General features: G+C 34.7%; 4 protein-coding genes across 5 annotated transcripts in view; 2 read left to right on the forward strand and 2 right to left on the reverse strand.

The window, feature by feature from the left end:
• Positions 1–19,653: 19,653 nt before the first annotated feature.
• On the forward strand, positions 19,654–24,219 carry LOC142607734 (F-box protein At2g32560). The gene is made up of 5 exons (XM_075779339.1): positions 19,654–21,194; positions 21,298–21,377; positions 21,528–21,706; positions 22,374–22,448; positions 23,713–24,219. Exons 1-5 carry the CDS (start codon positions 20,517–20,519, stop codon positions 23,898–23,900), a joined length of 1,200 nt encoding a protein of 399 aa, XP_075635454.1. The 5' UTR covers positions 19,654–20,516; the 3' UTR covers positions 23,901–24,219.
• An 18,461-nt stretch (positions 24,220–42,680) lies between these two features.
• On the forward strand, positions 42,681–49,963 carry LOC142607935 (Holliday junction resolvase MOC1, chloroplastic). 2 transcript variants are annotated; one of them, XM_075779620.1, is made up of 6 exons: positions 42,682–43,198; positions 45,755–45,860; positions 46,285–46,337; positions 48,383–48,514; positions 48,991–49,063; positions 49,603–49,963. In XM_075779620.1, the coding sequence occupies exons 1-6, from the start codon at positions 42,758–42,760 to the stop codon at positions 49,689–49,691; spliced, it is 894 nt and encodes a 297-aa protein (XP_075635735.1). In that variant the 5' UTR covers positions 42,682–42,757; the 3' UTR covers positions 49,692–49,963. The 2 variants fall into 2 exon arrangements, with proteins under 2 accessions (XP_075635736.1, XP_075635735.1); XM_075779621.1 differs by lacking the exon at positions 48,991–49,063 and having other exon boundaries at positions 42,681–43,198.
• A 645-nt stretch (positions 49,964–50,608) lies between these two features.
• On the reverse strand, positions 50,609–55,311 carry LOC142607936 (uncharacterized). The gene is made up of 8 exons (XM_075779622.1): positions 55,128–55,311; positions 54,967–55,034; positions 53,632–53,751; positions 52,812–52,885; positions 52,670–52,727; positions 52,458–52,559; positions 51,858–51,969; positions 50,609–51,049 (listed from the first exon to the last, which is right to left on the reverse strand). Exons 1-8 carry the CDS (start codon positions 55,205–55,207, stop codon positions 50,929–50,931), a joined length of 735 nt encoding a protein of 244 aa, XP_075635737.1. The 5' UTR covers positions 55,208–55,311; the 3' UTR covers positions 50,609–50,928.
• A 16,451-nt stretch (positions 55,312–71,762) lies between these two features.
• Positions 71,763–72,089, reverse strand: part of LOC142606335 (uncharacterized) — a 4,447-nt gene continuing 4,120 nt past the window's right edge. The window contains exon 4 of the mRNA XM_075777702.1: positions 71,763–71,915. Coding sequence (XP_075633817.1) covers positions 71,763–71,915 — 153 coding nt within the window. The remainder of the gene's footprint in view (positions 71,916–72,089) is intronic.

The following is a 72,089-nucleotide window of genomic DNA, read 5'->3' on the forward strand; positions in this document are numbered from 1 at the left end:
AAGCCTAAAGCCTAAAACCTAACCAACTAGTTAACAACTACCTAATTAAAAAAGGCACGTGTGCTAAATGTGAAAAATATGTAGAGAGAAAATTTAATCTAAGTACAATTTCTAAAGACTTTTTGAAACTAATCCAAATTAGAATTATAACATGTTTTGAAACTACTACACTATCTATTTAGTAGATAAATTAATAGACTTTTTACATGTGAGAAATTATAAAACATTATATTATATAAGTGTTACTAATTTATTATTTATTTATTTATTTTCATACTTAAATCCAAATAACTCAACTAAGGGTTGATGCTTTTCTATAAAAAAAAACAAATTACTATTATTATTATTTTTTTGAAGAGATTATTATTATTATTATTTGATTATGAGGATTGAATTTTTAATTTTTGGAAAAGAATATGGACATCTCTGACATTTCACTGTCTTTATGAAAGTACGAAATAAATCTTAAAAGAGCTAGCCTTCCAAAATTGACCTTAAAACTCCTTAGCAACTTTCTTAAGTTACTTGATAATTTTATCAAAGGGGTCTATAAAATTCACTGTAAACCTTTTTAGCTTCTATAAAATTAATTTTTAGATTTTTAGATTTTAGTTAATTCAATTAATAAAAAATTTTTATCTTTAAATAAGAGATTTAGGCTCAAACTCTTCCTATACCAATAATCAATTGATGTCTTAGTTTGATATTAAGTAACAAACGTTATAAATTGAAAAACTATCAAATCTAAAATTTTATATATATATATATAGACACACACAAAAAACTATTTTAGAGACTTGCTAGTTCAAATTGTTCAATGCCAAACTCGATATTACAATCTTTAGCTTCAACCAAAAAGATGAATTATAGGTAACTGACCTAATTGGCATCAAATTCTTTAAATCATAATGTTTTAGTGCCAATCTAGTAGCCCTCCATTAATTTGCTGCAGAAAGTTAAATAAAATGTTATCATTTGCCCAAAATATTTGCTTATAGTGTTGTCCAAGCAAATGACTACTCCACCAATCAGCAAGAGCATGCTATTGTTGGATAGGAACACAAAGCTTTAGAAGCCACTGGACTTTGTACCAAAAATGGACACACATACACACACACATACAAATTTAAAAAGAAAAAGCAATTCAAAAAGTTTTGATTTGGACTAAAAAGGAATGGTGGTCACTCATTGGTAACCTTTATGTGATTTTCAAGTTACCATAATATGATTGCATGACATTTGTACTTCATTTCTTTCTTTCTTTCTTTTATTCTTCTTTCTTTTTCGTACGAGATAAAAAGTGGTTCGACATATAAATTATTAGAATAATAGTTGTTCAAACTATTAATTTTGCATCCTTATGATTTATGAATGTGATACTTTCTCTTTAGATCAATCTAGAAGATGTATTATTTGCTAATCTAACAACTTTTTATCGATTCGACCATGTGTTGACCTCCGAGTACCCAGATCTTTTAAAGCTAAAAAATCAATTAAGCTAACTAATGAGTTAATTAAGACAGGTTCCTCTTTTGTGCCTAATGGCCTGTTTGGGAGTTTAGAGAGAGAGGAGAGTAGAGGGGAGTAGAGGGGAGGGGAGTAGTGGAGAGAAGAGTAGAGGAGAATGATTACCCTCCACCTTGTTTGGATGTTTTTATAATTAGTAAGGGGGAAGGAAGTAATTAGCCCTTCCCCTTGTTTTTAACATTGTAATTTTATAAATATAATAAGGGTAAATTAGGTAATTTACTTTATCAATAATTTTATGTGCTCTACTCTCCCTCCAAATCTCTCCAATTTGGGGGAATTAAAAATGAGGGGGTTGGAGGTAATTGAAACCCCTTCAAACCCCTCCAAACCCCTCCCCCTCCTTCCTTAAAAAACTCCCAAACAAGTTAATTGAATTACTCCCTTTCTCTCTACTCTACTCCCCCTCCTTTTTTAAACATCTAAACAGGCCATAATTGTGAGCTATATAAAATTCTCTCTTGTTGCATTCTAACCAATTGGAATATTATTATGTTTATTTTTATAGGGATCAAGTGGATGAAGTAGAACATTAAGGGGGCGTTTGAGTGAGTAGTTTAAGTTATATTGTTTGGGTGTTTTTGATATACGTGTAGGTAAAAAAGTGTGTGAAAATATGTGTAATGTGTGAAAATGTGTTATAACTAGTTAGTTTGTTTAGCATGCATGTTTATATAGACGATAGTATAAGTAGGGGAAGTAAATTTGGCAATATATATGATTACGCCTCATATAATTTTTTTGGTTAATTTTACACAATTTAATTACTTTTCATAATCATTAAAATTCTAAAAATCTCACTTTTAGATTCTTGACATGTACATCAAACTTTGTGCTGATTGGAAGTTATTTACAATCTGATCTATAAACCCATGTTTTATATATAATTTTAAAGTTTTCAAAATAAACCTTTAAACATTTTACCAATGAGATAAATATTCATATTTGATTATTTTCATGTTTTGTAAACATTGAGGAAATAAAGAGACAATGTACCTTTGAGAAATTAAGAAACAAAGCCATAACATAATGTATATATTATATTTCATTAAAACACAAAAGAAAACAACAACAACAACAACAACGCAAGTTTTATATTGGACAAAATACTCATACTAGATATTATGATCAAGGATTACTTGATCAACCACCATCTGCATTGACTTTAGAGATCCCTCTTGAAACTTTTTTCAAATACAACAAGAGTTTGATCTCAATGATTATACCAATTCATTAAATGTTGAGGGGTCGCAAGGGCAATTCTTGAATATCAATATTCGGGAAGAGATCAAGGATCATAGCAAGATCCTAGCTATATTATATTCTTCAATACATGACTCTAAGCCCTCTGCTCAAACAAAAGTGTAATCCTTTGGAATTGAAAATTCCTTTTAGATTTATTATAATCTAAATGTGGATTTGTAAAAATACACATCTAATATAAATAAAATAAAATAAAATCTCCGCCCACCTACTAGTTCAGATCTTGGATTGAGGAAGACCCAAGTTTTCTTATTTCTGTTCTAAATGAGGATGGATGTATTGTATCTTGACTGTTTGTTTGGATTAAATGAGATTTTCCTTAATTAAAATAAAAAATAAAAATAAAAAAACAAAAATCTCTCTTCCAAACCACCCCCCCACCCTTCCCTAAAAAAAAAATCAAATAAATGACTTTGATTAAGTAATATTATTGCATTAAAAAGTGTTAACCATTATCTTGAGGTTCTCAACGTTAGCAGTGGCATCCGTTGAGAAAAGGACTTTTCCATTTTTTTACCCAATTGAAAATAATATAAGTTTAAATGATAATAATAATAATAATAATAGTCTAATTGTGTGATGTGTTATAGCTACGCGAGTACATGGAAAAAACATGTTGCGGAAATCATCTTCTTCTATTTTTTGGTTTTTTTTTTAATTTGGTATCCAACGTAATGAATTCCAATTGCATATGTTATTGTTTGTGTGTGCTTTTTTTATTTATTGATTTTGTATAAATTAGGATTTTTTTCCCTTTTGACTTAGCAATGCTTATTGGGTTTTTTAACTATAAAAATAGTGTACATATAATAAGATAATGAACACGAGTTTCATTTAATTTTTATTATGGGAAAGTCAACTGCAAAAGTTGAATTTTTTGATTGTGTACATTAAAAAGGAAAATATCTTCAGATTTAGTATAAAATGAATCATATATGATGACTGAATTGAAATATAATAAGAAACAATTATTTTGTCATGTAGGGTTTTTCTTTTATTTATATTTTGTTAACATTGCATAGATATTACTTTTATTTTCATATATTAATTTAGTCTTAAATTTTAATATATCTCTTAATTGTAAATTTTGAAAAAAAAAATCATTCTTTTGTCTTATCAAAAAATGAAAAGAAAGTTCTAATTTTGTCCTTACATTTGTCTCTCTTTCTCAAAATATATATATATATATATATATATATATACACACACATGCGCACTTTGTAACAAGGTGATATTGTTTACTCTCATTTATAAAGCAAAATAAGGTTGAATCTCGATTTTCTCTACGGTAACTATTATATATTTTTACGCATAAATAAATATATATATATATATTTTTTTTTTTTACTAGCTTGGCTGATCGAGTTGACCTCCACACTAATATGATAAAACCATTTGACTAGAATTACTTGAAACTTGAACAACTCTTTTCTCATATTAAAATTATTTAATTATTCATTATTTATATATTAGTTTGTTTATTGGATGATTTGGTTACCTCTAATTAATATTTAATAGTATGATAAAAGTTGTGGGGAGTAAAATGGCCCAAATGGGAATATGAGCCTTTGGGCTGTAACATGGAGGGCCGACCTGCTCCAGGATTAAACTCTATGAGTCGGCCCATACGCCGAGGGTCCGAGGATACAGCCGAGGACGAGCTTTTCCTCGGAAAAGCCCTAGAGAATTCAAAGTTTCATTATGGAGGTCAAAGCACAACTCTGGAGAGACCAGTGGTTAAAAGGGGACATCCTGAATCTTCTAGATGCACCAGTATTAAAGAAAATATCAAGAATAAAGGCTGCCACCTCCGCATTAAAGGCTCTGCACCTACCTCCCTGGCCGCATTAATGGGGAGGTGACCCCTGAACAGTGAGGTGGAAACTTCTAGTCACTGTTCAAAAAGTATCAGGAAATGAAGTATAAATGGGGGGTAAAGGCCAAAGAAAATGGGGGATCGGAAAACTAAGAAAGAAATTAAGAACTTGTAATCTTGAAGGAAGAAAGAGAAATAATAAAGAAGTAGTCCTCGGCTCGAGTCCGAGGAGATCCATTTGTCATTATCGTTCGTTATTTACTTGTGTTTGCTTATAAAAGCCTTTTATCAAGTTCTCAGTACTTCTAACCTAGGTTTCAAGCCCACACTCTACAAATTTTTATTGTTTAAGGCTCATTGGGCCTGAGCCCGTGATTGTCTTTGGGTCCAGGTGCAATTGTGCACTTACAAAAGTCATAGATGATACTGATAGAACCGTTAGACTATAATTACTTGAATTTTAAAGATATCTTTTACATATAAAATTTTACAATTATTAATTATTGTGAACTTTTTTTGTTTATTTAGAAAACCTTGGGTCATCCTAGCTCCTAAGTCCTAAGCTTTCTTTCTTTTCTTTTCTTTTTAGAGATGGAACTCCTTAAGCTAAGGTGCTGTCTGATAAAACTGTCTCTCTCAAGATATTTTACTTTCATTGTAAGGTGCTCGTTAACACGACCCTTTCAAAAATATAGAAAGATGGTTTTTTTTTTTTAATTGTGGTCCCAAAAAAATCAACTACATCTTTTTAGACTTTTACATTCTAGATTTTCCCCGTAGAGGTGGCACTAGTTGTGGTGGTGACAATAATTTATATAAATAATATATTCCCCATGAAAATTGGATGCTCCCAAATAAACTTTCATGATAATTTTTTTTTTTAGAAAGTTTTAACTTATGATATCCATTCTTGATGATAGATTTTTATCATCAGATCAAAACCTCAATCAGTTTTTTGGTATAGGTGGGAATTAACTTTCACAATAATTTTGAATTACCTTTCTTTTAACCCAAATCAAGGAATTCAATATTTGAATGGATATGTCAAGAGGAAACCAACAACAAAGTAACTATCCCTTATTATTATTATTTTTAAAAAAAAAACTATAACTTATCTAACATCACTGCATTGGAAAAAAATTAGTTCAAAGTAAAATCATATTGAAACTAACTTTAAGATTATTTTGCAAATGCTGAATTATGGATTAAACTTCAAATTACTATCCAAATAATTGGAACAATTTTTAGAATTCACACCCACTGTGTGAAATTCTAACTCCAGGCTTAAACTTACCCATGCTAATTTTTGTAGATATGAAATAATTTAGGGTAAACTACATATTTAGTCCCTAACCTTTATACCATATTTCAATTTGGTCCTTAACCTTTCAATTGTGTCAATTTGGTCTCTAACCTTTTAATGTCGTGTCAATTTAGTCTTTGTCATTATATATTAGATGAAAATTGTTTACATAGCAAACAGTCAAAATAAATTTTAGTTTATTGTCACATCAATAGAAGCTAATTTTTTATTTTAGCCATTAGACATGTTATTAATTTTCATCCAAAAGATAACTGTAGAGATTAAATTGACACGGTACTGAAAGGTTAGGGACCAAATTGATACAATTAAAAGGTTAGGGATCAAATTGAAATATGGTATATAAGATAGAGACCAAATACGTAGTTTACCCAATAATTTATCATTTTCAGGTTACAGAATCAAATCAAGTTTATAATGAAATGGAACAATTTGGACAAGCAACATTTTCAAGGTCTTAATCCTGTTTGGTCTCAGTTATGCATCCAACTTATTGATGTTGAGATCTGAATCATCTGATCAATACCCTTGCTACTTGTTGAGGCAAAAAATTTATTAGTTTGTCTAGTAAATTCGGTGCACTTTTTTAATGATTATTTGAGCCAAACAGTGCAAATATTCTTGGTCCCTCCTGTTTCAATACTCATATTATGTTGTATAAAAAAAATACTCATATTATGTTCAATTACAAATTTGAACTTTTTTCTTTAAAAAAGAAAGAAAAAATAAAGAAAAAAATATAATTTATTTTGGAATTCTAGTTACTTGGAAGAATTTGTTAGTCCTAGATACTTAACTTCAATTAAGTCCCAACAAAATTATCATAACATGAGATGAATATATATATATATATATATATATATATATATATATATATTTATATAAGATAGAATTCTACTCTAGCCTAATCTAAGTGTATATGTGTGTGAAGCTCCTTTCTAGAAACTTGAACCCCGGCCCTTGCCCCTCACACCTCACAAACACTTATACTTGTAGAGTGACATTAACAAGATAGAGTATATACTTTTTTTTTTTTTTGAGAAAGAAATAGAGTATATACTTAGAATCATTGCGTGACAAAAATAAATGAAATTTCCAATAATACCCCTCTTTTTTCTTTTTATATTTATGTTGAAATGGATAATTTTGTTATTTACTCATCAGAATTCTATCTTTTTCTTTTCTTTTTTGTTAGTTATATTATGGAGTATATTAAATGATGTCTTTAAGATAATCGTTAGTGACATCCTTAACATATCTCTCTTATTCATCAAAAAAGAAATATATATCTCTATTGCGTTAAGAAAGCAAAAAAACAAAAAAAACAAAAAAAAACAAAACAAAAAACAAAAAAACAAAATTTAATAAAAAAAAGTTGAACTAGATTATATTGAAAATTTCACCTATATGATTGTTTTAGGACACTCAATAATTAGCTTGCTTCCAAGCCGGCCAACTGTAAAGAATCAAGAGGTCTTTTTCGATAGCAGCAGTTTCTTTAAACCAGCAGTAGCTAACGTCTCTTCGATAGCGGTATGGGTTCGGCTACACGTGCTTCCATTGGAGCTTTATGAAACGGAGGTGCTTAAGCAGATTGGTGAAGCCATTGGTAAAGTCTTAAGGATTGATGCCCAAACTGCCATGGAGGCGAGAGGAAAGTATGCGAGGTTATATATTCAAGTGGACTTGAATAAGCCACTCATCAACACAGTGCTAATCGGTAGATTTGAGCAACCGGTGGTCTACGAGGGGATTCATAAACTGTGTTTCGTATGCGGGAGGGTAAGACACAAGAAGGACGACTGTCCTCATATCATTCGGAGCTCTACATCGCCGGTGAGAGGTGGTAACGATGATCATGGTGATTCAGCAGGGTCACGCCTAATGCATGGCACAGATGGTACAGCAAGTAGGGGTGGCATGTCAGAAGGTAGTGGAATGAATACGGATAACGAACCGTACGGGCCTTGGATGTTAGTGACACGTAAGAAAGGTGGACAGCATGGCGCCAGAAAATCCATGACCTTGGAAGGACACACAGGTTTAGGGAAATCAGCGGTACATCAGGCAAGTGGGCTAAGGCCTTCAACGAAGTCCACTACAATGGGCTGGGCCAAGGAGGTTGTATCGTTGAAGTTAGCTGATCCGGAACCTAGTAATAAGGTCAATCAGCTGGGCCCGTTTCAAGTGGGGACTAAAGTGGGGGGACATGAGCCCAAGCCAAACCTTAGCTCGTCAGTTAGGGGCAAAAAAGGTATAGCGAGGACTAGGGCTTCATTTACTAATACGAAGGTGGACACACTAAATAGTCAGACTTGGAGTTGGCGCAGCACAGAGGGCAGTAAGGAAAAACCAGAGAACACCTTCAAATTCACAGCCCCGGTCCAAGCTAAAATGGAACTTAAAGATAAGGGGAAGAGGAGTGGAGGTTCTGAAGTAGTTCCGAACAGGTGGACGGTCACTGAAGGAGATGACAATCCTACTATGATCTTAGAGAGAGCCGGTGATAGAGTGGTTGGAGGCAGACTTGGGAACTCGGCATGCCACCAAGCTGAGCTAGATGTTCAAGTCGACCCGGAAGTTCATCACAACTGTATCAGCAGAGGTGCGGAACAGGGGGACCTTGAAATAATACCTGACGCTGTGGCCAGGGAGGGAGTGGACAAAGGAAAGGATGGTGAAGTTGGGATGGATTATGAGGATGGCGGTGGAGGTACTACGTCTGTTTGAGAGGCTCTCTATCCTTAATCAAAATATCGTTATGAATATCATCATTTGGAATAGTAGGGGTGTTCTGAAGCCCAATTTTCAGAAGCATGTAAGGGATTTGGTAAGGAATCACAATCCGGCAATTATGGTGATTATGGAAACTCGTCTTGGGGGTGAAAGAGCTAGGGAGGTCACTGACAGGCTCCCATTTGATGGTGCGATCCATACGGAAACAATTGGACTCACTAGAGGCTTGTGGCTTTTATGGAATACGGACATGGTGGAAATCGAGTTGCTGGCCACTACAGAACAAGAGATCCATGTTGAAGTTAAGGTACTTTCCTCTAATCTATCCTGGTTTTTTACTGCAATTTATGCTAGCCCTAGGAGTGAGGAGAGATGCATCCTGTGGAATAACTTGTCCAGAGTTGCGGAGATGCATAATAAACCTTGGGTGATAGCTGGAGACTTCAATGAACCCCTTATTGATGAGGATAAACTGGGGGGTAGACCAGTGAGTATTAACAGATCCCTTCTTTTTAAGGAGTGCTTAGACAGGTGCAATATGGTGGATTTAGGATTTAACCGGCCTAGGTTCACTTGGACTAATAGGAGAGATGCCAATTGCTTTATCCAGGAAAGGATTGATAGATATTTTGTGAATCCGAGTTGGTGTCTCCTATACCCTGAAGCCAGAGTTTCCCACCTCACGAGATGTTACTTGGATCACTGTCCAGTTCTCCTTGAAACCCTGCCTAGAAGGATGACCTATCTCAGCAGACCGTTTCGATTTCAAAGCTTCTGGCTCTCAGATCCTTCCTTTCCGAAAGTCGTCAATCAGGCGTGGAGGAGGTCCATGGAGCTCTCGGAAAATATAGAAAACTTTGCTAAGGAGGCTAAGTTGTGGAATAAGAATCACTTTGGGAATATCTTTGCTAAGAAAAAGAGAATCATGGATCGGTTAGATGGGGTGCAAAGAGCAATGGCCAATAACCCCTCCCCCCCCCTGATGCAATTGGAAAATCAGCTCCTTATGGAGTTGGACATGGTGAATGGTCAAGAAACGGAGCTCTGGGCCTTAAAAGCTAGGATGAATTGGCTGGTGTTGGGTGACCGGAACACTTCTTTCTACCACATCTCGGCTCTAGCCAGGAGGAAAAGGAACCATATTTTGTCAGTTCAAAATGGGGTAGGGGAATGGATTTATGAGGAAAGGGATGTTATGAATTTTTTTAGGGAAGGATTTCATAAGTTGTATACCACAAGTCAAGAGTCGGCCACAGGGGAGCTTAATTATCACTCCCAATGGCAGGCCAAACTATCGGAGGAAGAAAGAGAAGAGATCAGCCATATGGTGTCCGAGGAGGAAATTTCAGCTGCTTTGTGGTCTTTGAAGGCTTTTAAAGCCCCTGGACCGGATGGTCTTCATGTTGGCTTTTTCCAACGGTTCTGGATCATCGTTGGGGATTCGGTTAGAGAAGAAATCAAGAAAGTGTTTAGGGATAGAAAAATTCCTGACTATATGAATAGCACTAACATCGTTCTTATTCCGAAGGTGCAAGGTCCTGAGACAATTGGAAGCTACCGCCCCATAAGCCTCTGCAATTCTGTGTACAAGATCATTTCCAAAGTGCTGGTTGGGAGAATCCGGCCCTACTTGGATAAGATTATTTCCCCTTGTCAGGCAGCCTTTGTTCCAGGAAGGAGGGGGGTGGATAATACAATCATTGTCCAAGAGATCATTCATACGATAGGCAAAACAAGAGGGAAAGTGGGGTATATGGCGCTTAAAATTGATTTAGAAAAGGCTTATGACAAACTTGAATGGAGCTTTATAAAAAGTATGTTGAGTAGGTTCAATCTCCCTAATAACCTCATTGAGATTATCATGAGTTGCATCTCCACCGTCACAACTTCTATTCTCTTCAATGGAGGTAGTTTGGAGCCATTTTCCCCAACTAGAGGAATTAGGCAAGGGGACCCCTTATCTCCATACATTTTTATCATGTGCATGGAGTACCTTGGTCAGTTGATACAAGAGAAGTGCGAAGAGGGATTATGGAAACTAGTGAAAGCTTCTAGAAGTGGTCCTTCCTTTTCACATCTCTTTTTTGCTGACGACTTGGTTCTCTTTGCAAAGGCTAACACTGAGAATTGTATGGCCATTAAAGAAGTCCTTGACAAATTCTGTAAGGATTCAGGTCAAGTTATTAGCAGTGCAAAGTCAAGAGTTTTCTTTTCCCCCAATGTTGGCCAGGATGAAGAGGATGCCTTTGTCTCCACTCTCGGATTCCAATCAACAAGCTGCTTGGGGAAGTACCTTGGATTTCCCATTAGACACCGCGGAGGATCGAATCAGGACTTTAATTTTGTGTTAGATAAAGTGAAATCTAAGCTTACCGGGTGGAAGGCAAACCTCTTGTCTATGGCAGGGAGATCTGTCCTTATCCAAGCTGCCTCTTCAACTATTCTGGCTTATGTGATGCAGAGCTGCATGTTGCCTAGGAAGGTGATAGAGGGTATTGATAGAGTCAATAGGAACTTCCTATGGGGCTCCTCAGATAATAACAAAAAAATGCATTGGGTGGGGTGGAAAAAGGTGACTAGACCAAAGGAAGATGGGGGGTTGGGCCTCCAAACAGCCAGGGGAAGAAATACGGCTTTGCTCGCTAAATTAAATTGGCGGTTCCACACCGAGGAAAAAGCGCCATGGGCAAGGGTGCTTAGAATGAAGTATTGTAACCATCAACGAGTTAACTCGAGGAATGCCAATAAGCTATCAAGCTCTAGAGTTTGGAAGAGTCTTAAGGTGGGAGAGGACGTGTTCAAGAAAGGCATTAGATGGCTACCTGGGGCTGATAGCAATTTGGATTTTTGGCATGATAATTGGTCAGAGATTGGTCCGTTAAGGCATGTCATTCAAGGCCCTTTGACTCAACAATCTCGGTTTTAAAGTTAAGGAAATTGGCCATCCCTGGTGGGTGGGATTGGGATAGGTTGCGATGGAGTTGACGAATGATATCAAAAGGGTCATTCAAGCCACTCCTTACCCTTCAGCGCCTAGAACAAGATAAATTGGCCTGGAAGCTCTCGCCAAAGGGAGTTTTTGATCTAAAATCAGCGTACTCTCTGACCTTAGCGCCTGACCTGGAAGTTCCTTTTAGGGGGAAGTGGATTTGGAAGCTCAAAACATTGCCAAGAATTCAATTTTTTGTTTGGCAATGCATGCACAATAGCATTGGTGTCAGGGAATGTCTCTCGGCAAGGGGTATTGCAGTAGAAAACTCTTGCCCTATATGTCTCAATGATCCTGAAAATATAATCCATGCCTTGCGAGACTGCCCCTCGGCTAAAGCCATCTGGCACCAACTTGGCGTGCCTTCCTTAGACCAGATGTTTTTTGCAGAGGATTTAAAGGAGTGGCTTATTTCTAATTGTAATGCTAAGCTGATCCACAGATCAGATCAGCTTCCGTGGTTCCAGGTATTTCTGTTTGCAATTTGGATGATCTGGAAAAATAGAAACCATTACGTCTTCAAAGGTGGAGTGCAGAACCCAAATGTAGCTAAGGAGATATTGGCCCGAGCCATAGAGTACAATCACTGTGCAAACAGCCACACAGCAGCAAAAAGATTGGTTTTAAAAAGCATTAGATGGGAAAAACCCAATACCGGCTGGAAGAAACTCAATACCAGTTGATTCTCTCGGTTGGCTGGAGGTGGAGGTGTGGTTAGAGATGACACAGGTATGTGGGTGTTGGGATATGCTAGGAAGATTGGCCCAGTGAATAGCTTCCTTGCTGAATTGTGGTCCCTTAGAGATGGACTCTTCCTTTGTGTGCAAGCCCAGGTGCAAGCCTTGATTGTAGAAATGGATGCCAAAGCCTTGGTAGATGCCTTTTTGAATCCGACTAACTCAAATGTTATCATCTCCTCTCTTATGGAGGATTGCAAGCATTTTGCTAACCAGATTCCACAGGTTAGATTTAAACATGTCTATAGAGAAGCGAATAGATGTGCGGACCAATTGGCTAAACTTGGGTTATCCATGGAGACTGAGTTTGCTGTTTTTTCTAATCCTCCTATGGACATTGTTCCTGTTGTAGAAGCTGACTGCCGTGGGCTGTTTGTAAACAGGCTATGTCCTGATCCTGTTTTTTCTGTTTAGCTTAATGTTATTTCTTTTTCTACCAAAAAAAAAAGAGGTCTTTTTCGATACTAACATAGATATCAGGTGATGAAAAAAGTGCAACTGGAAGCAACAAGTCGTCATGGTCCAAGCTTAGTTGCAGCCGCGACTTATCATATATATTGGATCACATGGAATTTTACAACTAGGAATTTTAGCTAAAGGGTTCATTAAGAAATGTAAGTTAAAATAATTTTTTTTTTAGGGTCAATTAAAATAAAACTTGACTAGATCGAGTTACCAGAAGAAAAAAAAAAAAAACACACAAATGCATAAAATTTTACAATTCATTTCTAAGAGTTTTCATATTTTTAATCACAAACCCTTTGTATTTCCTAAAACTTAAAATATATAAAGTTATATCATGTTTATATTATGGATTTTATTAATGTGTGCCCTAAGGGCACACAATAATTATTCATTTTTGGAAAAAAATTTCTCAGAAATTGAAAAAGTGTTGACAGCTTTTTCAATTTTCGAGAAAATTTTATTATAAATCGATAGCTTAATGTATGTCCTAAGGGCATATATTAACCAGACCCTTATACTATATATACACACATTCGCACACATTACAATTTACACACAAAAAATTATTAAAAAAAATGTTTATAATCAATATTAAACATACCTACACATATAATATAAATTTATAATAAAATAGACACTCGCAACTCACAAATATTCACTCTTTATTCTTAGAATTGAAGATACCAAGATAGTCAGATAATTAACTGAGATGAGATGAGATTCATGAGAGAGAGATCTATATGATCTGTGCTATTGTTTGGTTTTAGGATAGGCTGATCTGTGTTGTTTTAATTTTGGACTGGTTTGGCCTGTGTTATTGTCTAGTTTTGAGTTGGACTTATCTGTTATAAGGACTGGCGTTGGAACTAACCTAAAAGGAAAAGGCTTGAGGCCCAAAGAGTCCAATACAATTAATTTTTAGAGAGTGTGCTGGAAAATTAGACTTTAATAAATCAGAAAAATAATTATAGTGAGTCCAAATAAAAAGAAAACAAGAATACAATTGTATTGCACGCAGTAAATCGTCCTCGGCACAGTCTGAGGAGACTAAATCTTATATATATATGCTTTTTTTGGTTTTGGTTGCAAGTCATGTTCCTGATGCTACATTTTTTTTCTCTCGCCCTTCGACCTCCTACTCCCTACATTATATAGCTTCTCTTAGATGATCTTGACCCTCCATTTGTTGACCATCCAGGCCACCACTTGAGTGTCTGTCCTATCAGACACCTTTCCAACCCCCTTATGAGTTGCGGCAACACTGTTCAGGAATCTTCTCCACATAAATGCAACCAAGAGGTTTGGTGGGACGCATTAAATATGGTGGTAGCTCCCAACTTTTCAATCATGTTAGCATTAGCCCCTCCTCAAAGCTCTTTCTGTATTGTACGACCTCCTTTCATGACGTGTTATTGACACAAACTTATAGTCTGAGGGCGTGGCCTCCTCGACAGGGTAACTGTCCTCTTTGGCCATGAATATGACACGTGATGCAATTACCTTACTGAAATTTCTATACTCACATTTGTGATTAGGGTGTACAAAATTTAAGTAAAATATATTTTTAAAGTAAAGTAAGCTAATAAAAAAATATTTTTTATATATAATATTTTTATTTTCAAGGCAGGAGTTCATTTGTACCCCCCTGAACAACACTTAACGCCCCTCTTGGAATTATATCATTCTCTCCTCCAAATCGAGATATCCCCCTCTCTTGCCCAAAAAAAAGATTGATTGAATTATAAAAAATTTGAAACTTGAAATACAATCTTTTTTATTTTTTGGTAGAAAACGTGAAATACAAATAATCCTATTTATTAAATTGTTTGCTTTATTGGTAAGCCGACAATTGATTGCCAAGGTCCTTTTCAGCATAAAGATATCCATGTTGCACGTGAATGGAGCCTTGAGAATTTAAACGTGTCAGACCTGGATTGAAGCATTTATGTCTGATACAAATTAGAATAGGCAAATTCATGTGCAGATTGATGGACGAGGTTAAGCTACATCATTGGAGATGGCCACCCATCCCAATGCATTATTAAACTATTACTATTATATCGCAAATTTAGAGGATTAATACGCCAATCGCTCATATGGAGATTTTTAAATTCAATTCATATGGATTTGTTTATACATAGTATCAGAAAAAACAAAAAACAAAAGCAAACAAAATAGAGCAATCCTAGATATCCAATTATTTCCATAATTTTTTTTCACAATTTATCAAGGTGATAAGACCTTATAGAGCAATATCAACTTCATGCACACAGCACAATCACCACTAATACTATTAACTCAAATTAGTCAATTGCTGAAAAAAAAAATGTAAAATGTTTTATATCCCTAAATTTAGTATTCAAAAATCAAGAAACTTTGTGGTTACACAATTATCTTCAATGCAATAAACTCACTTATGGTTTGGATCTTGATCTCAAGGAGCCAAGGAAATTAGGAAGAAAGAAATCTCCTTCCATTGACTGCCCTTTGATCCCCAAAAATTGAGGGAGATTTCCAATATATATATATATATATTTGCATTTTTCAATCTCTTCTTGATATATGGTTCTTCACATTGAGAATTTATCAATTACCTTAACTAGTAAGTCTATTGGACTAAAAGAAGAAGTAGTAAGTCTTTTTTTTTTTCTTTTTTTTTTTATGGGAACTACTAGTAACTAGTAAGTAATAGACAACGTATGAGTGAACTTCTTCAAACTTTATCCCCACCAATAACGTTAATGATTTGTCAAACACCCATAAAGAATAAGTGAGTCAAATCAACTCTTATGGTGTATATATGATCTCTACAAGGCTCCCATCTCCAAACTAAAAACAATAATATATTCAGCAAAGAAAAAAAGCCAATTAAAAGCAATAATAACCGATTACATTGTTACTAATTGATCAAGCTCTATGATTTGTCAAACACCCCATAAAGAATAGTAGTCAACTGTTAGAGAATAGATGATAGATATGAACTCTACAAGGCTCCAATTGAGAGAGAAAAACTAAACCCTTCAAATTTGATTGCTATACGCAACAATCTTTATGATTAGTTTTTAAGTGGCCGTCAATGTGAAAGCAATCTATGAATAAGATTATATTCCTTTACCTAGATTAGAGGACACCAAAAGATTGATAAGAAATGTTCAACAACTTCCTTAAGACCATGATAGCCTGAAAAAAAAAATCCTTAGTTGGTTTCATGTCGAACGAGTATCAAAGTATGACTTAGACCTTAGCAACCAACCTTAGCTTAACCCATTTATTTTATTGAGTTGAAATCCAAATTCAACCTATTAACTATTGATTGACTCAAAGTGCCTATATTTTTGGCTAGTTAGTGAACACTACCGAAAAATTTGGCTACGTTGAGCTACACTTAGGGCTCATTTGGATTGGAGGGGAGTTGGCTGAGACTAATTTTAAGTCAATTTTACTTTCTTTCTTTTTATCAAAAGTCAATTCTACTTTATTTTAGTTTACTCATCCTCAATCCAAATGAACCCTTACTAATTAGCTTAGGATTAAGAGCTTCAACTCTCTCAATTTTGATAATTTTTTAGGGCCAGGTACATCATTGCACACATGACACACGAAAATTGTTTAATGATCAAAATTGAATTTTATCATAAAAATTGAGGGATATAATTACATGCAGCTTTTCTCTATATTTTACTAGTGATAACTGTTGATCCCTAGAAGATAAAAAATGCAGCAAGTTTTAGTTTAAAGTTTAAACATGATGTGATAAGATTAGCATGCTTGGTCAAAATTTTGATAGAGTAAATAGTTAATAATATAAGTCCATAGATTTGATTGGATCTCATTGGAGTAGGTGAGGTCCGTCAATCGTAAATTTCTTAATGCTACCATGAAAACCTTGTTTTCAATATGAAAGTAATAATAAGTTTTAATTAACTCAAATAGAAAAAGACAAAAAAAGTTAATAAATGCTTTAATAATATTGGTTTAGGAAATTTTATAAAAAAAAAATTATAAGAAAAAAATAATTAATTTTTTTGAAATTTTTTTATTTTTCTCATGAAAATGTTATCAAAACTTTCATAAAATAGTCAATTAATAATATTCTAAGAGCATTCTTTAACACTACTAAAGTACTAATAAGAAAAATTCATGATTAAATGAAAGAGTTGGATTTGAATTTTATTTCCAGAAAAGATTATGTTTAACCAGCCAAACAAAATTAAAATATAAATGCACATTAATAAATTGTCCCAACTGGATGCACCACATGTTGCTAATCTGTTGGCTACAATTCACAAACGTTTGATTATCCACTAAACTAAAAGTAGTTTGTGTCCAAACAGTAGAACATTTCTCGAAGCTGTGTTGTTAGTTACCTACCAATAACAAGAAGGACAAAACTTAGATACAATGTTGTTCTTTAGGTTTTCCTTTCAAAATTCTGCCATGTGGTTATTTAACCAAAAAATACACTTTCATCTCATGAGAAAAAATTCACATAGCAAAATTTTAAAATGGGAATTTAAAGAACAACACCTAAGTACTATGCCTAAATTTTACCTTAACAAAAATATCTTTAAGACTTTAACTGCCTAAGAAGAATCTACCAATGATAACTAGTACTGTATTATCCTTAATTATTCTCTCACACTTGTTGACGGACACTTATTACTAGAAACTTAACTATTCTCTCAGGGTTGTTGATGTAACTTCATAAATTTAAGTGCAATTTACATATATATTTTTAAAGGGAAATATTAATGGGTGCTATAAGGACATCGATTTAGGACATGTTTTTTAAAAAAATTTATAAGAAAAAAAAACAATTAAATATTTTAATGACTTTTTATATTTCAAATGAAAGTGGTGTAAAAAGTTTTCTTAGAATGATTTATTAACAAATGTTCTAAGTACACTCGTTAGTATAATTTTGTTTTTAAATAAGATCTATTTTGTAGGTTTCAATTAGTTCAACTAATAAAGTTTTTTTTTCGAATAATCATCATTGGATGGAATTTTGCTTTCACAAAAAATAATTTATGTTTTTTGTCTAAATGATAAAAAGACAAATATCATAAAGCAAATACCACATATTCAAATTCTATAATATATATCACCTGCTCCAATGAGATCCAATCAAATCTATGGTCTCATATATAATATGAGACAATAGATTTGACTAGATCTCCTTGGAGTGGGTAAAGTCCATCAATAGTAAAATCTTAATGCTACTAAGAAAATCTTGTTTTCAATATAAAAGTCGTAATAAGCTATAATTAACTCAAATAATAATAAAAATTTATGATTGAATGGAACTATAAAAAAGTTGGATTTGAATTTTATTTCCACAAAGGATTGTGTTTAACTAGCAAAAAAAATTAAAATATGAGAAAAGTTAACGAAGGCCTTAAGAACAATGATTTATGATTTTTTTAAAAAAATATAAAAAAGAAAAATAATGATTTTTTTATTGACTTTTTATATTTCTTATAAAAATAGTTTCAAAACTTTCATAGTTTATTAATAATTGTCCTAAGACACCAGTTAACACAACCCATAAAATACAAATGCATGTAAATAAACTATCCTAATTGGACGTGGAGTTTAATCCCCGCTTACACCAAAAAATCGATTAATGTCTTAGTCTAATGATAAAAAACTATCATCTGAAATAGACGTCATAGGTTAAAATTATCTATTACTCCCTCCGTCCCACTTTGTTTATCATCTATTCCATTTTGGGATGTTCCAAAATGTTGTCCTGTTTCTAAAAATAAAATTAATTAATTTACTAATATTCCTATTATACCCCTACTTTATTTTCAAAACTATTTGAAAAGCTGATAAATTTATTTAATGGCAGTTTTGTAAATTTATACATTTTTATAAGATAGACAAGATAATAAATGATGTTCCCTTAAAAAGTTTGAATTTTCAAATAGGACAAACAAAGTGGAATGGAGGGATTAAAAAAAAAACACTAGATGTGCCACATGTTGCTAATCTATTGGTTACAATTCACAAAAGTTTGATTAATTACTAAACTAAAAGTAACATCTCTCAAAGCTGTTAGTTGTTAGTTACCAACCAATAAAACAAGAATATCTTTTAACTGCCCGAGAAGATTCTACTAATGATAACTATTGTTTTATCCTTAATTGTTCTCTCACACTCCATAATGTATACTTTTTACTAAAAACTTCATAAATCCACGAAAAATAATTATTATTATCCTTAATTGTTTCCTCATACTAGTTGATGTGCACTTTATACTAGAAAATTTACATATATATATATATATATATATATATATTAGGTTTAAAAGCGAAAAATAGCTATGAACCAAAATAACTAATATGAGAGGATTAGTGTCTCTGGCTAAACGTTTTTTCCTCCAATTTGTAATTAAAGAGAGAGAAAGAGAGAGTTTAGTCATTACCATGCATTTTCTATGGAAATCAAAATAGTTTATTTGATGTTTTGTCCACACAAATATACCCTCCAAAAATATTTGTTCAGTTATGGCCGCCCATTCAATCTCATAATTACTACATATAAGACATAACCATTTGTAACCATCATCTCATATTTTTCCCTCCCTTAAAATTTTGCATACCACCTGTTTGCTATTTTGTCCAAGAGAGAAAAAGAAACAGAGATTATTTAGAGGGCTGTGGGTGGAGGTGGGTTTGATTGAATTGAAGAATTTATTTGCTGGACTGAGGTGTGAGAGGGACCCCACACTTCACGTCCATCATCATCTTCTTCAATCTTCATAAATCTCTTTTGGCTTCTTTTCCTACTCCTCCTCCTACTACTCAACAAAGCACCTCTTGTTCTTGTTGTCTTCTGGTGTCTTTGTCATTAGTTTAAACAGGTCTTGTGGTGTTGGGTGCACCTAATTTTGCTTCAATCCCAACTACCCAGATCTGTTTTCCACCTTATTATTTGCAAAACATCATATTATTTACAAAAGATCTTGTTTTTGTTGTTTCAATAGAAATTCAAAGATTTTGGAGATACGGGTCCTTGCATCTAGACTTATCTTGGTATCATTTTTTTTTTCTTGGGATTCAACGAGTTCCATGTGTCAGATAAAAAACCCATAACAGATCTGAGTGAGAGTGCCCCACCTTAATTAGGTTCCTGGTTCATCCAATACAACCCAATTTCACTTTTTATCCCCTCTCTTTGTATGACAGCTGTTGAACTTGTCTGTACGGTTGGGTTCTTTACTTGGGGGGCCTTCTTTTTCTTTATCCAAAAAAAAAAAGGGTGAAGAAGCTCTAAACTTAGCTTCTTTTGCTTTAAGGTGACTTCCTATGCATCAAAGTTTAGTCCTTTGAGGTGTTCATGTTAGTTGCCCTCTTCTATTCCTGATTAGACTTTGACAAGTAGGCCCACCTCTGGGTTTGGTGGGCTTTGGTAGAACCAATAAAAACCCAATCTGTTGTTGAAAGCTGTTTGAAGATCCCACTTTGCCTTTTTTTTATTTTTTATTTCAAGGTGGTTGAGACTTGAGAAAGAAAAATTTGAGTTTCTTTCTTTTATACTATTACCATTGTGTTTTTGTTTTTTTTCCCCCTCAATAGGTTCCTCCATTGATAATTGCCATTAAATTCATTTATGTGCAACCCATTTTTGACCCTTAATAGTAGTCTCTCTTTCTAAATGGTACTTTACTTCTTGATCACTTGCTTCTCCTTCATCCTCTTTATAAAGTCCCTACCTCTCAAGCCACTCCCACCTTGGGCTAATGAAATGAGACTGTTGTCCTTCTGGTTTTGGAAAGACTTACCATCATCCTTTCCAATATCCCAGTTGATAAATAGCCTGTCAAGTTTCTATCTTTCTCTAGTTCCACCTTACAAAATGTCTTTGATAAAGAAGAGCCTAAGTTCCAAAGTTGAGAATGTAGAGGAAGAAACTGCAGAGATGTCAGTGTTGGACTTGCCAGAATTGGCCTTGGAACGCATTCTTGAGATGTTACCACCTGCTTCACTATGTACCATGGCTGGCGTTTGTACCTCTTTGAGAGAGAGGTGTAAAAGTGACCACCTATGGGAGAAGCACATGAAGCAGAAATGGGGCAGAGTAGTTGGTGCAGCTGCTTACAGGGATTGGCAATGTCATATTTCTTCTAAAACAGATTCAAACAATCTCAAGCAAGGCAAGCAGAAGGGCCTGATAAGGCTTCTATCTCTCAGCTGGCCTGTTTCATGGTTTAGATCCAAAGTTGATGATTGTAGCAAACAGAGAAGCTCTTTGCCGGTTGATTCAATCATGTCTTGGTATCTTGCTTTGGAAACTGGCAAGTTCTGGTTTCCTGCTCAGGTCTATAACCGTGAGGTATTGACTGTAGTTATATGTATTCAGCTGTGTATAAAGCTTTATTCAGTTTCAATTTTATATTTTGGTTGTTCTCTTTTGAACTAGTTGTGCTGTATTGCAGAATGGCCATGTTGGGTTTATGTTGTCATGCTATGATGCTGAACTTAGCTATGATCCCCGCACTGACACCTTCCAAGCCAGGTAATTGAACAGATAGCCCTTCTTTAGAACACGGATTTTTTGGTGGTTCTTAGTATTCAATTTTTTTCATATATAATTTTGGACAATTGATGATAATAAGTGGTTATTTGATCTAGGTTTCCTAACTTTAGATGATCTTGTCTATTGCAGGTATCCACCTCATGGAAGGAGAGCAATTGCCATTGAGAAGGCCGTGCCATGGGAGAGGCTTAGAGCACCACCTGTTGAAACTACTCCTCATGATCTTCATAGCTCTGACTGTTTGAATGAGTTGTGCCCAGGTGATCACATTGAGATTCAGTGGAGAAGAAACAAAGAGTTCCCTTATGGTTAGTTTCTCACAGAAATTATGAGTATGGATATGATGAATTTTATCTTTATGAATATAGGGTAGCTACTTGTTTTAATTTTCTAGATATTTCTTTTCCCTGTTTGCTTTGCTGTTTTTATTTATTTATTATTATTATTATTATTATTTATATAATTTGGATTGGTGAGAGATGGAAAGAAGCACAGGAAGAGTTTTAAAGAAACTTCTAGGAATTAATGAATGTGATGTCCAGAAAGATGAATAGACATGTCATGTTACCCATATTCTGAAGGAGAGGGAGAGAGCCAGAGAGGGAAAAAAAGAAAAAGACAGTTCAACCTTATTCCTATCAAAGAAAAGTTGTTCAATCATAGTCATCACAGTATTGTCTTTCGCAATGTTTATCAAAAAAAAAAGTATTGTCTTTCACAAAAAATTGTTTACACCTAATTTTTTATATTGTTCAATCTAAATTGGTATGGAAAGTTTCATCATAAAAAAATAAACTTCTTGTCAATCAGAGCTGCACAGAGAACTGCTTTTAAATTTAAATTATTCTTCCTTGCATTTGGTGGTATGGTGTTGTATGGCACTTGGAATACATAACATAACCATCAGATATTTCAAAAATATATATTAATTACTTGTAATAGTTCACTGTTTGATATGTGCCATATATGCTGCAGGTTGGTGGTATGGTATTGTAGGGCACTTGGAATCATGTGATGGAAATGAGCTTTACTGCCGTTGTCATATTAGTGGTGAGTTGATCTAATCCTTCTTTGCCATGCGTTAGAATTTGATACTCCATAATTTAGCTGTAACCGATCCAAACTTACCAAAATTTTCTTCTCAAAGTATAAAGAAGTTTTTTAGAGTTTTATGTTTATATTTTTTGGTATTTGCAAGTTTACACACGTGCCTACTACCGGGTCTTGAATTCACGATGTTACCCTGAACCGTTTCTTACCGGGAGGATGTGTAGTTTGAGCTTATTAGATGGATTGGGGATTAAAAATGTGTAAAAGTTTAAGTTAATTTTTTAAAATGTTTTCTAGAAGCCAATAACTTCTTTAAAAATGTGGATGACATGAATGTAAAGTTTACTTTCACAGACCACACCAGTTTTAGCAAGGTCCCTTTCTTGAACCCCATTTTTCAATATGTGGACCACCATTTATGCTATTTGATTGGTCCCCAAGACATATCGTTGTCAACATGTCATGACTTCCACCAACATAGTGATAACTTGTGTCTCAGTGGAATATTTATGGCCAACCATACTGAAAGAACTCAATGCATCCCATACCCTGTCTTTTACCAAGTTGGAATTTTATCTTCTTATATGGGCCACAATGATTTTAATAAGCTTCCAAATTTCTTTGATTTTTCCGACTTCTTGGCTGCCAAATTGTGCACCTCAAAGTGACATGAGTCCACTTCTCCTCTCACAAAAAATCCACCCTTTCCTTGACCACAACAAATTAATAAAGAATGAATGATTTATATTAAAAACAAAAAGAAATTATGCTTGCTACTTGCCACTTGACAAATGAGGCAACAAATTGATCTGAAATTCAGTTGTATCAATCTTGGAAAAATCTGGTTAAGGATGATTGGTTCCATGCTTCTACATCTGTGAGTCACCTTTATCATGGAGTTGGGGTGCTTGGAATTTGATGGGCATAACAATGGAATACTAAATTTTATAATTTCCATGAGTTGTTCAAATGGTCATCCAAATTGTCTGGAAATTGCAGAAAGAGTTAGGGAACACAATAATATACATTTTTCTCAGTTACTTCAAGACTTTGAGTCAATTGCCTCAGTTTAAGGCAGTGTTTTAATAATTTTCTTATGCTGATTTACTGATAACTTCTTGTACTAATAAATCCAAATGAATGGAATATGGAAAGAACATGAAGAACAAAAGAAAGAGGCAAAAAGAAACAATGGAATTAGTGACTATTAATGATGTTTACTAGATGCTAATTTTAGTTGTTAACCTTGACTTTGTGCCAACAGACACTGTGGTGCTGGAGTTCAATCAGTACACCCCTGGTTCACGGTGGAGACATACAACCATTAACAGGAAAGACCACAGGGAAGAGGGGAATGAGGCAGATGGGTTCTATGGAGGAATCAGAAAGCTGAAGAACAAGGATGAAATTTCCACTTGGAAGCAACTTTGGCCTAAAGAAACCTTGGAATAGTAAGCTTTGTATGGAAAGGGTTACTAGTTACTACACTCAACAACACTTTGAATGTAGAAGGTCATTCTTCTGAACCAAGTGAATTATCTTTACAAAAGTAGATGCAAGAAGTTGAAAATCAGCTTTTTGATCCCGTTGCATGAATGTGGAGGCCATGTTCCTTTTTTCTATCAAAATTATTTTTTTTGGGAAGTTTCAGGATGCAATGCCAACTCATGTAAATTAACTTCCATTTATGCCAAATTGATGTACAATATTTACCCCCACGATATATTGAATTAGTAGATAAACTTCCTTTTTAGTTGTTGGAACAACAAAACGTAAGAAACTATTAGCTCTGAAATTATATAGCATTCATTTCCCCAGATTTTATTTTTTTATTTTTTTTATTTTTACAAGATAGAATTTCTACTCTACCCTAATTTAAGTGTATATGTGTGTGAAATTCCCTCCTAGAGACTTGAACTCCGGCTCTTGCTCCCACACTCCACAAGCACTTATACTTGTAGAATGACTACTGCACTAAGGATGCACTAAGGATGTACAGTGGTATTTCCCCAAATTTTGGATTATCTATTGTTTACCCACATTATTGATAATCAAATGGAGAATTGGTAACACCCAGCTAGAAAATCTCTCTCTCTCTCTCTCTCTCTCTCTCTCTCTCTCTCTCTCTCTCTCTCTCTCTCTCTCTCTCCCCATGCATGTGCATGCCCCCTTAAAGGATTGACTCCAATAAGCCTTTTGGTTTATCCATCCTCATATGCTAGCAAGTTGGTTTGATAATTTGCTTCAAGTATTTGTGGTGACATTAATTATCCTTCAAATAAAATAAATAAATAAATAAATAAGCCCGGTTTAGACATCCGTTAAGAAAGTACTTTTTTTTTTTTTTTTATGAACCGTTAAGAAAGTATTTAATGGCATATTCTTTTTTCACTTTTATGATAGAGTGAGCTATTTTTACATAAAGAAGAGAAATGAGTATGAAAAAGTTGAATTCTTGATAAAGGGATGAAAATACCCTTCTCACATTTCTCTCCAAATCAAGCGATTAGCCATATTTATTATTTAAAAAATAAAACTCAAATATTACATTAGTTTAAGAGAAATGTGAGAAGGGCATTTTGTCCCTTTATCAAGACTTAATTTTCATACCCGTTTCGTTTCCTCCTATAAAAATTGCTCACTTCTTTATAGAAAGTGAAAAAATAAAGCCTTACGTTAAGTAGTTTCTTTAAGCATCCGTTAACCATATTCTTTTTTCTAATCTCCCAAAAGAAAATGAGAGATTAGAAAAAGATGCCTTGAGGCATATGTCAACAAAAGCTAACCAAAAAAGAATCCTGAATAGGAAAAGCAAATTAGTGTATTTGAGGACCTTGAGAATGATGAGCACCATCTAAGTCTATCTTAGGCCTTATCCTAAGTAAAGGCATCTGTTCAATGGTTCATGTTTCTCTATATGAAAGATTCCTGACTCACTAATTGGAAGAGACAAGACAATTCTCTTTTGCATTGGTGATGATTAAGAATTTGACTCAAGACAGAGTAGGCTGTTGGATATCTTGGTGGTGTTAAAGCTCAAACAAGTTTCAAGCTTGGATAAAGCAAGTTGAGCTCCATATTGCTGCATTTAAGTTCAAGGAACCTGATCTTGAACAGGGCTATAGTTTAAATATGTGCCCAAGGGATCTTTAATGTTTTGATTGAGGACTTAATCCGATTCATGATGTTGATTGGTTAGGGATAAGTTGAAGAAAACACACACACAAGATACAAGCTTATGGTTATGATGATGCAGAGTGTGTTTGGATGTAACTTTTTACTATAAAACTTATTTGTTTGTTTTTTGAAAATTGGTTAAAGTATGGTAGTTTTACCTAAAATAAAAATGAAAAAAAAGGTAGTACATAATTAGATTAGATAAACTAAAACAACAATATCATAGACATATGGTGCATTTTTAATTATATCAACTTTTACAGTCTATTAGAACAAATGGATCTTCTGATAATCATTCGAATCTTAACCCAAATTAAATTGTTTAACGAATTAACTGTTACTAATTACACTGCCCATGAAAAACCCACTTAATTGAAAGTCACACACAAGTGCTATCATAAAGATAAGAAGAAGAGCACAACATTCTATCTGACACAAACTATTTTTTGTTTTCTTTGTTTTTTTTTGTTTCTGCCACTTATCCCCATTCACTCCACATACTTTGCCCCAAAGCCCATGCATAGAAGAAGCCTTGGTCTGTATTGTATCACAGTCATCTTAGCAACTTTAGCTACCTTTTTGTCCTCCTTGCATTGAGCTACATTTTGCTCTCTTACTGATGCACTCCTGAATAGGAATTTCTTTATATTCTGCCTCTTATTTTCCCTTGTAAAAGACCCTCCAATTTCTTTACCACTCTCTTCTGCTTCCACAGTGGGGCCTGAAGGTGTAGTCATATTGGGCTTGGTAGGCATTTCATGATCCATTTTCACAAGTCTCACTTGTCTTGCAAATGACAACCCCTTGGGCTCTCCCAGCTTCTTTGGGCTTGGGCCTACTTGTTCTATTGGCTCACGGGGATTGTTCAATGTAGCAAAAGCAGAGCCATTGGACTCATGCTCCATTGGAATTTGGAGGCCCAATTTCTTGTCCTGATGGTGGATCGAGCCCGTCAAGTAATTGGACTCTTGTGGTCTTGCGGCCCGCAATGGCGAAAGGGACCGAGTCCGCCTATGATTGTGTCCTGTGTTTTCCCTCTCTTTCCTTCCCTTACATTCTCCAGAGCCACCATGAACGGATCAAAATCATCATTCCACATGCTCCGGCGAGAAAACGAGAGCTTAAGAACCGAACCCGGGGACCGAGGGGGTGACCCAGCTGGGCTTTGGTTGCCACTTTTGTTGTTAACATATTGAAGGCGTGGTGGAAGCTTGAGAGGTGATTGTGGGAGTACTTTGCCATCACTAAACAACTCATCAGCAAATGCCATAGTTGGAAGTGAAAGTGAATCCTCACTTTGTCTTTCTTGCTTTTGTTGTTGCAGTTGATGTTCTAATGGGTTCTCAAAATTCTGGTACGTTTCAGTGTTGTTACTAATAAGACTGAAACGCCCACTAGTATCAAATTCAAAGTCATCAAAACTGGATTTGGCATCTTCATATGTTGGTGTTGTAGGCTCAATTGCAAACCCAAGTTGAGCACTTGATAACCCTCTTGTAGGACTAGTTGGCACACTATAGAAGTTCATGTTCTCTGTGTTGAATCTTCTTGGACTAGTGGGTGCACTCACATAAGAGAATTGATTTAGGATCTCCATTGAGGGAATGGAAGAGATGAGGAAACTTTGTTTTAACTTTTAAGTTTGATGGGTTCCTTGGGAAAGGGATTGAGTCTAGAGATTTTTGCTCCTGAATTGAAGGAAAGCCTTGTCATATATATGAAAAGTTGGTTTCCATTGTCCAAGGTAATATTCAAAGCCTAAAAAGTATAGAAACTAAATGAAAAATATGTGGTTCATGTCCTTTTCTATACACTAGGTACATTGATAAGGTTAAGAGTTCATTATATAATGAAAATGCATTATGATTATTAATTCTCGTTGCTATCATATCTTTTTAGGAGTTATAAAATTACACCTAATCTCTTGGTGTCTTGCTAGTTGATATTCATCCATGACGGGATATTTGTCTTGTGTGTCTAAAATATTCATTGCAGTAACCATTCACTATTCATGGTGCGTAGCCTTGTAGTTTTCTCTCTCTATATATATATATATACACAAAAGACAATTACGTACGAATAAAAATGTCACCTATTGTTTTGCCTTCAAGCATATATATGCAGTGCAAAACAATAACAAACAGAATCAAGCATCCCAACTTTGATTTACCAAATATTTTCCAGGTCAAATGATTGAGTCACGGAGCTGGATTGTGGTTGAAGTTGATCCAAGATTTCAACCACTCTAGGATAATCAGTCGGCCTCTTTTTTGACTCGTGGCATTCCCCTCACAACAAGTGAAAGACATAAAAACAAAAACAAAGACAAAAGTAAAATAAATAAATAATAGAAGAAAATGAGAAAATAAATAGGTGATCGAATATCCATGTTGGTTTGTCTATAATCAACAAGAATAACTGATTTAGACTTTGTGCAATTTTTATTTTATGATAAACACATACGAGTATGACAATATAGGACTCTCTCAATATCTTGACTTTAGAGATAGTTCATACTTCATAGTACATCTTGTGCATGTACCGTTAGAAATTAGAATAGCCATTTTTAATTTTTTATATATAATCCAGAATAACCAAGGTAAGTTATGAGAAGGATTGAAAGACTATATATATAGATATGCTACGGACTATTTTCATATCAAGAGTGAAGGAAGAGAAAAAGTCAAAGCAAAGAGCTCTCTCTTCTTTTTCTATAATAATTGTGAGTAGTGTGTGAGAGTGAGTGAATTCAATAATATTACTAAACACTTAGAGAGATTTCGGGCCAAGAAATGTGCTTTTTTTTGTGGAGCTTTGGGCTCAACCACTTATGCAGAGTTGGTCTGAGCTATATAACGAACGATTGGGCTGTTATATCTTAGAGAGGACAAGTCAAAAGTGAATTTCTGCTACATCGGTCTCTAGACTTTGTCAACTACAAAAGGCTTGAATCTCCTTAAAGAGAACGAGATTTCCATGTCCCAATCCGACATTGTTCATTTATATTTCTATTTGTCTTGTAACCAAAATATCATTTTATTAGTAACTTCTCCAAAACACACACACACATACACTTCAATGTCTTTCCCTTAGTTTTTTTTTTTAGGTTTTAATGTATCTAAATTTTCAAAACTATTAATAGTTTTTTTTGTTATTAGTTTTATCTACATAATATCTAAAAGCAGAAGTATAGGATTCATTGTTGCTAACTCATTTTAAGCAACATCAGCATAGCATTTGGGTCCACCTTGGTCCATTTGGTCTATTTCGGTCCAATTCAATCTAATTTAGTCTAGTTCGGTCCACTTTGGTTTACTTATGTCCATTTAGTCTAATTTGATCTAGTTCTATCCATTATGGTCCACTTCAGTCCAGTTTACTCTAATTAGGTCTATTCGATCTAATTTTGTCCATTTCGGTCTATTCAATCCATTGGACTATTTGGGCCTTAAATTAATTCTTTTTGTAGGCTTCTGTGGGGGTAAAATGGTCAAAACACGTATTTGGACCTTGGGCCTAATATTGGTGGTGTAAGCTTGTCCGAGCAGAGCCTTTAAGGCCCACAAGTCAGCTTTTGCTGGAAAGGTTGATGATGTAGTCCGAGAAGAGGCATCTCCTAGGCTGAGTCCAATAAAGATTGTATGACACGTCATGATGTTTGGGGAGAGAATTCTGAAAAGTTTAGTGGATAAAGATATGTTTCACACTGTTATAGAGAGGAAGAACGTATGAGAAATATCAAGGGAAAAAGCTGCTACCACCGCATTAAAGACCCTGCACTTACCTCTCTGGCCGCATTAATGGGGAAATGACATTTGAACAGTACCAATTAGTCTTACAGCTATTATTTGAGGTCTTCCAGAGGGCGGTGGAAAAAGAAAAAGATCTGGATCATTGATTTGTGTTACACGTGGAAGGTGAAGGGAAGAGGGAGAGTGATATAAAAGGAAAAAGAGAAGAAAAAATGGGGGGATCTTCTTCAATTGTAATTTATTGTTAAAAGAAAGAAAGGCAATACAAGCCACCCTCGGCTTATGTCCGAGGAGAATTTCTGTTATTTTTATCCATTGATTGTGTAGATAGTGGCAATCTAGTCCGCTTATCAGTTGGCCAATATCCACAAAACCTAGGTTTCAAGCTCACGCTCTACAAATTTTATTGCATAAGGCTCTTTGGGCCTGAGCCCATCACGTGTTTGGGTTCGAGTACAAATTGTGCACTTACAATTGGCGCCGTCTATGAGAAATCTTGTGTTTAAGGAATTGGAACACTATGGCAGGCTCAGATCCACATCATGCAGAGTCTCAGGGGTCCCAGCATGAGGATCATTTCCAACGTCTTGAGCGGAAAAGGGATCGAGAGGGCAGTGTGCATACGGTGCACACCGATATGAGTCATTTACGGGATGGAAGCAGAATCCCCCATAAGGACGACGCAAAGGCCATGCAAAGGGAGATCGATCACCTTAAGAAGAGGTTGCATAGTGCTAGACAGAAACGAACACCATCTCTTTCTGATCCTTCCTCTGAAGGCTCCCAAGGCAGTAGTTACAGGCCAAGGTCCAAAACTCCTCCTAGTGATACTTTCTCATACGAGAAAGACGACCTTCCTGGTCGTAAGGATAAAAAGTCTTCCTCCAGGGGCTTGGGAAACAATGTTATGAGCAGGGCGTTATACCAGATCACCAAGTCACCTTTCTCACACAGGATCGAAAAGGGAAAGCTTCCACAACGGTTTACTCAGCCCACGTTCACCATCTATAATGGCAGAACAGACCCAATGGAGCACGTGAGTCATTTCAATCAGAGAATGGCGGTACACTCTAAGAATGAAACCTTAATGTGCAAAAACTTCCCCTCTAGCTTGGGACCTGTTGCTATGAGATGGTTTAACGGCCTGAAGGCGGGTTTCATCGATTCCTTCATGGAGCTCACTAGGGCATTTGGGCCTCGGTTCATTACATGCAGTAGAGTTCCTTAGCCTTTGGACTCATTATTGTCCATGGCCATGAGGGAAGGAAAGATCTTGAAAACGTATTATGATAGATACTGGGAAATGTTTAATGGAATTGATGATGATTTTGACGAGGTTACGATTAACACTTTTAAGGTGGGCCTCCCAACTAATCATGACTTAAAGAAATCTCTGACCAAAAAGCCTGTACAAAGTGTACGACGGCTCATGGATCGTATTGACGAGTACAAAAGAATTGAGGAAGATCAACAGCAAGGTAGGGGGAAGGCGAAGGTTATCCCACAGGAGAGGAGGGATTTTAGGTCGGATAGATACAATAACAACAGACCGAGGAGAGATTTTGCTGGGCAGTCTGGTTCAGCCCCTCCTCAAGTGGTCAACACCGTATTCCGAGAACTGGTACACCAGTTGCTAGAGAAGATCCGGAAGGAACCGTACTTCAAATGGCCCAACAAGATGGCTGGAGACCCTACGAAGTGGAATCAGAATCTCATTTGTCAATATCATCAGGACGTGAGTCATACTACCGAGAATTGCTAGACGCTATGGAACCATTTGGAGCAGTTGGTTAGTGAAGGAAAGTTGAAGCAATTCTTGTATCAGCCCAATGGACAGGAAAGCCATTCAGGTCCGAGTAATCAAAGGAACAGCTCATCTCGGCCTCCCTTGGGAACGATTAATGTCATTTTCGCTACTCTTGGCAGGACTGGCTCCTGTCCTACTAGGGTGATGTCTATGTCACATGTTCTTGCCGAGGAGTCTGGCTCGAAGCCGAAGAGAATTAAAGGAAGTATTTCACCTATTTTGGGCTTCTCGGATGAAGATAAGGTGGGGACCATTCAATCCCATGATGATTCTCTGGTGGTTACACTGAGGATAGGGGCTATGATGTAAAGAGAGTGATGGTCGATCAGGGTAGTGGAGCGGATATTATATACCCTGATTTGTTCAAGGGGCTTAATTTAAAGTTCAAGGATCTTACAGCTTATGATTCGCCACTAATAAGTTTCGAAGAAAAGGTTGTCATACCAAAGGGACAGATTCGCTTGCTTGTGCAGTCAAGTCCGGAAACAGTTGATGTGGATTTCATTGTGGTTGACGCTTATTCCCCATACACGGCCATTGTCGCAAAGCCTTGGCTGCATGCTCTGGGTGTTGTTTCCTCAACTCTACATTTCAAGGTGAAGTTCCTATCGGGGGGACTGATTGAAGAAATTCTTAGGAACCAATCAGTAGCAAGACAATGCATATCGGCTGCAATACTGCATCAAACCGAACCAGAGTCCTCAGTCTCGGCTGCAGAGGACTTATAGCAATTAACGTCTCTGGATGCGCCCAGTGTGGTGACAGCAAAGGAAGCAACATGTGAAGAGTTAGAAAGATTTCATATAGGTGATGATCCTGAAAAGTTCTTTCAGGTTGGCGCTCGGCTACCACATCAAGAGAAGGTGGAATTGGTTATGTTTTTGAAAAATAATATCAACGTATTTGCCTAGGATCCCTATGAGGCCCCTGGGGTTGACCCAAGCTTCATTTGCCATCATTTGAATGTCAATCCTGCTATTGTACCGAGGAGGCAACCACCTCAGTGTTCTTCTAAAGAACATGTCGAGGCTGTCAAGGAAAAGGTGATGAAGCTTAAAAGGGCTGGGGCAATTAAAGAAGTTTTTTATCCGGAATGGTTGGCTCACACTGTGGTGGTGAAGAAGAAGAATGGAAAGTGGAGAGTGTGTGTGGACTTCACTGATCTGAACAAGACTTGTCCTAAGGATTCATTTCTGATGCCTCACATAGATTAGTTGGTGGATGCTACGGTTGGACATTCTCGGATGAGTTTTTTGGATGCTTTCCAAGGCTATCACCAAATACCTTTGGCCCAGGGTGATCAGGAGAAAACAACCTTCATTACTCCTACAGGGAATTACCATTATAAGGTGATGCCTTTTGGTTTGAAAAATGCAGGGTCTACCTATCAAAGGATGATGACCAGGATGTTCGAGTCGCAGTTAGGAAAGACTATTGAAGTGTATGTGGATGACATGGTGGTGAAAAGCAAGATCGTGTCCATGCACGTGAAAGATTTGGATGACACCTTCCAAACGCTCAAGAAGTACAAATTGTGCCTTAACGCCTCTAAATGCTCTTTTGGCGTAGGTTCTGGTAAATTCCTGGTCTACATGGTGACTCAAAAAGGAATAGAAGTAAATCCGGCACAAGTCATGGCAATTAATAACTTGCAACCTCCTCGGAATCCAAAGGAAGTTCAGAAGCTAACGAGGATGACTACTGCTCTCAACAGGTTTATTTCTCAATCGGCTGATAGGTGTAGACCTTTCTTCCAGTTACTAAATAAGTGGAAGGGATTCGAATGGACCAGGGAGTGTGCCTTAGCTTTTCAACAACTTAAGGAGTATCTTTCTTGACCACCCATCATGTCTCGGCCAGAGGTGGATGAAATCCTGTTTGCATATATAGCGGTGGCCATTCACGCCGTCAGCTTGGTTTTAATACGAGACGATAGTGGTATACAGAGACCAATTTACTATGTGAACAAATCTCTACATGAAGCTGAAGTGTGTTATTTACCATTGGAGAAAGCGATCCTAGCCGTAGTGCATGCTACGCGTAAGCTTCCTCACTATTTTCAATCCCATACAGTTATTGTTTTGACTCAGCTCTCTCTTAAGTCGGTATTGCGAAGTGCTAATTACTCGGGGAGGATAGCTAAATGGGGAACTATCTTGGGGGCTTTTGATATTAAATACATGCCTCGCACTTTTGTCAAGGGCCAGGTCCTTGCTGATTTAGTGGCAGAATTCGCTGAACCTTCATTAAAAGAGAATGCAAAAGGGTTGCACATGGATGAAAAATCAGTTAGCATGATTTCGTGCAGGAAACTTCCGGTTTGGAAAGTGTATGTCAATTACGTGGCGAACCAAAGAGGATCAGGTGTGGGGCTAGTTTTGGTATCCCCTAAAGGAATTACTTTTGAAAAATCGTTGAGATTGAGATTCTCGGCCACTAATAATGAAGCTGAGTACGAAGCTGTACTGGTTGGGATGGATATGGTTCAGAAAATGGGGAAAAAGTCAGTTCAAATGTTCTCGAATTCTCAGTTAGTCGTGGGCCAAGTGATGGGAACATTAGAGGCTAGGGATCCAAGAATGCAAGAATATTTGACCTCGGTCAGGTGTTTACAATCCAAACTTGACTCTTTTACCTTGATGCATATATCTAGGAGTGGGAACACACACGCTGATTCATTAGCCACACTTGCAACATCTTCCGCTCAAGGTTTGCCCCGAGTCATTCTCGTTGAAGATTTGTTGAAACCTGCTTGAACAGCATCTGGTGTTATCCATATTCATCAAGTTAGGTTCGGACCTAGTTGGATGGACCCCATAATATCCTTTCTTAAGAACGACGTCCTGCTCGAGGAGAGATCTGAGGTAGATAAAGTTCGTAGAAAGACGCCCTGTTTCTGGTTGTCCGAGGATCAGAAGCTGTATAAACGCTCATTTTCTGGGCCGTACTTGCTGTGTATACACCCTAAAGCAACAGAGTCATTGTTGGAGGAGTTGCATGAAGGGATTTGTGGAAGTCATACAGGAGAAAGGTCTTTAGCTTATAAAGCTTTGACCCAGGGATATTGGTGGCCCAATATGCAAAGAAAGGCTCAAGATTACGCGAGAAAATGTGACCAATGCCAGAAATTTGCTCCTAACATCCATCAGCCCGGTGGTGTACTTAATTCTTTGTCTAGTCCTTAGTTGTTCACTCAATGGGGATTGGATATAGTAGGGTCTTTCCCAAAGGCTGTGGGAAATAAAAGGTGGTTGCTCATATGAACCGATTACTTTACCAAGTGGGTTGAAGCTGAGCCTTTGTCAAACATTAGAGATGTGGATGCAAAGAAGTTTGTTTGGAAGAACATTATCACTAGGTTTGGGATACCTCATACTCTTATTTTAGATAATGGCCTGCAGTTTGATAGTAAGGCCTTCAGAAAATACTATTGTGACCTAGGTATCACGAATAGATACTCCACTCCAACTTATTTGCAAGGGAATGGGCAAGCCGAGGCAGTTAACAAAGTTATAGTAAGTGGACTCAAGAAGAGGCTGGATGATGCTAAGGGAAGGTGGGTGGAAAAGTTACCACATGTTCTATGAACATATCAGACTACACCGCGAAGATCCACGGGAGAAACACCATTCTCTATGACTTATGGGGTCGAGGCCGTGATCCCTTTGGAAATTGAGTTTTCGACATTGAAGATAAGCTCTTTCATCTCAAGCAATAATGATGGTTTGCTAGGGAAAAGCTTGGATCTAGTTGAGGAACGACGAGAGGCTGCCATGGTTCAGCTAGCTTATTATCAGCATAAGCTCAAACGAGGTTATGATGCTCATGTGAAGCTAAGGCCATTTGCACCTGGAGACTTAGTATTAAGGAAGGTCTTGGGTACAGCCAAGAACCTAGCATGGGGAAAGCTAGGACCTACCTAGGAAGGATCATATCGAATTATTTTTGTAGCGGGCATAGGGGCATATCGTCTAGCAGACTTAGATGAAAAAGTTGTACGACATCCATGAAATGTAAATAACCTACGAAGGTACTATTATTAATGAAAGACTCTTTTGCCATTCTTTGTTCTATTATTATTGTGTTATGATTCAGTTCCTTTTTATAAGTATCAAACAGAAACTTGGTCATGTATGGCTCTTCGGACCACATACCTAGTGGAAATTGATATTTTATTAGTGTTAAACAAAACCTTAGTTACGTCTGGTCCTTGAATCATCTACTTTGGAGAAATTAACATTTCAGTTCCTTTTTATAAGTATCAAATAGAAACTTGGTCATGTATGGCTCCTCGGACCACATACCTAGTGGAAATTGATATTTTATTAAGTGTTAAATAGAACCTTAGTTACGTCTGATCCTCTAATCATCTACTTTGGGAAAATTAACATTTCAGTTCCTTTTTATAAGTATCAAACAAAAACTTGGTTATGTATGGCTCTTCGGACCACATACCTAGTGGAAATTGATATTTTATTAAGTGTTAAACAGAACCTTAGTTAGTCTGGTCCTCAGATCATCTACTTTGGGGAAATTAACATTTCAGTTCCTTTTTATAAGTATCAAACAGAAACTTGGTGATGCTTGGCTCCTTGGACCACATAGCTAGTGGAAATTGATATTTTATTAAGTATTAAACAGAATTTTAGTTACGTCTAATCCTCTGATCATCTACTTTGGAGAAATTAACATTTCAGTTCCTTTTTATAAGTATCAAACAGAATTTTGGTCATGTATGGCTCCTTGAACCACATACCTAGTGAAAATTAATATTTTATTAAGTGTTAAACAGAACCTTAGTTACGTTTGGTCCTCGAATCATCTACTTTGGAGAAATTAACATTTCAGTTCCTTTTTATAAGTATCAAACAGAAACTTGGTGATGCTTGGCTCCTCGAACCACATACCTAGTGGAAATTGATATTTTATTAAGTGTTAAACAGAACCTTAGTTACGCCTAGTCCTCGGATCATCTACTTTGGAAAAATTAACATTTCAGTTCTTTTTTATAAGTATCAAACAGAAACTTAGTGATGCTTGGCTCCTCGGACCTCATACCTAGTGGAAATTGATATTTTATTAAGTGTTAAACAGAACCTTAGTTACGCCTGGTCCTCAGATCATCTACTTTGGGGAAATTAACATTTCAGTTCCTTTTTATAAGTATCGAATAGAAACTTGGTCATGCTTGGCTCCTCGGACCACATACCTCGTAGAAATTGATATATTATTAAGTGTTAAACAGAACCTTAGTTACGTCTGGTCCTCGGATCATCTACTTTAGGAAAATTAACATTTCAGCTTATTTTTATGAGTATCAAACATTTCAGTTTATCCTCTCATATAGTAGACATGAATTTGGATATGCTTAAGCTCTTAGGCCAAATTAGACATCAAACCAAGTCTTAAACTATATTTTTCTCGTTTTAAGTTCAAATATATTCATACCTATTTAACTATATGTTATTGCACTTCGGAAATTACAATTTCAACACATCAGTTATCTGCTAATGATTAAAGTTGATAAAGTGAGCATAATTTCATGTCAGATTACTAGTATTGACTGAGGCATTATAAAGATTTCCCTGTACATAGGGATACTAAGTCAGTTATGCTATGCTTGTAATTTGCATTAAGGCAAAAGAGATAAACATTTTAGTAAAGGAAATTGGCAATAAATTAAAGAGCAATCCTTTTAATTTGTCATTGATTCTATTAGTGGGTACATGGGAAATGAAGTTCTCAAATAAAAGGATTAAAATAAAAGTCCTAAAAAAAAAGGGGGGGGGGGGGCTACATGAAGTAAAAATCCTAGATGGCCTATGCCTTGGGTTTAGGTGGAGGGTCTTGTTTAGACTTCTTTGCAGCTTCTTTCGTTTTGTCCTCCCCCCCTGTCTGCTTAGACTCACCTTCGGACGAGGCTTGGACTTGTTTTCCTTTGTCCTTCGCCTCTAGTGGAGGAGCATTTGGCTCAGCATGTTCACTTAAGTGCTTCTCAGCCTTGTCACCTTGTTCCTTCTCTTTGTCAGAACCAGCAAATTCTTTAGGAGATGGAATAGGCTCTTGAATTGGAGATGGCGTTGTCAAAGGCACTATCTCGGAAGGAGTTGATATGGGAGGAAGGTCTTCAATCGCTCGGATGTCCTGAGGAATCCAAATGTTTTCTGCCTTCCTCCATGCAGAAGTACCCGGGACTCTTGCCACATTTAGGGCTTCTGCCCAAACTTGTTAACAGTATTCCCTACATAGTTCTGCCAGCTCCTCGGTTAAGCGAGTTTCTATTGCCTCAGCCCCTTCATCGTAAGAAGCCTTCTTGGCAGCCTCCATGGTCTCCCTGAGGGTGAGAGCCTCTTCTTTGGCTTGACCAAGCTCCTTCTTTAAGTCTAAATTTTCCTGCTGGGTTTTGGATAAATCCTCTCCTTTTTGGTGCAGCAGTTTGCGTTGCCCCTCCACTTGAGCCTTGGTAGTTTTGAGTAAAGCCTCGACACTATTTCTCTCTTTCTTCTCGTCTGCCAATTTTTTGGACAGATCCTTTTTCTCTGCCTCGGCACGGCCTAAAACCTTTTCAGTTTCAACTCTAACCTAGAGTTTAGCTTGGGCTTGGTTCCGACTATCATCCACCCATTTCTCAGTAGTAAAAACCTCTTGAATGGCCTGCATGGAGATGTCGAAAAGATGCATCATGGTAGGAGCAATAGAACAATACTATTGGAAAGATTTTTATGCGAAGAGATAAAAAAAAGAAAAAAAGAAAAAAAAGAAGAAGTAATATAGCAAGGAAGTAATGGTTGGATGACACGTACCAAAGCTAAATCCCTTTCAGGGAGAGGAAAAGGTGTGGCTTGCTCATCTTGTCTAGAGCCTCCATGTCCTTCGGTAGAAGAATAGGTTGCTCTAGAGCGTTAGCCAGGTGGTGGGCATGTCCTTACTGGAACGCCCTGATGGTGGAGTGGTAAGGAATTGGAGCCCTATCTAATTCCATTGCAGGGGACCAATTGGCCTGTGTGCGGTGCACTTCTGCCCGATCATTGCTTTCCCTACTCTCTACAGAAGGGGCACGTGTTCTACCCTTGACAACCTATTGTTGTTGTTGTTGCTTCGGCTTCTTCTGTTGCGCCACTTCTGTCTCCTCGGCCTCGTTTTTCCTTTTCTTTTTGGCGTCGGGAGCAGGAATCTTAAGGTCGGAAGGAGGAGGAGGTGGTGGCAACTTAAAAGGGGGTTGAGATCCAACTATATGCTTTTTCCTAGCTTGCGTACCCCTCCTGGTCATTAGCGATCTTAGGCTAGACATCTCGTCTTCCTCGAAACGGGTATCAACTTGCGCAATTACTAAGCCCTTTATGCCAGAACTCTCGGAAGGTTCGTTTTCTTCGTCTGAGATGGTGACAATGTGGCTTTCTGTAGGTCTCTCTGCCTCCTCGAGACGGAACTGGTTGATTTCCTCTTTAATGGATAGGTGCGAAGACGCTGACTCTTCTCGGATGACTGTTGCCTGAGAACGTACCGAAAGAAGGACCGCTTTTATTGGGCGTACGTAAAGGATAGTCAAGGGATCGTCCGGTAATTCGTGTGTGTCAAGAAAGCCCGGTCTCGAAATGTTTATCCTTCTGCGTCTCCGGTCACCCACAGTGATCGCGTTGCCGATGTCTTGGAAATCTTCTGACAGAGGGTCGTATCCCAATATGAGATGGGCTGCCCTTACTTGCAGGTCTTCGCTCACGAACACGATGGATCGTAGAACACAATTGAGGTCCGCGACATTGCAAAGGCTTAGACGGGGCCGTACGTGTTGTTTGTCTGCAAAAACATCCGAGGAGACAAACATGGTTAGATCAACAATAAATGCCAAATAAAGAAGTAATAACATACAATTTAACCGGAAATGGTAAAGTAAATAGAACCAAATCACGGGTTAGGGAATCTAATTCCTATGGAGTCACAACTGGGGTTCCCCATTCGACTGGGTAATGAGGACCGTCGTGCCACATTCCAGAAGCAATCAGGTAATCATCCTTCATACCTTTGTTGGATTTGGGAAGACAAGATATGAGCCTAACGACACTAGACCTAGATTTGAGATAGTATCCTACGTCTTTAAGCTTATGGCACTCGTACATATAAACGACGTTGTGCCATGTGTGGTTCAGACCCATTTGCTCATTTAGAGCGTCGATACAGCCTAAGACTCTAAACACGTTGGGTGTACATTGGTCTGGGCACAACCTGTGGTTGCGGAGGTATTCACTTGTTACATTTTTCATAAGAAGTGTCATCCCACCTTCTAAGAATGCGATGATGGGAATGACAACTTCTCCTTCCTCCCTATCGTTAGCTATGGCTTCAGGGGGGAAATATCTTAAGCCTACGTTTTGAGGAATGCGATATTTAGCCTGAAAACCCTCCATACCGGCATCGGTATCTACTAGACACTTAAATCTACCCATTTTGTGGGGATAAGAATGGAGATTTAGAGAGGAAAATGATGTAATTAATGGCCGAGGACAATAGCAGAGAAGAAACGAGTTTTAAATATTTTTTTTTTGAGAACTTACGGAAAAGAGGTAGATACTTCTTCGCGAGCTTCTTGAGAGGAAAGAGAATAGGAAATTTGAGATTTGATTGATTTCTGAAGTGAGATGTTGAGTTTCGGTTTCCTAGGTGTTTTGGCGTGTGGGAGGCGGCATTGAATGGGAATTATCCTGCCCAAATTTGAGAAAGAATCCGGATGGTTAGATGCGCATCTCACCGTTGAACGTGGAGGACAATGTGTAACTTACAACCATTAATGCGGGCGTTACGGATTTCAAAGCGTCAGAAGCAGTTTAAAAGAAGCGAAGTGACTCTTTCATGTGTGACGATTCGCAAAGCATGTGGAGATTGTGGCGTTGGTTCAAAACTCCAATTTTCTTCTCGGTTGTGGAGAAAAATGAAGTTTTAAGGGGCTATTGTGGGGGTAAAATGGTCAAAACACGTATTTGGGTCTTGGGCCTGATATTGGTGGTGTAAGCCTGTCCGAGTAGAGCCTTTAAGGCCCACGAGTCAGCTTTTGCTGGAAAGGTTGATGATGTAGTCCAAGGAAAGGCACCTCCTCGGCCGAGTCCAATAAATATTGTATGACACGTCATGATGTTTGGGGAGAGAATTTTGGAAAGTTTAGTGGGTAAAGATATGTTTCACGCTGTTATAGAGAGGAAGAACGTATGAGAAATATCAAGGGAAATAGCTGCTACCACCACATTAAAGATCCTGCACCTACCTCTCTAGCCGCATTAATGGGGAAATAACATCTGAACAGTACCAATTAGCCTTACAACTGTTATTTGAGGTCTTCCAGAGGGCGGTGGAGAAAGAAAAAGATCTGAATCATTGATTTGTGTTACACGTGGAAGGTGAAGGGAAGAGGGAGAGTGATATAAAAGGAAAAAGAGAAGGAAAAATGGGGGGATCTTCTTCAATTGTAATTTATTGTTAATAGAAAGAAAGGCAATACAAGCCACCCTTGACTTATGTCCGAGGAGAATTTCTGTTATTCTAATCCATTAATTGTGTAGATAGTGGCAATTTAGCCCGCCTATCAGTTGTCAAATATCCACAAAACCTAGGTTTCAAGCCCACGCTCTACAAATTTTATTGCATAAGGCTCTTTGGGCCTGAGCCCATCACGTGTTTGGATCCGGGTACAAATTGTGCACTTACATTTTCCTTTTAAGTTTTGGGCTCAAAAATTCAAAAAAAATTTAAAAAATTTTGGATGGAAAAGTATGAAATTTTATTATGTTTGGAAAAAACTTTTTAGGTTTGGCCCAAAATATTCAAACAAAATAGGCATTAGAAATGGAAGATATGAGCCTTAAGAAACAATAAATATGATAAATATTCAAAAAATTATTTTAAAATTCAAGTTTTAATAATGTAGGCATTATACTTATATTTGGAAAAGGAAAAAAATGCTACAATTCTAAAATTATATGATATTTAAACTCAATGTAACATTTTCCATAAAATGGTGGTGTACATTTTTAAAAAATATTCTTCGATATGTTCAAATCAGTCAACTGATTATGGTAAAAAATTCAATTTAATAAAATTTTCTTCATTTATATAAAATAATATTATAATTATGTAATTTAAATATTTTTATTAAATGATATTTTTCATATATATATATATATATATATGTATGTATGTATCATGTATGTATGTATGTATGTATTGTTGTTGAATGCAAAATACATTATATGTTCCATTACATAAAACTTATAAAGATAGAAAATATTTTTGAATAATACATGCACCATTTACAAATTTTACATTATATTCTTATAAAATAATTATATTACATTTTTTTCATGCATCGCATGGATTTGCAAGTAGCTTTAACTAATTTTCAATAATTAAGTAATAAGCAAATACCAAAATGTTGCAACTAAATGCACACTAGGATAGATATGACCCATTTCTTCTTTTATTTCTTTTTTACCAATAAGATCGATAGAGATTTATATATTTCTTTGTACACCTATTCAAATAATGCTAAAGGTAAAAAAGGAAAAAAAAAAAATCATTTTTAAATTTTAACATTTCTTATAATATTAAAGAAAAGTACAAATTACACATTTTAAGTTTGATCAATTCATGTCATTTCTTTCGTTAACCACTAAAAAGTATTTAATTTTGTTAAATACTAAAAAATATTAAAGTAATTTTGTTAAAATAAAATCTACAATTTTATAATGAAAAAAAATCACTATCAATGGAGCATCAACAAGAAAGACTGTTTGGTAGTGTATTTTGAACAACAATTTTCAGTGTTTAAACAACATTACACATATTTGCACACACTTTTTCACTTACATTTATTTTCAAAAAATACAAAAAACATTACTAGAACAACATTATCAAACGAGTCCGAAAAAAAAAAATGCCATACCTATGACCAAAACCCAAAATTAAACATTGAATTTTTATCTAAAAAAATCAAACACAACCAAATAAAACAAAAGACCCCTAAAAAAAATCAAAGAAATACCCAATGTAAATCAAACACCACACAACATTAATACAACCTCCACCACCGGATTCACACCATAAAAACATTCAAAACCTAAACAACATTTGAAACCCCCTTCAATCTTAGATTTAAAAGTTATTTAACAACCAAATATAATGCCTAAACCCAAAATCACCAACAATACTCATTTTCTAAACTTCTAATTAGCTCAACTGATAAAATCTTTTACTGCCGAATAAGAAATTCAAGGTTCAAATCCCATTTACTTCATAAATAAATTGGTGTTTTTGCTTCTAATGATAAAGAACAATCATCACAAAGTAGATGTAATAAATTGATATTTTACTTATCTATATAATAAAAAATTAAAGAACTAAAATACTAAAAATAATATTTAAATGATAAAAATGACAATGATCAAACTAACCATTTTTTTAAAATAATTTATATTTTTGCCTAAAGCCTTAATTTTATTTCTTATGCTTTTCCTCTTCACCCCTCAGTCCGCCCCAGCATTTTTTGAACTCTGTGTATCTCTCTCACTGTGTGTGGTTTTGATGAAATGGAAGCCCTCCAATTCCACTTCCAAATCAGCCCACACCATCATCAACAACTAAACCAACCCAATTTCTTCATGAACTCACACTCACTCTCCTCCAAGCTTCTCAAACCCACAGCAAACCATTTCTTCATATCTGCCTCTTCTTCTCTAACATCCTTAACAAACTCAGACCACAAAACCCCATCTCCAAAAACTCAAAAACCAGCGCTTTCAACCAACGCATCTAGAGTTAGAGCTGTGAAGACCTCCCAAGCCCATGAACATGCCCAACTGAAGGAGAACTGGTTGGACTCCCTCACTTGCCCTTTGAATGCAAATGGGGCCTCCACTCCCACCAATGCCACAGCTTCCAACTGGGTTATCGGTGTCGACCCGGATATTCATGGCGCTTTGTCTCTCTTGAACTTTAACACCCTCCATTCCTCCATTTCTTCTGCTCAGGTAAAATGGGCTTCCTTCAATTTTCGTTTTTTCTTCCATTTTTATCACATATGTGTGTTTTGGTTTGTTTTTATCAAATTTTGAGTGAGATATGCTCTAGTTGTGTTGGATTTCTAAGTGGGTATGTTGAGCATAGTGGTAAAATGTGGTTCTTTTTTGGGTACAAATTGCTGAACTTGTTGGTTAAATCTCTAGTGAAAGAAGGTGGGATAGCCCAGAACTGTAACTATTAGTAAAGCAGTAAATTTTGGTGTGTTTCTATGCGTGTGGTGCATTATTAGGGAATTGGCTTGGTTGCCAGTCTGTACAAGCTTTGGACAAGCTTTATTTGCCTTTATTTTGAGAATGTTTCCTTGACTATGGTTTTTGAATGGGGTCCTTTGAAAATGGATTTTGATGCAGTGCATTTGGAGCAAGCATTGTCGGTTCAAGCAAGGCCATATGGACAAGTCCTACCTCCAAGCAAAGCTATCTTTTAGAACATGTGCTCAATTATTTTAGGCATGCGCTTAATTGATTTTTACATGTGGGAATTAGCTTAGCTTGTGATTATTTTAGCATGTGACACATTCATTTACTGATGCACTTAGGAATTAGTTAGTTTAGTTTGCTTTCTTTGTGTTCATCATTGTGAACTCAATGTTTTTAACATTTTGATCAATATAGCTACACTTATTACGGATTTTGATGAGAAATTGAGTAGGATGCTTGTATCTTAATTTTGGGCACTTTTATTTTAATTCATTTAGGTCTTCTAGTGGTTATTTTGGCAGCTCTGGCACTTGGGGGAAGGGGTCCTTTTATTTATAATCTGTCTTATTCATCATGTTTTGAAAGGATTTTGAGCAATTTCTTTTTAAGAAAATAGGTGGGGGATTTGTTTGCTGTTTGTTAACCCTTGTTGATTCCCATTTATCCATATATTTACCTTGTAGATGATAACATTGCATTCTGTGGATAGTAAAGCGTGATATGGGATAATGTTCTTCCCTATGTATTATGCTTTGAAATTTGTGAGAAAGAAATGCTAGACACTTGAGGCGGTCAAATTTCATTGATTAAACACATTTCAAGTTGATGGTGGGATCTTCTCTCTCTCTTTCTCTTCTTATTCTTCTTGTAATTATTAAATCCCTTAATAACATAGGACTTAGCTAGAGTTGCATTGCACCCCTTGGTGCTTTTAAAATAAATTTCTCAGTTATGCATAAAAAGAGAGGGGGAAAAAAAAGTCTTTTGCTGCAAATTATGACTATAAGGTGGGGTTTTCTTACATTTCTTGTGTGGGGCTTCCATGGATTCAAGTTGTAAAGAAGTAGGCTGGTACAAGTAACAGAACTGCTTACATCCCACTTGATAAGGTGCTCTTCAAGCTAACAATGACTTAACTTGTAGGATAGGTGAGTCAGTCTTGAGCAAAGTACCGATAGTCAAGCCACAAGGTTAGATTAGAAATCTAGCTCATAATCAAAAGTAACATAAATTACCTTGGGCTTTTGCAGCCTGCTACTTGGCTTAATGTGCCTTAAATTTGAATGTGAAGCATAATCTAACCACCATAGAAGTATAAATATTAAAACTAGCAACGCATTTTAAAACTTGAAATATTTTGTGATCTATACAGATTGCATCATCCAGTTATAGATTACTTTTAAAATAAATTTTGGATATGTGAGAACCATAAATCTATATATTTCTAAGCATGGCTTCTAAAATAAGATATGTGTGGTGAGTGTTTATCATAACATTTTGCTTGGTTTTGCTTTGTAATTCATCTAGTAAGATTATATAGTAGCAATGGCTTTAGGGTCACCATTTGGGGTATAGTTGGTGATTCTTGGAAAAATTATGGAGATGCTTACATGATGAATAGGAGGTTTTGTGGTAATAGTAGCTAAAAGATTTGGTGTATAATACCACCTTGCATTATGTGGATTTTGGGGCAAGAGCACAGTGATCAAACATTTACTAGTGTAAGCTCAACTGCAATGTGCTTAAGAGTGTGTTTGGATGAGATTATATTGTTTAAAAAATAAACGGTGTAAAAATACAATTGTACCGAGTAAAAGTGAGTTTTTAAAAAGTTGTACATAAGCGGGATGAAGCTAAGTTGACATTTTAAGCTTAAACAAATAAAACCTAATTCTTTATTTCTAAAATCATTATATGATTGGATGAATTCCCTTGGAAAGCATCTCTTGTAATTATTTTTTAGACCTACACACAATATATGTATTTATGTATCTCAACAATGGATGGAGATTGCTTTAAGAAGATTCTATTTTTTTTGGCTTCTGATGCCTTTCATGGCTATAATTTTCTTGTTTCAATTGATAAGCGTTCTGCACTTATTGATTTTTTTGTCATGAGAAGAACAATACAAGACTTGACCTGTCATGATTAAGTGCTTTATCTGTTTTTGGTTTTATTGCATCTTGCTTTGCCTGATTCAATAATACTAATTGTCTAATGAGTTTATAGGCCTTGTAAATCAAAAGCGTCTCAAGTTTAGAGACTTGCTTCTCTGATATTATTATTTTTGGTCTAATGGTACAGGTTTTTGATTCTCCACACTTGCCAGTACTGGTTGGCAAAAGAGTTCGACGACGTTTAGATGCCAAGTCAATTGTTCAGTTGCTTCGCGGTCTTAATGCTCCCCTAGGTATCAGGTTTTTTTTTTTCTTTCTTTTTTCTTTTTTCTTTACTCTCTCCACCCCTGCCCACCCGAAAATTATGTTTTTCAAATGGCCTGATTTGAGCACTGAGGTTCAGCTGACTGCTTTATCTTCTATTTGCTACTCTATTCCGCTGTCATTCTGACACCTTACTAGAGCCTTTCTTTTTAATTTAAATCTTTTGAGTTGATAGCCTTTATGTAGGTAAATCCTTATAAGAAGATACATGATTTTCTCTTTCCTTATGTTGTTTTATTTTGTATCTTCCCATGCTGTGCAACATCTAGAAAGATGTCTTGCTTTCATTGGTTGGTTTTTGAAGCATTCTTCTTCAGATATACTTATGTGGATGCTGTCTTGTTATAAATTCTTTAGTCTTTTTCTAATAAACCAACTCTTCTTATTTTTCAGGAACTACTGCATTTATAGAACAATCAATCCCTTATCCACAGGATGGAAAACAGGTTTTTCTCTATAGAAGATTTTGTTTTTGTCCTTTCCTAGTGCTTTGTTTTATGCTCTTGTCATGATCACTGCAATTTTTTGTTCTTGAAAGTTTACCAATTCCATTTGTGGTGTTATGTTGGTATTTTGTCAAATAACAGTGCAAAAGAACCTTGCTAATCTACCACTGTGATCAAAAGAAACCTTGCTAATCTACCACTGTGATCAAGAGAAACCAACTAAGTCCCACCCCTATACCACTGCAGCAGGGAGAGGTTCACTTTTGATATAATGCATTATTGTACTAGTGCGATCAAAATTAAAGCTGCTCACTCTGCAGTTACTTGTCATCCTATCTTGACACTTTTTTGAGTTTTCCACTCAAATAAGTACCAGTTTATGAGTTTGGGCTCACCCTAATGCTTAGAAAGGAATCTGTTAGTGATTAGAAAGAATATCATAGACATTGTCTTTCAAACTACCTTTTTTCTTTGTTTCTTTTTTTCCAGTTAGAACAACAAAGTGTTCTGAAAATTTTCTTCTTTTGTTTTAATCCCTTTGCACCTGCACCCACTGTTTCTGTATTGAATTGACATCTCAGCTTTGAAAATGGGAATACTGCTATACATGTGAGTTTTTCTCATTAATGGGAAGTTCGTTACTCAATGGACATTAACAGTAGAAACTTTGAGATTGTTATGAAATGTCAGAAATTTTAAACAGAACTTAATCCCAAAATAAAATAAAATAAAAAGAACCAGAGATTAGTGGAGATTTTTTTTTTTTTGATAGGTAACAAAAAATATTATTAAAAAAATAGCCAACCCGAGTACGTTGGAGATGTCATATTCATCCTATAATATTATATCAAACTTAATCTAAAGGTGCATACTCTTTTTTCTGAGTAGCTTAATCTATTAGAAATGGCTAAAGAGCTGCCCACATAAAGAAGACCTATGCTAGTCAAAGATGCATAATCTCTCAGTTCTCTATTGCAGAATTGAACTTTCTCAACATCTCTCATTTTGTAGTATCATCATCAAATTTGTGTCCAATTAACAATGCTCCCTTTTTGGGAGTAAATAATACAATTGTATACAACTGACAACTCATCAGAAAAGAAATTAAAATGCAAGGAACCAATATAATCTTAAATCTTAATTTAAGAAATGAAACATGATGGGCATGGCTAGGATCACCCATCTATGTAAGAAATGCAAGAAGATGTCTCTAAGCTCTAAAGAAGATGGCCTTAGTTTAATGAAATCTTCAAATAATAAAAAAATTTGTACAAGTGATGCATCCCCCAAAAAAAATAGCTGGAAAGGTTCGTTTCAAAGACATAGAAACAAGATTGTTTTGGAATACTTCCCTAGGGATCATGAGAACTATTTGGAGGGAGAGAAGCAATAGGATGCTTAATGGTGTGAGCTTCTTATGATATAGCTTTAGTCTATATTTTTTATCATTGTATGAATGGAGGCTTTCTTTTAGCTACATCCTATGTTCATCTCTTTTAGATTTCACAGTGTTAAATTACCGATTGTCCCAAAAGCTCAAGCTATTGGGATATGGTAAATTTAATCATTTAACCACACAATTCTAACACTCCTCCTCACGTGTGGGCCGAAACCACCTTTTAAATGATGAGGCCTAACACATGGGATTTTAAATGGGAGGTAGAGTGGAAGAGACAAGGATCGAACTCATGATCTCATGTTCTGATACCATGTTAAATTATAGATTGTCCCAAAAGTTTAAGCTATTAAGATATGGTAAATTTAATCACACAATTCTAACGCATAGATTGGTGGAAACTTGCTTTTTATTCTTTAGGTGAACCTTTTGCATACATTTCGGATACTTAAGGTTTTTCTTCAGTCTGATAAAATCTGTTTATTACTCATCAAAAAAGAGTTAACTAAACCTCTGATCCATCTTGCTTCACAAATTTTGTTTTCTAAAACATCCTTAGATTGTTAGATTGTATTCAGTTTTGCCTGAATTTAATTTACTACCAATTTCTTATGGTTCATGCTATGGTATTTTCTGTTTCTGAATGAAGGGGTGGTGGAGTGGAGGATTTGGGTATGGATTGTGGATTGGGGTCTTAGTTGCCTCAGGATTTTCTGTTGTTCCGGTTCCATCTGTATCATGGAAAAAAGAATTTGAACTCACTGGAAAGGGCTCTACTAAGGTTGGTTTGATCCTAAGTTTACACACTAGCAGCACCTTTTCTCATTCTTATCTAATGCAGTCCTCTTACTTTGATTTGTTATTCTTTCAAATTTCCCAGTAATTGAGCTGATAGCAAATATAATTATGTGAACATTATTCCATTAGGTTGCCCTAAAAATTTGAGAATACCCTTAAGATATCACATTTATATTGTTGAAAAAAAAGTTCAAATCATAAATCTGATGTGATAGTTTAATTATTAATTACACTTTCTAATCTTTTGCCTTTGCACCTAGATTTTTTTAAAATTCCACTAAGCTAGTGCACTGCATAGGTAAAGTTTAGGGATTTTCTCTTGCTTTAGATATTACTTTGTCACTTTATGCTGGCTGTGTATTTTGTTTCAAACTATTCTCTGTTATTTCTTTTTTCCGTCAAGTAGAACATTATCAACTTCCTTTTACTCAATATAGATGTTGGATTTTGACTTAACAGGATGATAGCCGGAGAGTTGCATCTGAATTATTTCCATCGTTAAGTCCGCTACTGAAAAGAAAAAAGGATCATGGTAGTCATACTGTCTCCTTTATTGTGTAGAAATTTATCCTATGTTAATGTTATGATTAAATGATAAAACTTGGGCCAAACCCTTAAGTCATGTATTGTGATGGAGTTTAGTATCATGTGGCTCTTTGGTGTATAAATCGTTGCTTTGACATATACCACATATGGTTAGGTCTTTAGCCAACAAGCCCGACACTGTCCACAGAATAAATGTTGCCTTGTGAAGGGTCTGGACCATTCCAAGTGACTTCATGGGTAAATACTATCCCCAAAATTTCTTTAGGGGACCTTCTTGTACACTTTCTGTGTACTAGATTGTCTCATTTGGGTAATAAAAGTTTTATTATGTGACACCAATAAAAAGTAGGGTAAATACCCATTGTTCTGGAGAGACAATTTTGTAAATTAATTATTTTATTTTATTTTATTTGTATCACTTAAACATACTGGGTGAGTGAAAATGTAGTTTTGTTAACACATCAATTATTATTAGATTGTTTTCCCATTTGCTTTGGTTTTGATTGATTATCCTGAAATTTGCAGGAAGGGCTGAGGCTCTACTCATTGCTGCCTATGGCAAGGGCTTGAAGAATTTAAACCCATCTTGCATGTCAGAGGAATTGGTCCCTTGACATTGGCAGATAGCCCCAGCCGATCTATTTGACTTCATTTAGATTCTAACATTCCAGATGTCAATTCTCTTAGACAGATTAGTGTTATGAATGAAAATTGGACCAATTGACAAAGCGGCTTAAGATGTTTAACATTTTGTGATACTGAGTAGAAGACTGGCATAACCATTTATTGACAATCCTGTAAGTATTGTGGGATTGAAGCCCCCATCATGTACAACTGTACGTCCCATTGTAATTTTGCACATATTAATCAAGGGAACATTAGGTCATTTTTGGTAACTATTTCTGTTTTCAATAACTCGTATTTAACAGTGAACAAAAAACAGTTGTGTGTGTGTGTGTGTGTGTGTGAGAGAGTCTGCGCATGCATCCCACGCCTTCTTCGACCTGGATGTGCTCTGTGAGCGCATACACATCTTCAAGGCTGTGATTGTGCTGTCATGGTGGCTCTTGATGACCTACTTATGATTGGGGGAGACAGATTGATGGTCAATGGAGAAACATAAGGCAGAGGAGAGAGAAGGCAAGGTGTAGAGGTAGAGGGGGTAATGATGGTGGTTCCAATGGTTCCACAAGGTTGGCTTCTTCTCTGCGGATTTTTTCTTGGCCTTGGATGTCATTGGAATTTAGTTTCTTTCTTTTATTCTTGGAAAACAAATACATAGATTTGAGAGAGAGAGACGGAGAGAGATTTTGAACTCCGGTACGAGTTCATTTGTGGCTGTTTTAGAAATTTGAAAACAATTTTTTTGGACTATGAAAAAAAAAAAACTGTTCCTAGAAACAGAAAATTGAGGGAAAAAAATTAGTTACCAAACCTAGTACCAGATTCCTTAGATAGGACAGGGTTACTTATAAAAGTTTTTTTTTTTTTTGAGAGAATTATAAAAGGAGATTGAAAGAGCAATTAGACAGCAAGTCAGGAATAGCCCTTTCTTGAAAAGTAACCAAAAAGCAAAAAAAAAAAAAAAAAGGCCCTTACTACCTGATCTCACCATTAGCAACTAAATTACATACCAAACTCAGAAAGGATATTTAAAGCCAATTTTCATTAATACATGAATCCTCAGCTTTTGTCTAGGGTATATTAATGGCTCTTCCAGAAAACTTCTTCCCTCAATTGGAAGGGTTGCAGTCATTTGCTCTATCTTCCCACAGTTATATTGCCTGTGAAGGTTGTTTTACTGTATACCCTTGTGCATTGCCTGTGAAGGTTGTGTATACCCTTGTGCATTTATTGGAGGGTAACCTCAAAGATGACTCCATCAAGATTTCCAACAACACTTCGAGTCCCGGATACTTCAGTTATGTGCATCCCATACCGGGTAGCTTCACTAATAACCAATGAATCCATACTGCAGAGAGGAAAATGAACATGTAAGAGAAGAATTCTGAGAAAGGTTAGCATCTGCAACAGTCATCTCCTAGCAATCAAAATTAACAAAATAATTGCCACCATGATGTTTCTGTGATCTAGTTATCAATTCAGATTCATGCAATAAATCAATAAAAAGTAGCTACAGCGGGCAAATAATAGAAGATATTGATAAAGTACTGTACAATATGAATATTCATGGAAGGGCGCTTACACAAATGGACGCTGGGCTTAGATAAAAATCATTGTAGCTAGGGTGATAAATAATCAAAGAAAGAAGGTGAGAAAGGGAGTATCATGTATATCCCCTTTTTATAATTTGTACCATATTTTTATTCTGCAAAATTCCTGGCAGAAGATGTGATACCTAATAGGTCAGATCTTCTAGATTTTGCCAAATCTTTTTACCAAAAAGGTTGGCCAAATTTTAAAACAGTAGCCTAATAATTCAGTGGGAGTTCTATTTGAATCAATCCATACCTGCATCAGATCCACATATGTCCAGGTTTTTGAATTCTATTAGTTCTATGTATTCCTAAAAACTAAAATGTTTTAACAATAACTTACATCAGAATCAGTAGGTGTGCACATAAACTAAGGAATGCAGTCAATACACATGGCACTAGGGGGTTTAGAATAGAATATTTCAGTGACAATGAAGTAATGGTACTGTCTATCCATAAAATTCATTAGATGAAGCAATCAACAAAATTAGGTTGGACATTGTGAAGAAAATCACAATCCACATCTGTTTTTTTTTTTTTTTTTAATAATAATGAATTACTTACGTCTTAGCTCGGGATACATAGGCAAGTATGAATTTGCACTTTCCTTTTCCTCTTATTTGAAGAAGCTGTTTCACAGTGTCAAAAAGCAAAGGAATGCTGGACTGCTGAAAGCTTATCTACTGTCAAGGAAATGTGATGGTGTGAAGCATAGATGAAATGCATGATACATGATAAAGAGATGTTTTAGGTTTAGCAGCCATAGCTTATGATAATGAAACTTGGCCAGGTAAATGTTCTCAATACAAGTGCAACAACATAAGTAACAACAACAATGACAATTACAATGAAAGGTATAGAAGAAATTAGAGAGACCTCATACAAAATGACCATTAAGAACATCGTGAACTCATAGAAATGCTATGATTGACATAATAGATTAACTATTACATCCTCAAAGAACGATATGGATAGTTGTTCCAACTAGCCAAGTTCACAGATTTACTTCAATTTTATGTCAATTGCAGATGCAGGCCTGACAATTGTCTGGATTTTGTGCAGTTATGCACTTTATCCAACTATTAGTACTTTAGTAGTTGAATAAAAGTGAGTTTGTTTGAAATTATTAAAAATGTAGAGGAAGAAAGAAACATTTAAGGATATAAATGTCAGCTCCAAGAACTAAATCAAACCCTCCAGAATATTTTTGTAAAATTTGGTTAATCTGATCAGAATTTCCCCATTCTAGCTTCTCAGCTACTAATCCTGCATATAGGAGAGGAGGGGGGGAGAGGGGGGGGGGGGAGAAAAAGAAGAGCAAGAAGATATTAGGTAAGCCAATTATATATCTTTCATTTTGAGTTTATTTCTCTCACCAGCACAATCATTTGGATTTTCAGAAGATGCATGCAGCTCTACATTTTTCTTCAATATCTGAGGATATAGGTAATATAAATAGTCAAGATCGGAGATTACCCACCAAATGCAAAGCATTGAAATTTAATTTTGTTATCTTGCCTTGAGGACTTCATCATTATGGTCAGTCAACACAAAATCACGGCAAAATCTACTGCAAAGTATTCCAGTAATCCCTGTATTTCAAACAGCATAAACCATGTTATGGTACCAAGGTCTGAAAGTGAACCACAATAAAGCTAATTAAAACACAGTCATAATAATTGGGGAAAGAAAGAAAACATTGCGTAGAATGTAGTCCAGAAGTTACAAATGATATGAACCAAAAATTCCATGTGGTCTTAGTCTTAGTCTCACAAGATACATGTACTGTACAGTGTACACACAAACTTGACAAGATATTCATTTCCAACAACAAATTAAAGTTCGAGGACAATATATCCAAATCAGAGTAGTGATTCCAGCTTTTCTAATTATCATAACAAAAATCACGTATATTTAGGGACTGCATATTTTTTGAGAGGACAAGAAACAGAAAATCCTCATATTTTCCTGACAAATGTTATTAAACATAATATACAGTGTACATTCAACTGAATTAAGTAGTCAATTCAAAACCTTCTCCACTAACAGATGCTTTCATGTAAGAACGTAGTATTATTCTTGAAATAAATAAAATTAAAAGTAAGATAGAGTAAACTGGCACATAAAATGTTCACATGTACTCCATGAACCAAAACATTCCTCAGACACCCAAGGCATCTGGCAATGTCTCTCTTAGTCTCTTATTATATTTTGGTAAATATCTAATTTATTTTTTAGTTTTTTGATGTTCAATTCCTGATCATGGCACACATATCCACTATTGTAAATTTTGCCTTATTAAAGATGAAGAGTTAAGACTCTTAAAATAACTACTTACCAACACCAGAGCCTAATTCAATAGCAGAACATCCTTGTAGCATCTCGTCGTTCTTTGAAAGGTAATCATTCAACAGCATGGCCCCAGGCCAGACCAATTGTCCTGTCAGATCAAAATCAGCTGTCTCAAGAATAGTTAGTACAATGAAAAAATTATGTATAAATCAATAAATTAGTAACATAGAGGGAAATAAATTACTATACAATTCATAAGACCATACAATTTGAAAAATAGGATGATTCACTTGGGTAAAAAAATTCTCTGTAAGATAAACCAGAAGAAACTTAAATCATTGCAGAAGTAAGAAATTTGGACTTCAGAACTAATAGAGCTTGCTAAAGACACTAAGCTAACTACGCAAAAGTTTGGAATACTAAAATATTCTAAGCTCTCCACAAGATCAAATATTCTTCAACTAACCTCTCATTATATTGCAATTGGAGTCCAAAAAAATTTTATACTAACATGCAAGCGAAATGGATTACTCCTTTGGGAAGATTAGTCAACCCAGCTCAATTGCACTTGCAAAATACTTAGGCAACCCTGCTGAACATTGTTAACGTGACAGTTCATTAAAAATATATCATCCAAATTATCTCTATCCAGCTGGAATCCAAAATATATTTGTTTATGTGGAGCACTTGAAAGTGGGGATTATAAGCATTTGTTTGATAAGACCCCTTCTTCTTTCTTAGTCATTTATGCAAGAAAGGGTGATCGATAAATATGTCACCTTTTGATAGTCACTAGAATTTGATTGTGGCTTTATTTAGCAGGCTGTTTCAAAATCCCGTACCCACTTACATGAACATATAAAGAAAGATAGAATGGGAACAATTACACCATTGGGGTAGATTTTAGAAAACACAATATTCCACTAAAGATTGGATTTTTATCCCATCCATGATTTCCACATTTGTATCTTGATAAATATTAAATAGATAACTGTGCCACTTACTAGTGTAATGACAAAACTTAGTGTTGTTGCTCAATTTTACTGAATTCTTCTTTGGCTCATTTAACAAACTCTATAACAGTTTCACAAGTTTTCAGATTAAAAAACCTTATATTTTCCAGAACAACAATCATCTTGCTGGCTATTATAGACCAACATGCTAAAGTTACTAGCTGTACCATTGGAAATCAATATCAGAAATACATAAAATAGAAATAAAGTTGTTCAATTTACCTATGCCCAATTCATATTTCACTCAAAAGAAACCACACAAAAAAAAAATCCAAACAAATAAAAAAGAAATCAGATAAAAACCTGAAATGGGTTTAACTTAATATAATTGTGTTGCAGAACTGAAACAGTATTCAGAAGAAACTCACTGGAAGCGGAATGGAGACAAAAGAGCTGAATAACTTGAGACCCAAATGTGAATGTGGTGAGCTGGTAACTGCACATTTTGACATACCATATTATAAGATACCAGCTTAAAAGAACAGACAGATTATAAAGCAGAAAGAGAGAGAGAGATTGAAGAACTCACTTGTCATTGATGAAAAAAGATCCATCCAAGCAAACTATGTCTTCTTCTTCTTCTTCTTCTTGGCCTTCTTTCCTTTCCATGTTTTTCTTGTTTCTGGACTCTGTAATGGAGAGACGGGTTGTTTGTGCTCTTTGATTTGTTGGGCTTGGGTACTCTTTGAAGTTGTTTAGGCTCTGTGCTGTGACCTAAGGAAGCCCTATTGTGGGGTTTCCCACTTGGGCTAATATTTAAGGTGGTAAAATTATATTCTAAACCTTAAATTTTAGGGATTGCTTAAAATTTTCAACCCTACAATTTTTAGAAGTTTCAAATTAAACCTTGATGTTTAAGATTGTTATAAGGGTGTCAATGTTCGACTCAACCCGCGAACATAACACGAACCCAACACGAGTTTTTGCGGGTTAAGGTTGTGCCTTAATGGGTTTGGGTCATAAACGGGTTGACCTGAAAACGACACGATAAGAAACGAGTCATAAGTGGGTCAACCCACAATAGACACGTTTGACACGTCAATTTATTTATGTCAACTCAAAATGACCCATTTAACACAACCTGTTTAACTTGTATAACAAATCATATTTATTTTATTTTAGATTTTATCAAATACCTTTTATATCCAACATATATTTTAAATTTAAAAAGAAAAGTGAGTAATTACTAAAATTTACAAGGGATATAATTGGAAATTGAAACTTTACAAACCCTAGATCTCTAAACCCTACAAACCCTAAATCTCTAAACCTTCTTATAAATATCTTATTTTATTTTATTTTTTAATTTCAGTCGTACTATTCACTCTACTATCTTATAGTCTCATGCCTAATTTTCAAACTCAAAGTCTCAAACCGGTTATTGCTCTCTCTCTCTCTCTCTCTCTCTCTCTCTCTCTCTCTAGATGATAATCATAGTCATAGTCAGGATTAGTCTACTATTTGCTCCAATTCTTTCAATATTGATACTTAGCATTTGGCGAGTTTAAATGATATTATATTTTTGTTAAACTATGTTATTTTTGTTAAATTATGTTGTTTTGAATTTGGATTGAAGTGTATGCACTTCTTTTTCTTTTTCTTTTTTTTAGAATACTAAATATTTTTAACACACACACGGGGAGAGGGGAGAAGGTTTTAAAGAAACTTATAGTAGTGTATATCCAAAAGGGCCTGTATGCATTTCTTTTAGAGTGTAAATAACTTATTTCTAGATATATGTTATATTTTTGTTGAATTATATTATTTTGAATGTGGGTTGAAGACTTAAAGTATATGCACTACTTTTTTGGAATGTAAAAAAAAATTATTTCATGATGGATGTTACATTAAATATTATGCAGGTTGAAATGGGTTGTGTTACATTCATGTCAACCCAACACGACTTGTTTATTAAGCGTGTCAAATGGGTTGGGTCAGGTCAACCTGCCATATTAACAGGTCGGGTTAAGGTTGAAGGATCATGACACGATTATTAAATAGGTTGGGTTAGGGTTGAGCCATTTAGTCAAATACCCCTACCTCGACACGATACGAACCCGACACGCTAACCTGAAATAATTAAATCTATGATGTATTATAATGTTTTTGCATTCATTGTGTTTATCTGTCCTCTCGCTTTGTCTTTCTGGAATGGATTGAATGAGATATAGTCATTCAAATATAAAACTCAACCTTTTTTATATCTTAAAAGTTACGTTTAGACCCCTAGAACAGGTTGCTACTGATTTCAACAGAGTCCACTTAAGCCAAGTGATCTATTAATTCAATTTTTGTTTGCAAGTCTCATAAATAAACCCAGCGGAAAAATAAATCACAGCACACACACATAGGATTTGATTAGAGAGATAAATCCTTAGACAAAAAGTCAAAAACTCTCTGGGCCTAGCCAGTAAACGAATTTCACTATGGAGATAGTTGCATTACATAACAACTTACAAAACTTCTAACTCTTACTAGCGACATATTGCACCAAGCATTTCTCTTCACAATCTCTAAAAACAAGTTTGATCTCTTGAACACTCCGAGACCTCTTATAAATTTTCATCAAGTTTTTATGGTTTTCCAACAATCCAAATCATTAAGGATCCGTTTGATTGGGGGTGAAAAAGTAGGAGGATAAAAAATGGTGGAAAAATGAAAAAGTGGGAGGATAGAAAAGATTTTTAATTTCTCTTCTTTTTGTTTGGTTGGGTGTGAAAAAGTGGAGAGATGAAAAAAGTGAGTTTATATAAATTTACCATACACCCTTGTTAAAAAATGATGACCAATTAAAACAAAAAAGTGACAAACAACCAAAAAAAGGGCATTGTTAAAAAAAAAAAAAAAAAACAACTATCGCACCCACAATCCAAGAAATATATATATATTTATATATATATAAAGGAAATGGCCAGGAAAAAAATAATAAAAAGAAAAAAGAGAGAGGCAACGTGCCCACCCAGCCTAGGAAATCAAAAAATGAAAAACAGAAAAGAAAAAAAGAAAGAAAGGGAATGTCCAGGAAAAAAAAGAAGAAGAAGAAGTAGAAAGGAACTAGACATGGGCATTTTTGTCCATTAGGCAGCCTCATTCTCTCTCTTTAGCTTTCTCTCCATTTTGGAGAGAAAATTTTTTGGTGGGCTCGAGGAGAAAACACCTGGACCCCACCATTTATTTTCCTTTCTCCCCACCCAACCAAACACACTCCAAAAAGTTTTCCTTCTCATTTTCTCTCCAAAGTTTTCCATCCACCCTATTTCACTTTCAAACAAACATACCATAAAGGCTACACTCAATGTTTTAGTGAAGATCTCCTCTCGAGGATGATTAATAGGAGAGGGTGGCTCATAGATCAATATGGGAGAATGCAAAAAAAAATCTCTCTAAGGGTACATAAGCCTCTACCTTTGTTCTATATGGATTAGATATTATCTTTCTTACATATAATGAGTACAACTACAAATTAGCAGTTGGCAGACTGCTTGCAAATCATGAAAAAATGATACGAAAATTTTATGAGTAGCTCGCTCGACTGAGGTGTTGGGTGCGGGTCGAGCAAGTTTCTCTAAAAGTCGAATTCTAAATATATCTCTTGACATCTCGCTTAACATATCCAAACTTGGCTTGACCGAAATCTTAACTGCAGTAACTTCAATTTTCAATATTCTTTTTTTTGTTGATCCAAATGAATATAACTCAAATATACATGTAAATATTTGCATTACATTTGAAATTTTTGACACAAAATTTGCCAACATTAAAATAAACCTAACCTATAAAAAAAAGGACTAAAAATAGAACTCTTGAATTGATATTTTAATTACTTATTTTAAGTTTAAAAGAAAAAAAAACTTAAAAACTCACAAATAAATGTTCATAATAAAATATATATATATATATATATATATATATACATATATATATATATATATATATATATATTCATCTAAGGTATTTAGTTAAAATCTAGTATTCAATCGTATTAAACCTAAGCCTTATCCGGATTCAGATCCTCTAGAGTTCTTAGGGTACTCTACCAGTAGAGTTCATTAAATCCTAACCACTCTTTAATGATTTAATGGTTTAGATTTTGCCATGTCAGCATTTCATTAATTATTTTAGTGAAATAATAAAATAATGTTGTAAACAAAACAATTAAGATGATTGTTAATGAAATGCTGACATGGCAAAATCTAGACCATTAAATCATTAAAGAGTGGCTAGGATTTAATGAATTCTACTTAGTAGAGTACCCTAGGAACTCTAGAGAATCTGAATCCGCCTTATCCTTCGTCCAAATAAAGATAGGGTTGTTTTTTATTTTGTTTTGACATTTTTTTTTTTTGGGGGGTCTTTTTTCACCTTAACAAGCACGGAAAACGGTGTATAACAAATCCCATAAATGTATCGGCGAAAACGGTGTATAACAAACTGTACGACATCTTACAGACACACAAAAGTGATAGTTCACCAACATTCTTATACGACAACAACCAAAGTGACCAAAAAAAAAGTGGCAGCTTAAACTTAAACACGTGTACTATCAAATACGAGAAATATCTTAAGCGGGCCGCTACATCCTTTATGAATCTTGTGATGGATCTCCATTCACATTGCAGACCCACAATTCCATCAAAACATAGCCACGCAGAGGGTCAGATAGCCACATTTTGTTTAGAGTTTACTCACACCAAACATTATTTTGCTCTGTATCTGTGGAGTGTGTGTGTGAATGTGATGTGAACACTTTGTAAGTTTGTAGTTTGTTCATGGACAGAGTACGCTGCAGTACACACCGCCCCTAAAATCGTATTTTGAAAACATGATTTTAATTATAATTATAAAATTTCTGACTAAAATCGTGTTTTGAGTTTTAGTTGTGTCTTCCGTTCACGCAATCCGATAGTCGCGCATCAAAACATAGCCGTGTCCACGTAAAGGTTAGATTGCCACATTGGTTTACAGTTGACTCGCACCAAACATTAATTTGCTCTGTGTCTATGGAGTGATATGAGTAGTGGGGCGCCACCTTATGGAAATTTTTTTATATATAATAATTTAAAATTTAAAATTTATTTATTTTTTAAAAAATTTTGGGACCACTTGAATTTTTTTTATGCCAATAAAATTAAATTTTAGTCCATAATTTGGGCGACTTAACAATAAATTGAAGTTTTTCAAGCAAAAAGAAAAAAATTTTAAAAAAAAATTGAACTAAAATCTATAAAAAAAAAATTATAATAAAACTACTACAGGCTAGGCAGTGGCTTCATTTCTTTGATTAAGCACACTGCCTAATACAACACAATTTTCAACCTTTTATTATTTTTTGTTACAGTATTATTTTTCCTCACCAGACATATATTACTTCTTATTTTTAATTATTTTTTATTGTTTATTCTTAATCACACACGTCTTTTGTCTCTTTGATTTTTACACTTCATACTTTTAAATTTTATCACATTTTCATCTACGTTTTGCCTTTCTTCTTGTTCGTAAATTTTGTGTCTTCTACCAATACCAGTGCGGCAATGTCTCTTCTCAAGTTTTGAGCCTCAAATTTCTCAATACGATTTTTTTTTTAGCTGTACAAGTACCTTTGTTCATTTCATTTCATTTCATTTTTTTTTCCTTTTGAGGTTTTTTAGTTTTGAAAACAAATTTTTTTTAAGCACAAACTTCATGCAAGCCGAATCTTGAATTTTGGCCAGTATTTACCGAAACAGACTGGGATGACCCAAAATTTTTTCCGAAGTGGAATAGGGTGGGTTACTGTTCCAATTTGTTTACCGGCACGGTATTTTTTGGCCATTATGACCAAAACGGAATGAAATTAATAATATTGAATCAAACCTAATTACCTAAATGCTAAAGAAATAAGATTGTGTAATTTATGTTTTCTAAAGAACACCTTGACCAAAATTCCTAGAGTCGTCACTAGATGTGAGTACTTTGTACGTAGTTTGTTCATGGACATTATTGTTTCGCACGGCTTGTTACACACTGCACTATACACTGTCTGTAAAATCATGTTTTGAAAACATGATTTCTATTATAATTATAATTTTTTTTAACTAAAATTATGTTTTGAATTTTAGTTGTGTCTCCTATACACTCAATGCGTACCTTATCACCGTTTCCTATCACATATATAATTTGGGAAGTATAGCAAATTAGTCACATGCCCATAGTAGATGAGACTATTACAAGAAAGTTATGGTAGGCAAGTATAATATAACAATAATAAAAGAAATGCGCTTACTGTTAGTCAAAAGAATTCCTAAAAAATAAAGAAAAGGGCAGTATGACAATAAAGATGCAATAAAATGATAATAATGAAGATGAGATAACACCAATATTTAATCAATTAGAAAACAAAGAAGAAATGGTTAGTTTGCCGCACTTGATTACCTTACGGAGTTTAGACTAAAGAGGGAACCACTTCCTCAATGTGGGTAACCTCATAGGAAAGTCCTGCCACAGAAATTAACCACTTTGATAGAATGGGCCTAAATGACTTATGTTCCAGAAATTCTTAATCCTCAATAGATGGTAGACTTTTAGAGGGAGTGAAGGGATTAGCCTATTGATGCATGCATGCTGTCTCACTCTTGCCTACTCTCTTTGTTTTTCTTTTTATTTTCTCTAAGTTTTTTAGCTCTATCTCTTTTTTACTCTCTTGTTTCGTGTTTTTGTGATGTGTTCTATATTGTGTTGTCTTTCTGCGTCTTGTTTTATTGTGCACGGCAGAAGCTCCTTTTATACTGCCTACCGTGACTGGGTTTTTACCATTTCACCCATTAACCACTTTTGTCTAGGTGTGGGTATCATTCAAGACCACTCACTGATTTGCCAGCTGCCAAGCTACCACCACTTACCTGTGCTGGTCATGCCACATCCCATTATCAGGCAAAGAGTTTTTTTTTTTTTTTGTTCACCATGGCATTCTCATCCAGATAAGGGTGGGCATTCTCTCTCACTATCCCTCATGGCATGCACCTAGTGATTCCAACTTATATTTCCCTCTTTTGGGTAGTATGTCATCTCAGCAGAACATTTCCCCCAAAAGAGTTTGAGCGGAAACCCTAGAATAGGCTCCCCCCTTTCTTCTCACCACCAAACCATACCCTCTCTTACCTTTGACTCATGGCCCACCACTCCTTTATTGGTTGGGTACAGGTTAGTGGTGCCTGAGCCTTGTGCGTGCTCCACTTCCGTCCGTGTCTATAGCTTGTTTGATGCTCATGTATTTGCCATGACCTGAAAGCTTGTCTGTGCATTCTGTTGCCCATTCTTAGCCTTTTATGGCTTGAATGGATTTATGAGCTTTTGTTCTTTATAGCTTGCTTCCTTCCTAGATTGGGCCTTGCTTGATTATGGGCTTTTCTTCTTTTAAACCCATTCTTTGTTCCTTCCGTGGGTCTGCTAGCATTTCTGCCATGCTATCTTGTCATTCCTGCTGTGTTATTATATGACCCGTGCTTACTGGGCTTTCTTTTGGGTTTGCTGTACACTTTTCCTTTGCTTAATTCCAGTGGTCTAGTGTTATCATTGGGCTAGTATTCATACAAGTTTGGGCTTTCCTGACCCATTCCATTGCTTCCAAGCTTCCTTAGCCCATTTCATTCATTTGGGCATCCTCGGCCCATTTCCTTTTCTTGAGCATCCTCAACTCATTCGAATTCTTTACTCTCATAGGCCTTTGCTAAGTCATTTGGGCTTCCTTAGCCCAAATTTTCACATCCTATTATTTTGGCATTTATGGGCTTCCCATTACCCCTTACTCACTTAATTCATTACTTCGGGCTTCTTTGGCCCATTTTTGCTTGCTTTCTATTCCTCATAGTGTCCATGGGTTTATTACTTCTCTCTCTGAGTTCCCTTAGTCCTGCTTGCTTTCATTGAGGCCCATTTGCTATTTTCTTGGCCTATGATCCATTATTCCTGCCATTCGGGCTTAATGGTTTTTCTTCCCAATTTACTAACTTTTTTTCCTCCCATATTGTTGGGCTTCTTCCTGCTATTGGGTCTCTGGCTAAAATGAGTATCAACACAATGAAACTACAATATTTTTTAAACATTTTTATATAGTATTTATTTTTCCACTCCTCCTTTTCTCTTGTATACCTAACACAATTTAACTAGCAGCCCAAAAAAAAAAACCCCTTAATTATAGCCATCCACCCTTAAAATAAATACTATTTATAATATGCATCCTAGACTTTAAAATATCTATTCAAAATCTTAATTTGACAATAATTTGCAATATCAACACACTATCAAAACCAAATTTATAACTAGATTTGAATTTAAATAACAGTGCATTTAAGTGAGCTCAATTAGTAAAATCTCTTATTATCGAATAAAGGATATGAAGTTCGAATCCTGTCTACACCAGAACTTAATTGGTGTATTAGTTTGATATCATTGAATGGAATTTATAAGTTGAAATCTCTATTGTATCTATTAAAAAAATAAAAATAAAAATAAAAGGCAATTTCTTTATTAAAAAAATCTTTGCATATTGTCTTCAATATTTTTACTTATTATCTTTTTTAAAATAATGCTTCCTCTACTATTTTCGATACTCTTATTGCACTATAATTCAAAGGTACTTACTAACGTAATATATTCTCCTTTGATTCTATTTTATTCTTGGTATAGTTTCAATTTTTATTAGATGTTCTTTAATTCCTTTGATTCTTTCTACTGCAACTCAATATACTTTTTTAGTTTGACATTAGAAACTGCAACTTGAACTTTGGTGTGGTTTGGTAGCTCATGTATGTGCTTTAATAATGGCCTAATCTCTTCCAAAGAATTCTAACTTTTAATTTTTTTTTTTTTAATTATTGGACGCATGCACTAAGGCTACTTGCCATTGATTTCATTAATTATGTCATCGCAGCATAAAAATTTGAATTCCTAATTTTATTTTCACTTGCTAAAAATTTATAGAACACAATCATTTTTCTCTATTTAATACATCATTGTCACTTCAAATTCAACTCTTTCTCAAAGAATTAGTATTCTCTTTATGCATTAATCCCTATCGTTTTTCATCTTGATATAAACACAAAACATATGTGCTCTTCTAAATCATTCAAAACACTAAAAACTTTGATACAGACGTAAAGCCTATCAGCTAGCTCGTGATTCACAATGACTGATTTAAACTAAAGTCTAACTTCAAGGTTTCCTACACAATTCCATTTAGAACTCAATTCTAAATGCATCGCTTGACATATCCAGACTTGACTCGACCAAAATCTTCACTGTAATAACTTCAATTCAGTACAACTCAAATTACAAAATTACATGTAAACATTTTTATTTACGTTTGAAATTTTTTATACGCAATTTGCCAACACAAATAGTCTTAACGTATCTAAAAAAGACTAAAAATAGTACACTTGAATTGGTATTTTTTTTCTAAGTTTAAAAGCAAGAAACTTAAAAACTCATAATTAAAAGTGCATAAAAAATATATAGTCGTTTGAAAAACTCAAAATGTAAAAATTGATCTTCTCCCTTCATGACTCTATGAATCCACCATACAACATGAAAATCATAAGCCAATAGAAATGGAATGAATATTCATCTAAGGACTTAGCTTAAGTCCAGTATTCAGTCAGTCACATTGAACCCAAACCTTTCCCTTAACAGTGTCTACAACAAACATGTACGACATCCTACAGGACACTCAATGCACATTAAATAATTTAAATGTGATATTAAATAATACAACAACCAAAGTGACACAAAATAAGTGGCAGCTTAAACACATGTACTACAGCAACGCCCTACAAATAATATCAAAATTCAAAATAAGAACCTGCCCGTGAAAAATTGCCACATAGAGGGTCAGATAGCCACATGTGTTTACTCACATCAAACATTATTGCTGGAGTGTGATGTGAGTACTTTCTTGTTGTACATTGACAAGGCTATATTAGCTAATTAACATTATTTGCTAATTATTGTTTCACATAACTTGTTACAATTTGTAGTAAAGTTGAGTGTTGAAAATATAATTTCAATTATAACTATAAATTGTTTTTAATTGAAATTACGTTTTGAATTTTAGCTGTCTCATATACACTGTCTATACCTTATCATCACTCTATATCATATTTCATATGTATACTTTGGACGAATGGCAAAGTTTAAATTCGACAATAATAATTTGCGATATCATCAACACAACATCAAATTCAAATATATAATTAGAATTAAATCAAAATAATAATGAGTTCTAACTGGTTTAATTGGTAAAATTTTTGTTATCGTATTTATAAAATAAAATTGAATAATGAACCTGAATTGTATATTGTCTTTAATAGTTTTATTTATTTTATTTAAAAAAAAAAATCTGCTTCCCTATTATTTTCGACACTCTTACTGCAAGCTAATTTAAGGGTTATTGCTAACGTAATATACTCTCCTTTGATTCTATTTTATTCTTTGTATAGTTTCAATTTTATTGGATGCTCTTTAATTTCTTTCTATTCCAACCTAGTATAATTTTTTTCATCAAAAAAAGAAAACCTAGTATAATTTTTTATTTTGACATCAGAAATTTAGAACATGTAACTTGAACTTTGGCGTGGTTCGGTAGATCATGTATGTTTTTTAATAATTGCCTAATCTCTTTCAAAAATATATATATATATATATATAAACTTTTAAAAATAATAAAAAAAAGTCTCTGCCCAAAAAAAGAAAAAAAAAATTTATTGGACGCACTAGGCTACTTATCATTGATTTCATTGTGATATCACCGCAGCAGAAAATTTTGAAAGGCCAAATTTTATTTTCACTTACTAGAAATTTATGGAATACAATAAGTTTTCTCTATTTTATACGTCATTGTCACTTCAAATTCAACACTTTCTTAAAGAATTAGTATTTTATTTATGCATTAATCCCTATCCTTTTTCATCTTGATATAAACAAAAAACATGTGCTCTACCAAATCATTCAAAACAATGCCTATCAGCTAAAGCTTATCAACCATTCCCTGTTTCACAATGATACATGAGTAATTCTTAAGTACTTTCAAAATACGGAGAATAATGCTCCTTTCGCCCATAATTATGATGGGGTTCACTCATTAAATTTATGATGGAGTTTACTATGAATATATGATAAAGAAACACTATTTCTTCATACTCCAGAAGTAACTAAGAATTTTCCATGATACAGATCTAACTTAAAGCCTATCAGCTAGTTAGCTTGTGTTTCACGATGACTGATTTAAACTATAGTTCTAGCCTTTTAGGACCACAAATTATTCCAAACTAGTTTTGCCACAATTCTAACATGACAAATTGTAAGTGGTTAACGATCAATTACACATGAACTTACTATTTTTTCTTAATCAATCACATTATGTGCTACAGTTGTGAAAAGAAGTTGCAAAATTTTTTGTGATCCTAAACTTTTTCCCTAAACAATACCATTTAGATCTTGCCTACCAATTAAACCTTGATTCGTACATCAACATCATGGTAAAGTAAATGGACTGGGAGAGTTTATAATAGAAATTAATCAACCATTTGATGAAATTTTTTATGGAAAAACGTAAAAGTAATTAATTGTTTTGACATCTTTTTCAATTCTCCATAAAAACTTTCATAAAATGGATGATTAATGTTTAAGGGCATACATTAACCAGATCTTAGAAAAAATGTGCAGAATTTACATTATTTTGTTTAAAAATGACTCACATCAGTCTATGTATAATTGTATAAATTTATAAGTTTACTATAGTAACCGTGTAAATTTACACTAACACTATTTATTTTGTATTTAGTTATATATTCTTTTTTATGTATCTTGAGAATGAAGGAAAAGAGTGAAGAGAGGTTTTTGTGTGTAAAGAAAGAGAAATATTTTTTAAAAATCAAGAATTTTGATATTTTAATAAAATGTAATATAAAATAGATAATTTGATACATGTGTTTTAAAAAGTGAGAATGTTAAAAAAAAGAAGGATAAACTACATATTTAGTCCCTAACCTTTACACCATATTTCAATTTGGTCCTTAATCTTTTAATTGTGTCAATTTGGTCCATAACCTTTTAATGTTATATCAATTTAGTCATTGCCATTATATATTAGATGAAAATGACAAACGGCCAAAATAAAACTTTAGTTTATTGTCATCAACGGAAACTAATTTATTAATTTGACCATTCGACACGTCATCAATTTTCATCCAAAAGATAATTATAAGGACTAAATTGACACACTATTAAAATGCGAGGGACTAAATTGACACAACTGAAAGATTGGTGATCAAATTAAAATATAATGTATAGAATAGGGACTAAATAAATGGTCTACCCAAAAAAAAAACTTATGCTAAAATAGACCGAAACTTTTGCATGACGGGAATACTCTAAACAAGGACCACATTATTTATTATTATTATTAATTTTCATCCAGTGAATAACGAAGGACCACTTTCACATGGTAATGAACTCTCTCTGTTTAAATGTACACGTGGCATTATTTAGTCCATGCCTTGAGAGTTTTCTCTTACCATTTCATGATTTTGAAGAGGTAGAAGGTCGTGGTTCATATCTACCACTTGTGACCATGTATATGCAGAATTGACCCCACAACCACGCTTGTGAAGCTGGCTACCAACCCAGCCATATGTAAGACAAATTTCTTTTTTGGAGGGCTATGGCCTACATGTAGAAAAAAATGAGAAAAGAATGGCTGATAATAATAATAATAATAATAATTACACTTTCTTCTATTGAGGTTTAATAAGATTAACACTCCACCCTAAATCTGAAGGAAAAAAAAAACTCTCCTTCTGTTTTTATACTTAGTAAAGGAATATTCTAAATTTATATAAGATTGTCTTTTTTCTTTTTCTTTTTTAATACAAGATAGAATTTTTACTCTAATTTAATTTAAGTGTAAAAGTGTGTGAAGCTCTTTCTTGAAAACTTGAACCTCGGCCCTTATCCCTCACACCCCACAATCACTTATACTTGTGGAGTGACCACCGCACCAAGGGCGCACGGTGGTAATATAAGATTGTTTTTACCAAAATTTAACCATGATTAGTAAAAAATTTAACTTTAAATTTAGAATAATAATGCAAAGTTTATTAAGCACCAAAAGACCTGCAACGACAAATCTCTCCACCTATCTATTTTGGGTTATGGCTTGTTTAATTTATGTACAAATTGGACATAATCAAATCAACAAGTTCAATTATAAAAGAATTTCACAACTGTTAAGATAATATTACGTTGTGATACATGTATATTATTAAAAGTGATATTAGTGATAAACTTATATAAAAATGATGTTGCATCAATTACAATTTGTTACCTCTGAAAATTTATACTTTGCTAAAGGACACATGTCAATACCTAATCGAGTCTAGTTTGAAAAGAAACTGGCATAATTACTTGAACCCATCATTAAAATGGACTCAAGTCTATTTATGTCCCAAAAGAGAGGGCACTTGAAGATAGGCTCTAAGCACTATGTGCCAATGGTACAGATCAAAGTTAGTGTTGTTTGACGTTAGCTTAAAAAACCAGCTTATTTTATAGCTTATTTTTACTACTACTCATTGGCTCCATTACACTTTTTAATACTATTCATGGATTCTACTGTACTATTTCAACAAACTTTTATCTTTATCTACAGTACTTTTGGCAAAATAAGCGGATCCCACACAGATCCTTAGTAAACATTATTTTTTTTGTTTGGTAGCTGAATGTTAGTAAACACTAGCATGTAACTCCATGCAAATGCATAGATGCATTTAAAATTTAACAAAAATTTTATTATAAAAATATAAATAATTAGTCAAATTAATTTTTTTTAAAGTTGTAACACATGCATTCATGCATACATATAGATACATTTAAAATTAAATACAATTTTATCATAAAATATAGATAATTAATCAAAATATTTTTTTAAAGTAAACGTGATTAGTCACATATTAAAATTCTTACATAAATTTAATACTACTTATAATAATTTTTTTTTTCTAATTTTTAATAAGATAGAACATCTGGTGATTTTTTGCTATGTGGTGATTTTTATTTTATTTATTTCTTGAGAAACATGTGGTGATTTTTATTGAGTATATGTAATTTTAAAAAAAAATTATAGTTCATTAATATTAGATTCTTAGTATTTTGTACCCATTAACTCACTTGACACAAAGATTAAAAAATTTAAGTAGACACATGGCACAAGCTTAAGTGGATAATTATGGTGTAATTCCCACATAAATTTAGACACATGGCGCAAAATTGGATTATAATTTCAAATTTTAATTCTATTTTCTCTAAATTTTACCTATTAATATATATATATATACACACACACACACACATATTAGCTTGTAACCCCATGTATATGCATGGATATACGTAAAGATATATAATAAGATGCATAATATAATTCCTATATATATAATTTAAATACTATTGATAGTCATTTTTATATTTTGTTAACTGTTTAAAATTTTTTTAAGGATATTATTAGGTATAAAATGTAAATTGTCCATGTTTTTTTTTTAAATTATTGTGAAGCACTTTTTTTTTTTTACGATTCATTTATTCTAGACTCTTTAGTTTTTGTACTTAATAACTCACTTGGATGAATATTTATGATGTGATCCCACATTTGATTCTAAAATTGAGAAATAAAACTCTTTAAGAATAAATAATTTAGGACACATGGAGCAAAATTGTAACTCTAATTTAAAATTCTAATTTGAGTTTCTCTCAGCTTCACCTATTATTATATACTAGCTTGTAACCCCATGCATATGCACGGATACACTTAAAGATATACAATAAGATGCATAATATAATTCCTATACATATAATTTAAATACTATTGATAGTCATTTTTATATTTTGTTAACTCTTTAAAAAAATTGCAAGGATATTATTAGGTATAAAATGTAAATTGTCCATTTTATTATTATTATTGTGAAGCACTTTTTTTTTTTTTTTACAATTTATTTGTTCTAGACTCTTTGGTTTTTGTACTTAATAATTCACTTGGATAAATATTTATGATGTGGTCTCACATTTGATTCTAAAATTAAGAAATAAAATTATTTAAAAATAAATAATTTAGAACACATAGCGCAAAATTGGAACTCTAACATAGAATTTTAATTTGAGTTTTTCTCAGTTTCACCTATTATTATTATTATTATTATTATTATTATTATTACTATTATTATTATTATTATATATATTGTAAGTGCACAATTGCACCTGACCCCAAGAACAGTTATGGGCTCAGGCCCAATGAGCCTTAAACAATATGAATTTGTAGAGTGTGGGCTTGAAACCCAGGTTAGAAGTGTGTGAGGATTAAATGACAAACTAAAGATTGCAAGTACTTGAAAACAACAAGGAATATTGTAACTCAGCTTCCTCGGATGTAAGCCTAGAGTTGTTCTTATATTATATCTTTCTCTTTGTTTCTCTTTCTTTTTAGGTTACAAAAAGTCCGTCCCCTTTTCTCTTCCAGGTTCCTCCTTAAATACTCATCTTTTTAATACTTTGTACACGTGTTGCCCCAACTCCCCCTTAGCCTAGATATTTCTTTTTTTAGTGCCTTTGAATAGTAACCAGAAGTTTCCCTTCCACTGTTTAAGTGTCACTTCCCCATTAATGCGGCCAGGGTGGTAGGTGCAGGGTCTTTAATGCGGAGGCAGCAACCTTTATCTTTGACATTTTTCCAACATCGGTGCTTCTAGGACATTCAAGGGTTCACCCCCTTTAACCATTGGTTTTGTCCGTGTCCTTCCCTAACCTTTACCATGAAGTCCCGGGTTATTCGGTGTCAGTCCGAAGGGAAAAATCATCCTCGGCTGGATCCTCGGACCCTCGGCGTATGGGCCGACCCGTAGTACTAAGAAGTCCTAAACCCAAGAGCAAGTCGGCCTTCCTTAGCATGACCCAACGGCCCATATTCCCATCAAGGTCTTTTTACTCCCCACATATATATATAGATATAGATGACTTATAAATTTTAATTTTTTTTAGTTATATGATTATGTTTTTTATGGTTTATTATATTGGATTCCTTGTTTTCTACACTAAATTAACTCATTTGGCACAAAAATTTAAAAATTTAAATTAGATGGGACACGTGGCACAAAATTAAACTCTAATTGAAATTCAATTTTTACTCTAAATTAACTCACTTGGCACAAAATTCTAAAATTTAGATTAGATGAGACACATGACGCAAAATTAGACTCTAATTGAATTCCAAATTGAAATTTAATTGAATTTTCTCTCTGTTTTACTTATTATTATATATATATAGATGGGACACATAGAGCAAAATTAAACTCTAATTGAAATTCAATTTTTACACTAAATTAACTCTCTTGGCACAAAATTATAAAATTTAGATTAGATGAGACACATGGCGCAAAATTAGACTCTAATTGAATTCCAATTTGAAATTTAATTAGATTTTCTCTCTGCTTTACCTATTATTATTATTATTATTATTATTATTATTATTATTATTATTATTATATAGATTTCTTTTATTTATTTATTTATTTATTTATTTATTTATTTTCTTTATGAAAGTAATTAGTAAACACAAAACTATGGTAAATATTCCTTAATCCTGAGCAGAACATGTTCCTATCTCCATTTTGTAAATATTTTCCTTTCTTTAATGTAGTCCTGGGAATACCTTATATACTAATTCACATAACTTTTCAATATAAAAAAAACAAGTGATTCAACTTTTTTTTTCATACTTCCTAGTTCCTATGTTTCAAATTGTTAGTCTTCTATTTCCTTTTGGGATGACCTAAATGAAAATCTTTTTTTTTTTTAATGTGAAAACAATGACTTTTATTCATCGACGACAAAAATAGTACATCATGGGACACCAGTTTCTCAATACAACTTGGTGTATCTTCTACCCAAGCATGCAAAATAGAGGAGCCTTTAGCACACTGTGCTAAGGTGTGAGCTACTTTATTTCCAGAGCAAGGTACATAGTTGAATTGGACAGAGCGAAACTTGTAGAGATGGGACAAGGAACCTGCTATGTTGTTAGCTATGTGTGAGGGTGGGTTTGTGTTGCATTCACTATTATTAGAGTGTCACTCTAAAAAATGCAGTATCAAATCCCCATATCCCATGCAAAGGTAATTGCTTCCTCCATCACCTTAGCTTCCACCTCAAGAGACCCCAGAGGAGCCTGCAACTTCTTACTTAGGGCCGCCACAACTTCACCATGATGGTCCCGGATAACTATCTCGACTCCTGACTCATTCTGTTGTTCAAAAACGACACCATTCATATTCACTTTATACTAAGGAGGTTTTGGGAGTTGCCAAGCCGCTTCCATTGGTTCACGATAAGGTTGAATGGCATGGTTAGCCAGTAAGTAATCCTCCAAATAGTTCTTTGTCCACCGAGCAAGGACAGAGGCCGGCTTCCTACTCTT

This window comes from Castanea sativa, chromosome 8, assembly GCF_040712315.1.
Source record: "Castanea sativa cultivar Marrone di Chiusa Pesio chromosome 8, ASM4071231v1".
NCBI classification, from domain to species: Eukaryota; Viridiplantae; Streptophyta; class Magnoliopsida; order Fagales; family Fagaceae; genus Castanea; species Castanea sativa.

Bases quoted from the DNA above. Each gene is read 5' to 3' on its own strand.
- LOC142607734 (XM_075779339.1), top strand. From the start codon at position 20,517: ATGGTACTTTACTTCTTGATCACTTGCTTCTCCTTCATCCTCTTTATA. The intron at 21,195-21,297 runs GTATTGACTGTA...GCTGTATTGCAG, and splicing joins CTCAGGTCTATAACCGTGAG to AATGGCCATGTTGGGTTTAT. The intron at 22,449-23,712 runs GTGAGTTGATCT...TTGTGCCAACAG, and splicing joins CTGCCGTTGTCATATTAGTG to ACACTGTGGTGCTGGAGTTC.
- LOC142607935 (XM_075779620.1), top strand. From the start codon at position 42,758: ATGGAAGCCCTCCAATTCCACTTCCAAATCAGCCCACACCATCATCAA. The intron at 43,199-45,754 runs GTAAAATGGGCT...CTAATGGTACAG, and splicing joins CCTCCATTTCTTCTGCTCAG to GTTTTTGATTCTCCACACTT. The intron at 48,515-48,990 runs GTTGGTTTGATC...TTGACTTAACAG, and splicing joins CTGGAAAGGGCTCTACTAAG to GATGATAGCCGGAGAGTTGC.
- LOC142607936 (XM_075779622.1), bottom strand. From the start codon at position 55,207: ATGGAAAGGAAAGAAGGCCAAGAAGAAGAAGAAGAAGAAGACATAGTT. The intron at 52,886-53,631 runs GTAAGTAGTTAT...TTTGAAATACAG, and splicing joins TGAATTAGGCTCTGGTGTTG to GGATTACTGGAATACTTTGC. The intron at 52,560-52,669 runs GTGAGAGAAATA...TCCTATATGCAG, and splicing joins AAATCCAAATGATTGTGCTG to GATTAGTAGCTGAGAAGCTA.